General features: G+C 48.1%; 2 long non-coding RNA genes and 1 other non-coding gene across 3 annotated transcripts; 1 reads left to right on the forward strand and 2 right to left on the reverse strand.

Moving 5' to 3' along the window:
- Positions 1-23,114: 23,114 nt before the first annotated feature.
- LOC117074908 lies at positions 23,115-24,031 on the reverse strand. The gene is made up of 2 exons (XR_004433759.1): positions 23,867-24,031; positions 23,115-23,272 (listed from the first exon to the last, which is right to left on the reverse strand). It is a non-coding gene; the product is annotated as an uncharacterized LOC117074908 (long non-coding RNA).
- Positions 24,032-44,493: 20,462 nt separating this feature from the next.
- LOC117074920 lies at positions 44,494-47,840 on the reverse strand. Its single transcript, XR_004433763.1, has 2 exons — positions 47,375-47,840; positions 44,494-45,445 (listed from the first exon to the last, which is right to left on the reverse strand). It is a non-coding gene; the product is annotated as an uncharacterized LOC117074920 (long non-coding RNA).
- Positions 47,841-60,238: 12,398 nt separating this feature from the next.
- On the forward strand, positions 60,239-60,340 carry LOC117074931. The gene has a single exon (XR_004433774.1). It is a non-coding gene; the product is annotated as a U6 spliceosomal RNA (small nuclear RNA).
- The last annotated feature ends 7,261 nt before the right edge of the window (positions 60,341-67,601 follow it).

Consider the following 67,601-nt stretch of genomic DNA (forward strand, 5'->3'; position numbering starts at 1 on the left):
TGCTCATATTATTTGGGACGAAAAGATGAGTCCGGCTCTTTCCCTGACACAGCCGGCTCAATTCTGCCAGGCCAGAGTCTTTGAGGTCCTTGAGGTCAGAGGGTTTGGGGGCTGCCACCTGCTGTGCGAATGGCTTCTCTGAGAGCAGTTGTCCCCTCTGTGAGACACGCCAGCTGTTGGGCTGTCGTGCGGATGAGCTGAGATAATGCGGATAGAAGCGCCCAGCATACGCTGACACAGGGATTATCAGCGTTCAACAAATGGAAGCCAGGATCATTTGAAACCCAGCCAGATGCTGTAGGAGTCCATTTGGATGCAATGTCCAAAACAGACAAATCCGTGGGGACAAAAAGCACATTGATGGTTGCCAGGGGCTGCAATGGGGGGGGATGGTTAAAATGATACATTTCATGTGGCATGTATTTTACCTCAATTCAAAAAAGAAAAATCCAGCCAGAGACAGAATGGCGTGGTCCCCAGGAATCTATCTTTGTGGGCTGAGAGGATGCTGAGGTCAGAGTGTCAATTTGCAAAATGGTTTTCAGCTGTGTGTGAGGCAAACTGTCGGTGGCTCCTCCTGGCCCAGGGTGGGGACGCACATCATCCTCTCTTCCTTACATTGCTGGCAGGGCCAGGCCTTGCAGTGTCTTTCCAACACGCATCCGCACCTGAGTTCATCCAGACCTCACTCCTGAACAGCCTGCACCCTCTCCAAAGCAGGGAGAGTGGGGAGGGGGTGCAGTGCAACACCCAGGCCCCAGTGCAGGTTGCGGGTGCTGGTCGCTGCCCTGCCTGAGCCCTGGGCAAGCTGAGAGCCCCTCTCTTGGCCCTGGTGTTTCCAGTGCTAACGTGGGAAATGGACGGATGTTTTCCAAAGTCTCTTCTTGTGCCTGAGTTCACCCAGGGCCCACGGGTGGCTCAGGCCTAATGACCCACTCCCCATGTACCGGGCATTAGTGCTGTTCTAGAACGTCTGCTCCATGAAGGCAGAGACACCCAGGTTTATGGGCTGGGACCTGTGAGGGTATAAGAGCCCCTGCCATCCCTACCTTCAAAATCTTTTACATTTTTGAAGAAGGGACTCTACAGTGTCATTCTGCACCAGGCCCTGGAAATTATGTAGCTGGGCCTTGGGGACCTTCTCAATGAGGACAAGTACCGTGTCTCCAGCCTGTGAACAGTACCTTGCCCACAGCAAGGGTTGGGTGTGTGTGAACTGGATAATGAACTTTCAGGTTCACTGCGAGGGATGCCTCCCCACTGGTGCTCCCAGGCCTGGCCTTCCTGGTGACCCTATGGACCATGGGAGGGAGGTGATGTGGGATACGGATGCTGCCCGGGCTCCTGATGCCCTTAGCATGGGAGGCAAGGCAGGGTCCCGGGAACTGGACATCGAGTTGTTCCCCTGCCACTTGCAAAGCCCCTTAGCCTGGCTGCATGTAGGATTCGGCCAGGAGGAGTGCTGGCACCCTATCCACAGAAGGGAACCCTGCAAGGTCAACTTCAGAGGACTGCCCTGCTGGAGGAAGGTGCCCCAGGAGCTCAGGGATGAAGGAGAGGGAAGCTCAGGAAAGAGCCCAGATAGCCCCAAGAAGATGACCAGCTGTGGGAGGGAGGCTTGGCTTGGCAGGGGAGCGACTGTGAAAGTTTAGTGACGCTGGTTTTATTGTGTTCTAGTTTCTCTAAGACACCCACGGGTATTGCAAAACCATCTTCCACTCAATCATCCATGTCTTCAGCTACAACCCCAAAAGTGCTCGAAAACAACCCACAGCATGGCAGTTCCTCAAGAGGTTACATACAGCTTTCCATCCGGCCCAACAATCCTACTTCTGGGTATATACCCAGAAGAATTAAAGACAGGTATGCAAATAAAAACTTGCACACAGATGTTCATAGCAGCATTAATCACAATCACCAAAAGGTGGAAATAACCCAATGCCCATCAAAGGATGAGGGATAAACACAATGGTGTGTATCTAGGCAACGGAACATTAGTTAATCATAAAAAGGAAGTTCTGATACATGCTACAACATGGGCGCCGTGTGGATGGATCTGGGAAACACATGCACGGTGAAAAAAGTCGGTAGGATTCCATTGATATAAAATGTCCAGAAAAAGAGGCCAAGCACCGTGGCTCACACCTGTAATCCCAGAACTTTGGGAGACTGAGGAGGGTGGATCACTTGAGGTCAGGAGTTTGAGACCAGCCTGGCCAACATGGTGAAACCCCGTCTTTACTAAAAATACAAAAATTAGCCAGGCATGGTGATGTGTGCTTGTAATCCCAGCTACTTGGGAGGCTGAGGCATGAGAATCGCTTGAACCATGGAGGTGGATGCTGCAGTGAGCCACAATAGAGCTGCCACACTCCAGCCTGGGCAACAGAGCAAGACTCTGTCTCAAAAAATAAATAAATAAATAAGGCAAATCCACAGAGATCGGCCATAACAAGCTTCACCGCTTAACTTGCTATGTGACTTCAGGGAAATCATTGAATCTCTCTGTGCCTACAAAATAGATACGATGATAATCAAGCTATGTTGGGGGCTTATTGGAAGAATTAAATGAACTAATACTTGCAGAGTACTCAGAGTCATGCCAGTTCATGGAAAGTCTCCTGTAAGTGTTGGCATTTTTCATTTTTATCCAGATTTTCAAGAAAAGCTTCAGTGAGACGACATCAGACCTTGGACCTTGAAAGACAAATAGGTAGGGAGAGCGGCTCATGTTAGCCATGACTCACTGCAGGCCAAGTTCTGTCCAGGGCTTCTACAGCCCTTCTCTTGGGGAATTCCCCCTAACAACTATAAACTGGCTGCTCTCATTGTCCTCAGTTTACAGAGGAAGAACTAAGGCTCAGAGAGCTTAAGAAACTTCCTAGGGTCACACAGTTTACCAGTGGCAAAGCCAAGATTTGCACTAAGTCTGTCTCAAGGCCAAGCCTTCCTCCATAGCCTGTCAAGGACTCCTGGGGTGGCAGTTTCTTTGGAACAACGATGGTTATTGTTCAAAGTTTCTGCAATCTGGTTGCCTATGCTTTTTGCTTTTCCTTTACTTTCTTCTTCTCTCTTTTCTTTCTGTCTCTCTCTCTTTCATTCTTTCTTTTTCTTTTTTAATCCCATAAAAGGAGGAAGACCAGTAATTCTACTCCTAGGCATTTTTGCAAGAGAAATGCAAACATGTCCACACAAAGACTCACACACAAGTGTTCACAACAGTTTTATTCATAATAGCCTCGAACTGGTAACAACTCAAAGGGTCAACAGATCCACGGGTAAACGAGCAGGCTGTATTCATGCAGTGGCTTACTACTTTGCAATAAAAAGGAATGGACTACCAATACACAAGAAAGCATGGATGAATCTCAAAATAAACATACTTAGCAAAAAAAACCAGGCTCTCCCCCTCCCAAAAAAAAGTATATTGTTTGGCTCTGTTTACATGAATGTCTAGAACAGGCAAAGCAAAACGATGGTGGAAAAAGAGAGACAGCTGTTGTTTCTAGTGACTGGAAGGGACAAGGGTGAACTTTCCAAGCAATGGTGACACCCTCTGTCTCGAAGAGCTTGAGCCGCTCATGTGTGTGCATTTGTCAAGACGCATTGATTACTACCCTTAAAATTTGTCCATTTTATTATGTATAAATTTTACCCTAAAAAAACCGGTTAACAAATACTGAGCTCCAGTTAGTGACATGCATGCTAGCGTGTCTCGGGGTGCGGTGTCCATCTGCAACTTACTTTGTAATATATCAAAAATTTGATGGACAGATGAAGGGGCAGAGGGCAGACGGTACAGTTGTAGGTGGTGGCTGCACAGGTCTTCTCTGTACTATCCTTTCAGCTTTTTGCGTGTTTGCAAATGTTCACAATATAGCACTGGGAATAGGGAAGGGAGGGGAAGAAAGAGGGGAAGGACAGGGTGTCCCATGCCTGGTCTCCTCCCTAAGGATCCAAAGCCTTTTCTCACATGCATAGGGGACCCCTGCGTGTGCTCCAGAGACTTAGAGCTCCCAGAGATACTAATGGCACCTTCTTTGGGCTTGGCAAAGGCCTGGAGGAAGGGACCCCACAGGCTTTCCCCACAGGAGAAAAACACTCCAGGCAGATCCATCCCTGTCTTCATGCTATCTTACTCTCCATTTGTCTCTTTTCTCTTCTTTCTTTTCTTTCTCTCTCTTTCCTTCCTTCGTTTCCTTCCTTCATTCTCCTTCCTTCCTTCCTTTCTCTTTCTTTCTTTCCTTCCTTCCTTCCTCCTTCCTTCCTTCCTTCCTTCCTTCCTCCTTCTCCTTCCTTCCATCCTTCTCCTTCCTTCCTTTTTCTTTCCTTCCTTCCTTCTTTCCTTCTCCTTCCTTCTTTCTTTCTTTTTCTTCTTTCTTGTCTTTCTTTTTTCTTCCTTCCTTCTTCCCTCCTTCTTTCCTTACTTCTCCTTCCTTCCTTCTTCACTTCTCCTTCCTTCCTTCCCTCTCCTTCCTCTCTGTCTTTCTTTCTTCCTTTCTTTCCTTCCTTCCTTCTCCTTCCCTCCCTCCTTCCTTCCTTCTCATTCCTTCCTTCCTTCATTCCTTCTTTCTTTCCTTCTTTCTCTCTTTCTCTCTCTCCTTCCTTCCTTCCTTCCTTCCTTCCTTCCTTCCTTCCTTCCTCCCTCCCTCCCTTCCTTCCTTCCTCTCAAGGTATCACTCTGTCACCCAGGCTGGAGTGCAGTGGCATGAACATGACTCACTATAGCCCCAACCTCCTGGGCTCAAGGGATCCTCTCACCTCAACCTCCTGAGTAGCTGGAATTACAGGCATGTGCCACTGCATCCAGCTAATTATTTTATTTTATTTTTTTAGAGATGGGGTCTTGCTACATTGCCGAGGCTGATCTCAAACTCCTAGGCTCAAGTGATCCTCCTGCTTGGCCCTTCCCTAAGTGTTGCTATTACAGGCATGAGCCACTGTGCCTCACCTGTCTCTCCCTTTTTAAAATGTGACCTTCATGGGCCTGACATCTGCCGGTGACTGGGAGCAGATGATTAGGCCATGGTGGCACTGCCACGGTGGCAGCGCTGGGAACACATCTGACACAGGTGTTCTGGGCAGAGCCGGGGCGTTCCCACTCCACCATGAGCCACAGCTCCTGGAATGGAACAGCCCCTCTGGGGAGGCTGAGCCATGACCCCAGGTTCCTGCATGGGGCAGCACTGAGCGCCAGTTGGCCTTTCTCACTGCCACACGCCTTCTCTCCCGTTTTCCTCCTATCACTTAGGGCAGAGCCCCGGCTGGGAGTCCAGGCCCTGCTTCCCTTCGTCCGTGAGCCTCCAGCAGCCTCAGGAGGCCAGTGGAGGCACAGCAGTCCACTGTGAGGAAGCCTTCCTTCAACCTCTCTCCCCACTGCCTCCCCCTGCCCTGCCTGATGCCCAGAGTTTCCGCCACACAACCCTCAGGACAGAGGCAGAGACCGTGAAGACTGGGAGCACACTCAGGGGTCTCCTCTTCTTACCCGACCTCCACATTTTGCAGATGGGGAAACGGAGGCGCAGGCTGTGGCCTCATCTCTCTTCAACTCGGTGTCCCCTCCTGACGAATGGGGGTCCCAGAGCATCTCCCTCAGTATCGCTGGGAGGATGACCAGGGCCCACAGCGCTGAGGGCAGCTGATGGAGCACATGCTCTTGTTGCTGCCCATTTTGCAGTTGGGGCTCAGAGCCTTGCTCGAGGCCGCACACCAGACAGCAGAAGTGGGGTCTGAACCCTGAGAGGAGGTGAACAGGAGGGCGCTGATGGTGTAGGCTGAGCTGTGGGGAGTGCAGTACTCTACACTCGGGTCCTAGCCCAGAGGAGGGGGAAGGGCTGGGCCTGAGGACAGTGGGGCGCTTATGCCCCCATCCTGGAGCTCTTGACGAGCCATCAGCGCTGACATTTATAACTGTGCCTAATGTGCCAGCTGAACCCAAGGGAGCCTCTCTCTCTCTAATCTGCTGGCATTACCCAGCCTTGAAATGATAGCAATTACCTCCAGGGCTGGGTAAATGACTGTGGGAGGAGGGGTAAGCTTCAGCCCTGCACTTACGGGAGGACGGGAGCCGGGTGGGGCAGACACTCAGGTTTGCTCTCCCTCCCTCTCTCTTTCTCTCCCCGCCTCCTCCTCCTGATCACCTCTCTCAGGCCCCTCTGACTTTCTTCATTCGCATTCTCTCCTCAATACACAGCCCTTAATAGACTCATCATTTGTCTACTGGGGAAACTGAGGCTCAGGCTTATGTGTGCTGCCCAAGGTCCCCCAGGAAGGAGAGGAGCCAAGATGCACTTCTAGGAGCCCTGACTCTAAGTCCCAGAAAGAACTCCATGGAAACAAGTGCAGTGCCTGACATGCTGCGGCCCTGGGCCTCTGAGGTGGGCAACAGGAGGCAGAGGTGCATGGACAGGAGGTAGAGGCCCGTGGGACTGTGAGGCAGACAGCCAACTGCAGTGTGCCCGGGTTAGGAATCTAGCCCAGGTGGCTGCCTCCGCCTCCATCCTTTTCTGTAAACAAATGTTCACAGCAGCACTGTTCTCAATATCCAAAAAATGGAAACAACCCAAGTAGCCATCAATGGAGAAATGCAAAAACAAAGTGTGGTCCCTCCAGACAATGGACTATTATTCAGCCATCAAAAGGAATGCAGTTCTGATGGGTGCCACGGGGCGGACCTTGAGAACATGTTGCTGAGTGAAAGAAGCCAGACACAAAAGCCCACATGGTGTGTGATTCCATTTGTATGAAACGTCCAGAACAAGCAAACACAAAGACAGATAGCGGATGGCGGTTTCTTGGAGCTGGGGGGATGGGAAGTGGAGAGAGGGCTGGCTGAGCGGAGATGTTTCTTGTTGGGATGATGAAAATGCTAAAACTGATTGTGGCGATGGTTGCACAAGTCTGTGGATATACCAGAACCCATGGAATTGTATGCTTTATTTATTTATTTACTTTTTTTTTTTTTTGAGACCCAGTCTCTGTCACCCAGGATGGAGTGCAGTGGTACAATCTCGGCTCACTGCAACTTCCACCTTCTGGGTTCAAGCAATTCTCTGGCCTCAGCCTCCTGAATAGCTGGGATTATAGGTATCCACCACCATGCCGAGCTAATTTTTGTATTTTTCGTAGAGATGGGGTTTCACCGTGTTAGCCAGGATGGTCTCGATCTCCTGACCTCGTGATCCGCCCACCTTGGCCTCCCAAAGTGCTGGGATTACAGGCATGAGCCACCACACCCAGCCCCAGAATCTACATTTTAATACAACGCCCAGATGAGTTGTGTCCCTGTTAAAGTTTGAAAAGCACTGAACTGCGGTGATACGTCTATCACTATTCTAGCGCAGTGATTCTCAAATTTGAGGGCTTGTTAAAACTTAGATGGCTGGACCCCACCTGGAGGATTCTGGTTCATAGGTCTGGGGCTGAGCCTGAGACACTGCATTTCACTGATGCTGCCAGTGTGGGAACCTGCTTGAGGGCTCCTGCTCGAGGGTCTAAGAGGCTACCCAGATGTCTCATTCAAGCATGGGGTCTAATAAGGTGCACCTGCCTTATTCCCTGCAGTACCTGGCTAACCAGCAGAGAGGGCATGAACAGGACAGGCCTTGGGGACCAGTGGGGCTCAGCCCTGGGTGCCCATGAGCCAGTGGGGGAGCTTTTACAGTCCCCACGCTGGGACCCCACTCCAGACTAACTGATTGGAATCTCAGGATCTTGCCTGGGCATCAGCATTTGGAAAGCTCACCTGGTGTCTCCCTCAGGCAGCCAGGGGTGAGACTCTAAGGTGCTGCCCAGAGGGGAGGTGATGTCAGACATACTCTCGCCTCACCAGGGAGAGAAAGAGTGAAGGAGGGAAGGGAACTCAAGGAACAGGGCCAAGGCCAGTGTCACAGACACATGCAGGCCTCCTGCATGAACACCTGCTTCCAGTCCCCAGAACGGACCAGATCTGACCACCCTGGGCAGAAATGGAGATGCAGGTTACACCACAGCAGAGGTGCCCTTCTGGGCTCCAAATATGGAAGAGATTTGGGAGTAGGCGGAAGCCCTGGAACAGAGCTAACCAGAACAGGTTGGACTGAAACGCGACCGCCTCTGCCTCCACCTGCCCCTGCAGAGCACCTCAATAGCGCTTGGCCGCCTCCAGCCCACTTACAAGCTCCCGCTAAGAACCGCTCTCTTCACCTGCGTCACCAGGCTGTTTTTCCCTGTTAAGGCCCTTTTTACATTATGGAGACTCTCAACAGAGCTCTTTAAGATAGGATTTGGTTAAAACGGTCCTGTGTCTAATGGGCTCCGGGATGGGTGGGGGCACTCTGGTGCTAATTGCCTATTAGTCTATTTTGAGTCCACTTAGCAGCCAGGGACATTATTTTTGCAGCCAGACACAACTGGTTTCTCTGGACCTCACTGCTCACTCGCCTTTGTCTGTCCCTATTTATCTGGAAGATCAGTGGTTCCAATGTTCAGGCTGTCAGGGAACTTCTCAGAGATCCTGTCCCTGCTGGTTTCTAAAGACCTCTCTCAAGCCAAGGTACCTTCATGGAAAGCTGCTGGCTTACTGGAAGGCAGAGAGCAACTCATAAAAAAGAGGTGCCCAGTGCCCTGGCAGGTAGAGCACAGGCAGGAGGACAGAGTCTCCTGTATAAATGAATAGAAACTGGGTTTAGGCATCACAAACTTTCTGTCGGGAAGTGGAGACCCAAGGAACCACTAGTTCGTGCAGCCCCTTTGAATAAATTAGGAGACTCTTTCTTGGGAGCCCAGCTTGGTGGTAAGAACCCAGGTTAATCTCAGCTACCCTTGCTCCTCAAGGCAGGCAACTTTTGCAGTGCACTATCTAGACAACTGTACAGGGGGTGTTGTGGCCATTCCTGCCTCTTGTACTCCTGACATCACAACGGCACTGCAAACAGGCAGATAGGACCATTAACATTGCTTGTCGACCAAGCATGCTCTTGTTGACCAAGTAGTCCTCAATAAGTACCGATAATATAGCAGAGAAAGGTCTCTGCATTGCGGATCTGGTCTGTTAGCAGAAACAGATGAGAAAATTATCACTTGGGAAGCAGACTGACGGGGGCAGTGCTGCAGGAAAAGCACTAAGCTAAAATGTGCTGCACCGGGCTCTGTGCTAGGGCGCCAGCAAAAGTGCTCTTACTGAATCCTCTTGACAGCCCTGGAATGTAACACAGAACTTCCCTAGATGGCTCAGAGAAGACGTATTTACAAAGTGACTACAGTCATCCTTCAGAGATATTGCAAGTTTGGTTCTAGATTGATGCAATAAAGCAAATACCACAATAAAGCAAGTCACACCAATTGTTGGTTTCCCAGTGCATAAAAGTTATATTTGCACTATACTGTAGTCTATTAGGTGTGCAATAGCATTGTGTCTAAAAAACAAAGTACATACCTTAATTTAGAAATATTTATTGCTGGCCAGGCGCGGTGGCTCACGCCTGTAATCCCAGCACTTTGGGAGGCCGAGGAAGGCGGATCACGAGGTCAGGAGATCGAGACCATCCTGGTTAACATGGTGAAACCCCGTCTCTACTAAAAATACAAAAAATTAGCCAGGGGTGGTAGCGGGCGCCTGTAGTCCCAGCTACTCGGGAGGCTAAGGCAGGAGAATGGTGTGAACCCAAGAGGCGGAGCTTGCAGTGAGTCGAGATCACGCCACTACACTCCAGCATGGGCAACAGAGTGAGACCCCATCTCAAAAAAAATAAAAAAGAAATGTTTATTGCTAAAAATGCTAATGATCATCTGAGCCTTCAGCGAGTCATCTTTTTGCTGGCGGAGGGTCTTGTCTTGATGTTGAAGGCTGCTAACCGATTAGGGTGGTGGTTCCTGAAGGTTGGGGTGGCTGTGGTGACTTCTTACAATAAGACAACAATGAAGTTTGCTACATAGATCCACTCTTCCTTTCACGAAAGATTTCTCTGTGGCATGTGATGTTGTTTCATAGCATTCGACCCAAAGAACTTCTTTCACAATTGGAGTCAATCCTCTCAAATCCTGCTGCTGCTAATTTTATGTCATAGTCTAAATCCCTTGTTTTCATTTCAACAATGCCCATAGCATCTTTACAAGGAGTAGATTCCATCTCAAGGAATCACTTTCTTGGCTCATCCGTAAGAAGCAACTTGGCTGGGCGCAGTGGTGAGCACCTACAATCCCAGCACTTTGGGAGGCCAAGGCCGGCAGATTGCTTGAGCTCAGGAGTTGAAGACCAGCCTGGGCAATGGGAGAAACCCTGTCTCTACGAAAACAACAACAAAAAAAAAACCACAAAAATTAGCCAGGCATGGTGGCAAGCGCCTGTAGTCCCAGCTACTCGGGAGGCTGAGGTGGGAGAATTGCTTGAGCCTGGGAGGCAGAGATTGCAGTGAGCCAAGATCACACCACGGCACTCCAGCCTGTGCAGAAAGAGACCCTGTTTCAGAAAAAGGAAGCAACTCTTCCTCTGCTCAAGTTTGATCATGACATTGCAACAGTGCAGTCACATCTTCAGGCTCCACTTCTAATTCTCTTGCAATTTCCACGACATCTACAGTGACTTTCTTCACTGAAATCTTGAGCCCCTCAAAGTCATCCATGAGCGTTGAAATCAGCTTCTTCCAAACTCCTGTTAATGTTGATATTTTTTACCTCCTCCCGTGAATTACAAATGTCCTTAATGGCATCTAGAATGGTGAATCCTTTCCAAAGCTTTGCAGTGGACTTTGCCCAGACCAACCAAAAGAATTGCTATATATGGCAGCTATACCCATTATGAAGTATATATGTTAAATAATAAGACTTGAAAGTCAAAATTACTCCCTGATCCTTGGGCTGCAGAATGGATATCATGTTAGCAGGCATGAAAACAACATTCATCTCTTTGTACGTCTCCATCAGTGCATTGTCAATGAGCAAGAATCTTTTCTTTCTGAGCAGGAGATCTCAACAGTAGGCTTACAATAGTCAGCAAGCCACGCTGGAAACAGATGTGCTGTCATCCAGCCTTTGGTTTTCCATTTCTACAGCACAGGCAGAGAAGATCTAGCACAATTCTGGAGGGCCCTAGGATTTGGGGATGGTAAATGACAGTTGCATTAGCCCCTAACAAGAGTTAGACTGTCTTTTGAAGCTTTGAAGCCAGGCATTGACTTTCTATGTTCTAGCTATGAAAGTCCTAGATGGCATCTTCTTCCAATAGAAGGTTGTCTTTTTTTTTTTTTGCCCAGGCTGGAGTGCAGTGGCATGATCTTGGCTCACTGCAAGTTTCACCTCCCGCGTTCATGCCATTCTCCTGCCTCAGCATCTTGAGTAGCTGGGACTACAGGCACTTGCCACCACACCCGGCTAATTTTTTGTATTTTTAGTAGAGACCATGTTTTCACCATGCTGGCCAGGATGGTTTTGATCTCCTGACCTTGTGATCCACCCGCCTTGGCCTCCCAAAGTGCTGGGACTACAAGCATGAGCCACCCCGCCCAGCCAGAAGGCTCTTCCATCTTCACTGAGAATCCGCTGTTTAGTGCAGCCACCTTCATCGGTGATCTTAGCTAGATCTTCTGGAGAACTTACTATAGTTTCCTCCATTAGCACTTGCTGCTTCACCTCGCACTTTTATGTTATGGAGTGGGTTTCATTCTTTAAACCTCATGAACCAACCTGTGCTAGCTTCCAACTTTTCTGCCACAGCTTCCTCACCTCTCTCAGCCTTTATAGAATTAAAAAGACTTAGGGCCTTGCACTGGATTAGGCTTTGGCTTAAGAGATATTGTGGCTGGTTTGATCTCTCCAGACCGCTCACACTTTCTCCATACCAGGAATAAGGCTGATTTACTTTCTTATCATTCGTGTGTTCACTAGAGCAGCATTTTTAATTTCCTTGAAGAACTTTTCCTTCTCCTTCACAACTTGGCTAAGTGTTTGGCACAAGAGGCCTAGCTTTCAGCCTGTCTTGGCTTTCAACAGGCCTTCCTCACTAAGCTTAATCATTCCTAGCTTTTGACTTAAAGTGACAGACATCGGGCATGGTGGCTCATACCTGTAATCCCTACACTTTGGGAGGGTGAGGCAGGAGAATCACTTGAGCCCAGGAGTTTGAGGCTGCAGTGAGCTATGATCGCACCACTACACTTCAGTCTGGGCAACAGACCGAGATCCTATCTCAAAAATAAGTACACAAAGTGAGAGACCCAAGACTCTTCCTTTCAGTTGAACACTTAGAGACCATTGTAGACTTATTAGTTGGCCTAATTTCAATATTGCTATGTCTCCGAGAATAGGGAGGCCTGAGGAGAGAAAGACAGAGAACAGCCAGTTGGTGGAATAGTTGGAACACACGCAACACTTCAGTTCACTTTCTTATCAGTTTATGGTGCAGCAAACAATTACAATAGTAAGATTCAAGAGGACTGACCACAGATCGCCATAAGAGATACAATAATAATGACCAAGTTTGAAATATTGTGAGAATTACCAAAATGTGACACAGAGACACAAAGTGAGCCCGTGCTGCTGGAAAAATGGCACCGATAGACTTGCTGGATGCTGGGCCACCACAAACCTCCCATCTGTTCTTATTTTTTGGATTTTGGTTTTGGTTTTTGTTTTTTGTTTGGTTTTTGAGACGGAGTCTCACTCTGTCACCCATGCTGGAGTGCAGTGGCACAATCTCAGCGCCCTGCAACCTCTGCCTCCCGGATTCAAGCGATTCTCCCTGCCTCAGCCACCCAAGTAGCTGGGATTACAGGTGCCAGCCACCACACCTGGCTAATTTTTGTATTTTAGTAGAGATGGGTTTTCTTTTTTTTTTTTTTTTTCGAGATGGAGTCTCACTCTGTCGCCCAGGCTAGAGTTCAGTGGCGCGATCTCGGCTCACGGCAAGCTCCGCCTCCCGGGTTCAAGCCATTCTCCTGCCTCAGCCTCCCAAGTAGCTGGGACTACAGGCACCCACCACCACGCCCAGCTAATTTTTTTGTATTTTTAGTAGAGACGGGGTTTCACCATGTTAGCCAGGATGGTCACAGTGATCTCCTGACCTCATGATCCGCCCGCCTCGGCCTCCCAAAGTGCTGGTATTACAGGCGTGAGCCACTGCTCCCGGCCAAGATGGGTTTTCATCATGTTGGCTAGGCTGGTCTCAAACTCCTGACCTCCGGTGATCTGCCTGCCTCAGCCTCCCAAAGTGGTGGGATTACAGGTGTGAGCCACCGTGCCCAGCCAAACCTCCAATCTTGTAAAAACAATGCAGTATCTGCAAACAGCAATGAAGTGAAGTGTAATAAGCAGGCCTGCCTGCATTTGCACTGCCCTATGCAGAGGTAAGGGAATAGCCAAGAGGCGTGGGGGCCCCCAAAGGACAGCAGCAGTGGGCAGCTGCTACCACCCCCAGGGCTGCCCCATTGTGACCCTGTGAGAGGCTGGTCCCAAGCAGATACATCCCCCTCCCTCCCATCCCGTCTGTGCTGGGAAGCCAGAGACAGGGAAATGCAGGCTGAAGGGGCAGCGTCCAGGGGTGCAGAGCAGGCTGGAGAAGGGTGGAGTCTGCACAAGTGGTGAACCTGTGAACCCAAAACTACCTGAGACAGGTCTCAGTCAATTTGGGAAGTTTATTTTGCTAAGGTTAAGGAGCTAGGATGGTGCTATGATCATGCATCCATGACACAGCCTCAGGAGGTCCTGACGACAAGGTGGTCAGGGCACTGCTTGGTTTCATACATTTCAGGGAGATGGAAGACATCAATCAGTATGTGTAAGATGTACATTGGGCTGGGCACGGTGGCTCACGCCTGTAATCCCAGCACTGTGAAAGGCCAAGGCGGGTGGATCACGAGGTCAGGAGATCGAGACCATCCTGGCTAACACTGTGAAACCCCATCTCTACTAAAAATACAAAAAAAATTAGCCAGGCATGGTGGCTGGAGCCTGTAGTCCCAGCTACTCGGGAGGCTGAGGCAGGAGAATCACTTGAACTGGAGGCGGAGGTTGCAGTGAGCCAAGATCATGCTGCTACACTGCAGCCTGGGCAACAGAGTGAGACTCTGTCAGGAAGGAAGGAAGGAAGGAAGGAAGGAAGGAAGGGAAAGAGGGGGAAAGAAAGAAAGAAAGAAAGAAAGAAAGAGAAAGAAACAAAAAGAAAGAGAAAGAAAGAAAGGAAGGAAGGAAGAAAGAAAGAAGGAAGAGAGAGAGAAAAGGAAGGAAGGAGGGAAGGAAGGAAGGGAGGGAGGGAGGGAGGAAGGGAAAGAAAGAGAGAGAGAAAGAAAATGTGGCAAGTAGGCTTTTTTTTTTTTTTCAATCTTTGTAGCTATCTTATTTAGGAATAGAATGGAGGCAGGTTTGCCTGACACAGTTCCCAGCTTGACTTTTCCCTTTGGCTTAGTGATTTGGGGGTCCTGAGATTTATTCTCCTTTCACAAACCTTATTTTACAAATGAAGACACAAAGATGGCCCAGAGAGATTCAGTAACTTGCGCAGGGCCGCAGAGCTCCTAAGTGTTAAAGAAAGTGTCAAAGGCTGAGCAGGCAGCCACCATGCCAAACAGCCCCCAGAAACACAGGGGGCGGTGGAGAGATGACTACTCTGAGGGGAGGGCTGGAAATGACTTTTCCCAGAAGCTGAGAGCCAAGGCCAAGTAGGGGTGGGAGGAGGGAGAGGGTGGAGTAAAACTCCAGGTAGAAGCACCAGCTTGTGCAGGAACCTGAAGGCAGACAGAATGATTGCCACGTGGGGAGCCAGGCGAGTGTGCAAGGCACCCAAGCATTGAACGACCAATGTCACTCTCGTCGCCATTTTGGTTTTGGCCGGCTCCTTTACTGCAACCTGTTTTATCAGCAAGGTCTTTATGACCTGTATTTCATGCTGACCTCCTATCTCATCCTGTGATGATGAGCAGGTGACTGTCCCCCCAACCAGCTCCCGTGTGCACGCCTAGGTGCAAGGGGCCCTGGCAAGCATATTTCTGGCCCAGCACGAGGGAGATTCCCCAGACATACAAAGGGTGTTCAAAAATGCCAGAGAGCCAAAAATCATGACCGTGTTGACCAGACAGAAGAAGAGGCAAGTTCCATGTTGGCCCCATAGAGATGGAGGGGCCTGCAAGACCTCCAGGTGGAGCAATTCAGTATTTCTAGGTGCGTATACAGAAGAAGTCTGAGCCATGCCATCTAAGTCATTTTTCCTGGGAGATTTTAAGCAAAACTTAAAATTATGTGATGTTCTAACCCTCACTCAGGCCCTGATTAAAAAGTATTGTGAGGCTCGGGTTTTGTGGATTTAGGAAATTGTGTATTCAGTTGTGGTCTGATTGATCTATTTCCTTTACTTCAAAAAAAAAAAAAAAAAGTGGCCAGGTGCAGTGGCTCATGCCTGTAATCCCAGCACCTTGGGAGGCTGAGGCGGAGGATCACTTGAGGTCAGGTATTCGAGACCAGCCTGGCCAACATGGTGAAACTCCATCTCTACTAAAAATACAAAAATTAGCTGGGTGTGGTGGCACACACACCTTTCATCCCAGCTACTTGGGTGGCTGAGGCACAAAAATTGCTTGAACCCGGGAGGTGGAGGTTATAATGAGCCAACCACTGTACTCCAGCCTGGGCGACAGAGTGACACTCTGTCTGAAAAAAAAAAAAAAAAAAAAAAAAATTAGTCATGTTTGGGTTTCAGTTGAGCTTGAGAAATTCAAATATTGATTCTTGGAGTCACAGAATTTCTCAGGCGGAAAGAATCTTAGAGGGCTCCATTCATAGCACTGACTCCACCACACCAAGGCCAGGGACCAGGGTAGAAGGGGGCTGGCACGGCGTGGCCCTCAGAGAGCCTGGGCGTGCAGACTTGGCCCTGCCTTTGAGCTTGTCTCTGCCTTTGAGCTTGTCTCCTTGTGTGTAAAATGGGGGTGAGAGTCCTCCTTCTGTGAGCTGGTCAGAATCTAATAAAACAATTTAAAAAAGAGAGAGAGAGAGAGACAGGGTATTGCTCAGTTGTCCAGGCTGGAATACAGTAGCACAATCATAGCTCACTGCAGCCCCTCACCCCTGGGCTCAGGCAATCCTCCCACCTCAACCTCCCAAAGAGCTGGGACTACAGGCACCTACCACCATACCCAGATTTTTTTTTTTCTAAACCTTTTGTAGAGATGAGGTCTCACTATGTTGACCAAGCTGGTCTCAAATTCCTGGGCTCAAGCAATCCTCCTGCCTCAGCCTCCCAAAGTGCTGGGATTACAGATGTGAGTAGTTCTTTAAACGTCTGACAGAATTCATCAGCGAAACCATCAACCCAGGACTCCCCTTTGTTGGGAGGTTTCTGATTACTGAGACAAGTTCCTTACTAGTGAGGGGTCTATTTGGATTTTTATTTCTTTGTGATTTAGTTTCGATAGTTTGTATATTTCTAAGAATTTCTCCATTTCATCTAGGTTATCCAATTTGTTGGCATACAAGTGTTCATAGCATTTTCTTGTAATCCTTTTTATTCCTGTAAAATCAGTAGTAATGTCCCTACTTTCCTTTCTGATTTTGATAATTTAAGTTTTTTCTCTTTTTTTCTTAGTCATTCTAGTTAGTTTTGTCAAATTTTGTTGGTCTTTTAAAAGAATCAACTTTTGTTTCATTGATTTTCTCTATTGTTTTTCTATTTTCTATATTATTTATCTCTGCTCTAATCTTAATTATTTCCTCTCTTCTGCTATTTGGACTTAGTCTGTTTTGTTTTTGTTTTCTAGTTCCTTAAGTTGTAAAGTTAGGTTGTTGATTTGAGATCTTTTTTGTTTTTTGCCGTAAGTTGTTTTTGTTTTTGTTTTTGTTTTCGAGACAGAATCTCCCTCTGTCACCCAGGCTGGAGTTTCGTGGCGCGATCTCGGCTCACTGCAAGCTCTGCCTCCCGGGTTCACGCCATTCTCCTGCCTCAGCCTCCCGAGAAGCTAGGACTACAGGTGCCCGCCACCACGCCCGGCTACTTTTTTTGTATTTTTTTAGTAGAGATGAGGTTTCACCATGTTAGCCAGGATGGTCTCGATCTCCTGACCTTGTGATCCACCTACCTTGGCTTCCCAAAGTGCTGGGATTACAGGCTCGAGCCACTGCGCCCTGTCTTACCATAAGCATTTAACAGGTCGAAAATTCCCTTTTAGCACTGCTTTTGCTGCATCCCCCAAGCTTCAGTGTGTTGTTTTTGTTTTTATTCATACCTCTTTATTTTTTAAAAGTCATTTTATTTTATTTTATTTTGAGATGGAGTCTCACTCTGCCACCCAGGCTCGAGTTCAGTGGCGCAATCTCGGCTCACTACAGCCTCCACCTCCCAGGTTCAAGCAATTCTCCCACCTCAGCCTCCCAAGTAGCTGGGATTACAGGGGCACACCACCATGGCCAGCTAATTTTTAGTAGAGACGGGGTTTCATCATGCTGGCCAGGCTGGTCTCGAGCTCCTGAGCTCAGGTGATCCACCCGCCTCGGCCTCCCAGAGTGCTGGGATGACAGACGTGAGCCACCGTGCCCAGCCTAAAGTCATTTTAAATCCCATTTGAGCAGCCACTCACCCAGTCAGTGGTGTGGGATCTCCTCCCCTCTCAGACCCACAGAATGAACGAGAGCTTGGCGGTACCCCACGTGGGTGAGTCCTGACCCTCCAGAGAGGAAGTAAAGCTGACATCACCCCAATCAGCACCCTAGTGTCTCCTGGCATTCAGCAGCATGAATCCCACAGTTTCCAAGGCCCCCAGAGCCCTGCCTGGTTCAGTCTTAGAGACATCAGACCCCTTCTCCTGCCCTTGCCATCATCTCGGTCAGAGGCCTCTCTGGGACGTCTCCAAGTCCTTTTTCTTTTCCATCCATAAAATCCAAAAACCTGATCGGGAAGGTGTAGACGCTCATCCCAGGGCAGGCAAAGTCCCTCCCTTGGGGGCTTCAAGCACACAGGAGCAACTTCTCAGCAGGACTCTGTGCTCCATCAATCAAAACGCATTTCTGGACCCTGAGATTTTGTTTCTATGCTTTTCACCCTAATTCAATAATATATCTCTTTGAAGCCTCGCTTGACTCCTCCTCCCACAGGGCCTTAGAAGGTACTAAATAAATGTGTCCAAATGGTGGGTGATTCATGCATGGATGCCAGGAGGTCAATAGCAAACAGGGACTGGGGAGAGGAAACACCGCCAGGGACGGAGGACAGATGAGAGTGTGCCCCAGACCCTGGCCTCTCCGGCCTCCCTTCCCTCGCTGAGCCTTGGCAGCTTTGCCTGTCAGCCATGCCACCTGCCCTACAGATTAGAACGCTGTGCTGATCCCAGCTCTGTGCTCAGTGGCTCCAGTGACTTGCATTTTACCCAGTATGTCATCTGCCCTGTGCACAAATTCTGGAAAAAGTAAGGTCACATATTACAACCAGGGCCCAGAGAGGTCCCAGACTCACACAGCAAGGAAGAGAGCCTCATGTCAAACCTTTGGGCTGCTATCCAGCTGGCAGCCCATGAGGGTCCCTGAGAGCCCGCCTGGGTCTGGGGTTGCTCCCCTGCGGGACATTTCCACAGATGCAGAGCTGCTGGTCACAGCAAAAGAGATGCAGTCCCTTCCCATCAAGAGCTGAGACTCAGAACAGGAGGTCCTGTCCTGGTGTTCTGTGCTTTTCCCACCAAGAGCCTAAGCAATCCAGAATGCAAGCCCGGAAGTCGGAAGGGCCAGGGGTCATGCTAAGGCTGTGGCACAGATGACTCCCAAGAGCTCCCTTCCTCATCTGTAAAGTAGGATGCCTCCCCCGCACTCCCAGAGCAGGCAAAGTCTGTTCTCACCAACAATTCCTCCCTGCAAAGCCAGGGCCTCTGCCCGAGGACTTCTCCTGGCCAAAGAACACACTGCTGTGTGCCCAGGGCAAGCCCGAGGGCCTGCCTGGCAGCTGACACCCCAGGAGCAGCCCTCAACTAACAACTGATGGAGGCAGATGGGTAAATCCCTGGCTCCCGTACCTCTGGGTTGCGATCACCTGAAGCTTGCTGTGCACAGTCTCCCAGAGGTCCCCAGAAGGACCAAACCCCAGTTACCCACAGCAGTAAGCTTCTCATCCCTGCACCCTGTAATCGAATTCCTTCTCCTTCACCATCTGACTTCTCCACCTCACCATCAGTGCTTCCAGGAATCAGCTTCCAAACAAACTTCTTGCATTCAACTCCACATCTCAGGGTCTCCATTTAGACACAGGAATTGGAATTATAATAAGAGCTAATGCTTAACTGAATGTTCTCAATATTCCAGGCTCTCAATAAAATGGGAAACATTTCACTCTTATTATTTGTTTGTATCATATATCAGTCAGGAGAGTCACTTTATGCTGCAGTAATAAACAACCCCCAAATCTCAAGGGCTTAATATCACTAAGGTTTGGCTTGATGGGAGTGTTCTCTCTCTTTGCAGATCTTCAGGGACCCACTCAGACTAACATGTTTCACCGTCTTAAGACACCCTCATCTCAAAGGGAGACTTTAAAGTTTGCCAAAGCAGGGAATAGAGTAGCACACAGGCTTTTCCACCATGAGTGGCATCGGTCACTTTTGTGCTCATTTCATTGACCAAGCTACTCCACTCCAAAGTCTCAACTCCAACTCTGGACCACAGCCAAGAATTCTGAGGGAATACTTGTCCTTATGTCCGCACCGACCATCTCTGAGTCAGTTACTACTTCTGTGTAACAAAGCATGCAAAACTTAACAGCAGAGACAACACTATTGTTTCTCATAATTTTTGTGCCTAAGGAATTCCAGGAGGGCTCAGTCAAACAGTCTGTCGTGTGCTTGCGGTTCTGAGCCCCTGGCCAGGCATCTCTTCCTCTTGATGTTTATCTATGTGGGCTTGTTGGGCTTCCTCACAGCATGGCAGCTCGGGCAGCTGGTCTGCTTACGTGGCATTTCAGCAAACGAAGCAGAAGCTGCATTGCTTCTCAGATTACTGCGGCCACCACACCCTGCCAAGGAGGAACCCTGTGAGGGTGAACCCTGTGCCACATCCTTGAGGTGCCCCCTTTGCCCCGTGATAGAGAACTGAGAGGCACCAGCGGCCTGCATGACTCAAACTGCTGTTCCTTGCTGGGACTAGCTCAGAAATTATGTCGCCTAGGTAGTTGCCCCACCCTACGTGTCAATAATGGGTTTTTTTTTGGTACTGGTACGTGTTCAGTTAGTATCTGGATTAGAGTACTTGAAAATTGGTGGCACTGAAGGAGCTCCAAGTGTCATCAACCACATATGTTTACCACGACATGGGATTCCTGCTACAGCTGTGTGCGGTGAGCCAGGAGGGTACTGCCACTCCCCTTTTTAAAAGATGTTAAAACTGAGATCCAAAAGCTTACATGCCTGGCACAGGTGACCCTGAATGTGAGTTGCAGATTAAAGACGAGGGAGGGCTGCCAACTTCTCTTCCCAAGACCTCCCCAACCCCTTGCAAAGGGCTTGCAGAAGACCCTTCCTCCTAGCTGGAAAGTGGAACTTTCCAGGGAGATTAGCCAGATGAAAGGAAAAGGAGTGGGTGGGGAACAGAGGAGGGAGCCTGACCCCACCACACCCATTCCCTGCAGAAAAACGGCTCTTGAATCACCCAAAGTCTAATGAGAGAAATCGAACTCATCCCAACTTCTCTTTTCACATAGTGGAAACAGAGGCACAGGAGGAGAAGGAGGTTGGCCAAGTTCACACAGAGGTAAGCGGCAAAGCTGGGGCCTGACCTGGGTTCCCTGAGACCCTGGCCTTGGTGCAAAACGCTGCACCCTCCCGGGGCAGGGGTAAAACACATGTCATCCTGCTTTCCGAACAAAACAGCGGCACCAGGCTTTTACATGTTAAACATTTGGTTTCTTTTTAAACATTTTCATCAGCTGTCCTCTGGGCTTTAAAAATAGAGCCAGTCAGACGCAGGCAGGAGCTAAGTCAGGGAGCCAGCCTGAATATTCAGCTCCAGGGTACAAGAGCACCAGGAAAGGGCAAAGCCTGATGAATTAACCCATGTCCCCAAGCAGACACAGAGCTGGCGCCTCGTTCCACTTCCTGTGGCTTCCTCCAGGCCTGAGAATCTGCGGAAGGGATGCCCTGCCCGAAGGGAAGCAGGGTACAGTGTCCAGGCCCAGCAGGACCTAGGCCGAGTCTCTGGGATTTGGGAGAAATGGGTCAGAAGCTCCCCAGTGAGGTGAGATGGGCCAACTACCTTGGGTTTGCCTCTTCCAGGAAGCCCTCCAAGTTTTCAAAGTGCTTCATCTCCCAGGAGAGCCATAGAGAACTACTTTCTCTTTCTTGCTGCTTGGCTCCTTCAAATACACCCTTTGCCCCACCCAAGTGGCTGCCCTACCCCTCCCTGGAGTTCAAGGCTACAAAAGGGCTGTGGGATCCTTGACCTTGCCTAACTCTGGGTTTCCCCATGCTGTGAGATTGGCTGGTTGGTTCTCACAGCTGTTTATTTACCCATCCTGCAGGTGCTCGCTCTGTAGGGTGCAGATGAGGCTGAGAAGGGCGGGCTGTCACCTTGAGGGTGTTTATAATCACCCAGGAACAGGGGAACAGGGTGTGTGCATCACTGTGACAGGAGGCTGATGACCCAAGATGCCATAACAAGATAAAGCCACAGGGGAGGGCCAGGCGGAGACAGGCGAGGCCAACAGAGACCCTGCCACCTCGCCTGCTCTCCCACCTGCCCCGCCCCTGGCTGCGTGCACAGTCTCATGGGCCTGTTCAGCCCCTCCAAGGCCACCTCCCTCCTGCCCTGGGTCATCAGGCCCAACCTCTCTTCCCCATCACCGCCACCTCCCCGGGCTAGCTGATTCCCACTGCTCCTTCACGTCCCGTTTAAACATCCCTCCCCAGCCAGGCACAGTGGCTCACGCCTGTAATCCCAGCACTTTGGGAGACCGAGATGGGGGGATCGCGAGGTCAGGAGATCAAGACCATCCTGGCTGACATGGTGAAACCCCGTCTCTACTAAAAATACAAAGAATTAGCCGGGCGTGTTGGCGGGCACCTGTAGTCCCAGCTACTAGGGAGGCTGAGGCAGGAGAATGGCGTGAACTCGAGAGGCGGAGCTTGCAGTGAGCCGAGACTGTGCCACTGCACTCCAGCCTGGGCAACAGAATGAGACTCCGTCTCAAAAATAAATAAATAAATAAATAAATAACAAATCTCCCTCCCTGCCTTAGGAGGTGGCAACGAATGAGTCAGCAAGGAAGGGCTCCGGGGAGGACGGTCCAAGTTTAAGCAGAAGATGCTCTTTGAGAGACCTGAGACTTATAGATGCCATGAGAGGGCTGAGCTTGCACTGAGGGTTGGGAGGAAGAGCATCTGGGAGAGGAAAGAACAGGCACAGGAGCTTGAGGGGGAGCACAGAGGCCTAAGAGGCAGTGCCAATGGACAAACAATGAGACCACAGTGAGGACTCGGGCTTCTGCCCTAGTAAAGTGTGAGCCATGAGAGGGTTTTGAGCAGAGGAGGGAGAACAGTTGCCTTAGGCCAGGGGAGAACAGACCCTAGGGGGCAAGGGTGGGAGCAGGAGCCAGCTAGGAGCTGACCCAGGGCCACAGTGATGGTGGGTAGATCACTTGAGGTCCGGAGTTCAAGACCAGCGTGGCCAACATGGTGAAACCCTGTCTCTACTAAAAATACAAAAAATTAGCTGGGCGTGGTGGCAGGTGCCTATAATCCCAGCCACTTGGGAGGCTGAGGCAGGAGAATTGCTTGAACCCAGTAGGCAGAGGTTGCAGTGAGCCGAGATTACGCCACTGCACCCCAGCCTGGGCAACAGAGTGAGACTCCATCTCAAAAAAAAGAAAAAGGAAAAGAAAGGAAATCTTATTCAGCCACTGAAAGGAAAGGCCAGGCACATACTACAAGGTGAATGAACCTGGACACCATGATCCTAAGTGGCAGAAACCAGCCGCACAAGCCCCCACAGCACCTGATTCCATTTATACGCAACGTCCAGAACAGGCAAACCTATGAATTAAGCAGGGTGGTGCAGGGCCTGGGGGAGGCGACAGGGAGTGACCACTGGTGGGTCTGAGTGGTGAAGAAGTTCTGGGACAAGACAGTGGTGCTGCTCACACCACATTATGAATGACCGTAATGCTACTGAATTGCACACTTTAAAATGGTTCAAATAGTAAATATGCATTTTGCCACAAATAAAAAAAAATCAGCCCAAGGCCCACCACCTGGCCATAGGCTGCGTGAAGCCGTCTGGCCATGCTGGTGCTTTGCAGGCTTCCGGGTGGAAGGGTGCTGGCTCTTCCTTCCTGGGAGTCACGCTGTGGGGAGGAGAAAGGGGGTCTTCTCAGCCATGAGGGGCTGGGGGAGGGCCGGCTGGGCTGCCACAGCCAGGCAGCATGGGGGGGTAGGACCATGGCAGGGGTTTCGGGCCTCTCCCTAGCCCAGCCTCTTAGCCACCCCCAGCTGCAGGACCCTGGGTGAGTGGCTCCCTCTCTGGGCTCCAGACACCTGTCTCAAAAACAGCATGGGACCAGAGAGAGCAGTTCCAGGGGTCTCTCTCTTCTTGTCCGAGAGTCTGGAACCAGATGTCCTCTGCTGACTTGTGGGAATGTTGGAACAGCCAGCACAGGCTTTCCCAGGACCGTCCCCTGAGCCACAGCAGCCAGCGTCCTCCTCACACCAGGCCCTCAGACCACATATTCCCAATGCTGGGATGTATCCCAACGTATGAGGCAGTGCTTCTTAATATTTTCTGGATCACACATTTCTTTGAGAATTAGAAAAACCAATCACACTCTTCCCAGAAGAGCACCCTGAGCAGAGTGAAGAGCCTGCTTATGACGTGGAGATGAAAAGCAGCTGTGCAGTGTCAGAGGCACCAAAGCCCAAATCCTGGCCGTGCTGGGACTCACCATGCCTGTGCATCTCAGGTTCTTCCATCTGTGAAGTGGGTGTGTTAATAGCACCCACCTCACGGATTAGATGAGATCATTCTTGCACGTCACTTAGGAGATGCTTGGCACTCAATGAATGTTGGCAAGCCCACACTCTGCAACCTTCCCAAAGACTGCCTCCTCCCAGCCTTCACCTCCCCCTCCCTGCCTCTGTCCTCCCCTCCCTGCCTCTGTCCTCCCCCTCCCTGCCTCTGTCTTCCCCCTCCCTGCCTCTGTCTTCCCCCTCCCTGCCTCTATCCTCCCCCTCCCTGCCTCTATCCTCCCCCTCCCTGCCTCTATCCTCCCCCTCCCTGCCTCTATCCTCCCCCTCCTGCCTCTATCCTCCCCCCCCTGCCTTTATCCTCCTCCTCCCTGCCTTTGTCTTCCCCCTCCCTGCCTTTGTCCTCCCCCTCCCTGCCTCTGTCCTCCCCCCCTGCCTCTGTCCTCCCCCTCCCTGCCTTTGTCCTCCCCCTCCTGCCTTTATCCTCCCCCTCCCTGCCTTTATCCTTCCCCTCCCTGCCTTTATCCTCCTCCTCCCCGCCTTTGTCTTCCCCCTCCCTGCCTTTGTCCTCCCCCCCCTGCCTCTGTCCTCCCCCTCCCTGCCTCTGTCCTCCCCCTCCCTGCCTTGTCCTCCCCCTCCCTCCTTTGTCCTCCCCCTCCCTGCCTTTATCCTTCCCCTCCCTGCCTTTATCCTCCCCCTCCCTGCCTTTGTCTTCCCCCTCCCTGCCTTTATCCTCCCCCTCCCTGCCTTTGTCCTCCCCCTCCCTGCCTTTATCCTCCCCCTCCTGCCTTTGTCTCCCCCTCCCTGCCTGTCCTCCCCCCTCCCGCCTCTGTCCTCCCCCTCCCTGCCTTTGTCCTCCCCCTCCCTGCCTTGTCCTCCCCCTCCCTGCCTGTCCTCCCCCTCCCTGCCTCTGTCCCCCCTCCCTGCCTTGTCCTCCCTCTCCCTGCCTCTGTCCTCCCTCTCCCTGCCCTGTTGCCCTGCCTTCCAAATGCCATCTCTCATATCCATTCTCATCCCCATTTCCACTGCCAGGGAAGCAATGGTGTTTGCACCTTGGTCTTCTAATCCAACAAGCTTACCAAACTCTTCATTCGTTCTTTTTTTTTCTTTTCTAATGAGATAATCATACTGTCTACAAAACAACTAACTTTATCTATTTTTCAGTGTTTCAATATTGTAACTAGTCCATGTATACCTGGAAATAACAATCTCTTTTTTGAACTGTTCAAGTCTACATACATATATATCTTGTTAGAGGGTGGATATAGATTCTGATTAATTCTAGATGTTGGTAGAATAAGGTTAAGTAGGTGTGTGAAAATATTGAGAGATGCCAGGCATGGTGGCTCACGCCTGCAATACCAGTATTTTGGGAGGCTGAGGCGGGCAAATCACTTGAGGTCAGGAGTTCGAGACCAGCCTGGCCAACATGGTGAAACCCCGTCTCTACTAAAAATACAAAAAGTTAGCTGGGCATTGTGGCACGCACCTGTAGTTCCAGCTACTCGGCAGGCTGAGGCAGGAGAATCACTTGAACCTGGGAGGCAGAGGTTGCAGTGAGCTGAGACCACGCCACTGTACTCCAGCCTGGGAGACAAGAGCAAAACTCCGTCTCAAAAAAAAAAAAAAGAAAAAAAGAAAAGAAAAGAAAATCTCCAGAAAAATGGAAATAGAATGTATAGCTCGTAAACTATTAGAGGGAAAACTGAAATGAGAAAAATGAAATCAACCCAACAAATATCAGGAAAGAGAAGAAAAACAAACCACGGGAAGTAGAAAATAAAAACTTATATAAAAGGAGTAAGTTCAAACATTTCAATAATCACATGTGATAAATGTGAATGGGTTAAGTTCACCATTCAGGAGTCTCCCTAGACAAAAATCCTATAGGACCTACATCGATTTGAACAGTTCAAAAAAGAAATTGTATTACATCTGTCAATTTCTGAGACAAATATATTAAGGTGTCTCGCTCTAATTGTAAAATTGCCCATTTCTCTTTATAGTTCTGTCAGTTTTTGTGTTAAATATTTTGAAACTATGTTAAGGGCATAAGATTTCATAATTTTTATTTTGATGGTAGACTGTCTCTTAGCAACATGAATTCAAATTTCCCTTTTCAATATAGTTTTTGCCTTGAGCTCTGTTTTGTCTGATATTGACATATGCTCACCAATAGCTTTTTGTTAGGATTTTATAAATTAGATTTTTTTCTACTCTCCTATTTAGAATCTTCCTGGGACATTAGGATTTATATGTGTTTTTCTTTTTTTTTCTTTTTTTTTGTTTTTGAGACGGAGTCTCGCTCTGCCGCCCAGGCTGGAGTGCAGTGGCCGGGTCTCAGCTCACTGCAAGCTCTGCCTCCTGGGTTTAGGCCATTCTCCTGCCTCAGCCTCCCAAGCAGCTACAGGCGCTCGCCACGTCGCCCGGCTAGTTTTTTGTATTTTTTTTAGTAGAGACGGGGTTTCACTATGTTAGCCAGGTTGGTCTCGATCTCCTGACCTCGTGATCCGCCCGTCTCGGCCTCCCAAAGTGCTGGGATTACAGGCTTGAGCCACCGCGCCTGGCCGGATTTATATGTGTTTTTTGAAGGCAGGATTTTTTTTTTTTTTTGGTCTAGGGAGACTCCTGAATAGGTGAATTTAACCCATTCACATTTATTATATGCGATTATTGAAATGTTTGAACTTACTCCTTTTATATAAGTTTTTATTTTCTATCTCCCATATTTTGTTTTGTGTCTCTTTCCTGATATTTGTTGGATTGTTTTTCCCATTTCAGTTTTTCCATCTAATACTTCATAAGTTATACATACTACTCCTATTTTTCTGGAGATTTCCCTTAACATTTTCACATACATACTTAACCTTATTTTAGGAATATCTACCATTAATCAGAATCTATATCCACTCTCTATCAAGACGTGAACTTTAGCACACATTTACTCTCTACTGCTCCACAAACTCCTCAATGCTTTAACTGATAATATCTAATATTTTAGTTGAAGATTGTTATTAATTTTCAAGCAATCAACGTTTACTTAGATTTAATATGTTTTATTAGTTTCTTTGCTCATCATTGTTTCTTGTATTCCACTTCTTTTTTTTTTTTTTTTGAGACGGAGTCTTGCTCTGTCGCCCGGACTGGAGTGCAGTGGCCGGATCTCAGCTCACTGCAAGCTCTGCCTCCCAGGTTCATGCCATTCTCCTGCCTCAGCCTCCCGAGTAACTGGGACTACAGGCGCCCGCCACCTCGCCCAGCTAGTTTTTTGTATTTTTTTAGTAGAGACGGGGTTTCACCGTGTTAGCCAGGATGGTCTCGATCTCCTGACCTCGTGATCCGCCCGTCTCGGCCTCCCAAAGTGCTGGGATTACAGGCTTGAGCCACCGCGCCCGGCCTCCACTTCTTTTTTAAGACAGGGTCTTCCTCTGTCACTCAGGCTGGAGTGCAGTGGAGCAATCACAGCTAACTGCAACCTCAAACTCCTAGGCTCAAGTGATGCTCCCGCCTAAACCTCCCAAGTTGCTGGGACCACAGGCAAGCACCACCATGCCCAGCTAATTTTGCTACTTTTTGTAGACATGGGGTTTCACTATGTTTCCCCAGCTAGTTTCAAACTCCTAGCCTCAAGCAATCCTCTTGCCTTGGCCTCCCAAAGTGCTGGGATTATAGGCATGAGCTACCGCACTCAGCCTCCGTTTCTTGGATTACTTTTTCTTCTTGCTAGGCTAGGCACATCATTTAACAATTCTTTCAAAAAGGAATTTTATCAATGCTAAACATCTTAGATATTGCATATCTCAGTATGTGTTTTTATCCTTGTATTTGGCTGCATTTAGAATTCTTGAGTTTGAAATTATTTTTCTTCAGGTTTTAAAGATAATTACTTCTTTTTTTTTCTGGCTTCCTGTATCCCATTATTTTGCAAGTCATCTGTTTTCAGTCTGAAATATTTAGAATATTTTCTATCCCCAGTGTTCTAAAATTTCAACATGTCTGTCCAGTAGAGGCTCCCTCTTCATTCATCCTGACAGGCACTGGGAGAGTTCTGGGACATTGCCAATCTCAGCACTGTAAAATTTCTTCCCCTGCATTCTTTTGGTTGTGTCTTCTGGGACCAGAAAATGAAACTTTGACTCTGTCCTTCATGTCTCCTGACTTTTATTCTGTGCTTTCCATCTCTTTGTCCTTTCATGCTGCATTCTAGAAGTCCTCAGCTCAACCTCTCACTCATTTATTTGCTCTTCAGCTGTATCCATTCTGCTATTCAGCCCATTTATGGAGTTTTTCAATGACCAGATTTTAACTTTCTAGATTCTCTAGTTGATCTTTTTGGGGATCCAATAGCCTGTCCCATCTCTCCAGGGATACAGATTACACCTTTCGAAGTCCTCACCCTGGTACATTAACTCCCTTTCCTTGGGTGTCAATTCTCTCATTGAGGAGTTTGCTGCCTGTCATTCACAGGCTCATCTTTGTATCTGAGGCTCGTGGTTAGCCAATCTGCAAGCACCACAGCTCTCTCCCACAGCCTGCCCCACTCGTGGGGTAGTAGAATGCACCACCAGCCGCTACCTAATGTTCCGTGCATGGGGGCCTCCATTCTCCCTAAACACACCAGCCTTCCAGGACAGTGCCTGTCCCTTCAAGCCTTGCACTCACATTACTTCTGATGACTGCTCTCTCAAAACACAGGCACCTGTGTTCTCTGCTTGGTCTGGGTATGTGCGGGGGGGTGTGTGTGGTGGTGGTGGTCAGGAAGAGGGCTGAATTCACCTGTGGCTCCTACTGAGTACCTTGAACAATCATCCCATCAGGGCCCAGGGGCCTACAGTGGCCCCAACTTTTTGCAACAGCCAGTCCTCTCCCACCACTGGCCCCAGCCTCTCCTGCCTTTAAGGCCTTCAGCATAGTGTCTGGTCAACCGAGTGCACCAGTCTTATTTTCAATGTGGTTATATTTTGTCCCTTAGAGGATTTGGGATGATGGGGGAGGCTTCAGTGTGAGTCACCTGCTACTCCATCCCTTTCTATTTCTTGCATGCCTCTGGGCATCTTAATCTCTGCAGCCTGAGGTGCTGGGCATCAGCCCTGGAGTCGAGCTGAACCTGGGCTGTACCTTCTCAGCATGACTCTTCACAGAATTGAGAGAGTCTATGTGGGCCGGGCACTGTGGCTCATGCCTGTAATCCCAACACTCTGGGAGGCCGAGTTGGGTGGATCACCTGAGGTCAGGAGTTCAAGAACAGCCTGACCAACATGGCAAAATCCCATCTCTACTAAAAATATAAAAATTAGCCAGGCATGGTGGCTCACGCCTGTAGTCCCAGCTACTCGGGAGGCTGGGGCAAGAGAATTGCTTGAACTTGGGAGGGGCTGAGGTTGCAGTGAGCAGAGATAGCACCATCACACTCCAGCCTGGATGACAGAGTGAGACTCTGTCTCAAAAAAAAAAAAAAAAGAAAAAGTCTATGTGAACCTTACTTCATGCTCACCAGGAGGATTCATGACGTGACGAAATGTCCAGCATCAGCTCGATACATGTAGGATCCTCTCCCTGTTTCTCTCTTTCCACTGCCCTGGAAAGTCAACTCCTTCTCTGGCGTCAGTTTGCAGTTAGTGGTCTATAGGCAGTGAGGGCTGTAGGGGACAGAAGAGAGAGACTACAGGGGGACTAAAGTCTTCAGGGACCTTTTAGGAGAAGGAACAGGTAGGCAGGGCCTTCAAGGAAGAACAGGCTTGAAATAAGTGGGGAGGGAAGGAAGAGATTCAGGCTGGAGGTGGGGGCAGGCGGGAAGGACAGACCAAGGTGAGGTGTGGGAATGTCAGGGAAAACCATTGTCTGCTTTGTTTAGGCAGATGTCAGGGTCTCAGATGCCATAGGGAGCCAGGAGGTGACAAACCGGTGACCAGGGCTGGGTCTGAGAGGGGCGGGGACTGAATCCTGGGGCAGGACGTTTAGTCAGGTTACTGCCCAACCAGCCTGGCCGTCTGTGCCCACCTCCTGAGGACTTGCGGTGGAGGATATAAAAGCATCCTGAAAAAATACGGTGAGCCACCAAAGCGCTTCTGAGGACTGCCAGCTTGCAACCTCTGGCGTGTGTGGGCGCTCAGTGTTGGCACCATGGGAGGGGCCCGCAGCAAATGGAACCTACCATGAGAACAGGGACCCATGGATGTCTTTGAGCACCTGCCTCCCTCCTACCCAGGCCCGTGCAAGACCCCAGTCACTCCCCAGTCTGTCTCTGGAGCCTCAAACGCCCACAGCACTTCTCTCTTTTAGGTGAAGTCACAGCTCAGGTGATTCATCTTGCCCCTCGGCCAACCAAGTGGTTGAGGTCCCCAGGGCCTGCCCACAAGAGCTTCTAGAACGTGCCTGGGGTCAGAGAGAGATGCTGATCATTAGGAACATCCTTATGGGACCAGAACATGGGGCAGGTCTGGTTTGGGTGGTGACTGCAGGCCGCAAGGGAGGCTCCTCTAGGGAGGCAGTGAGGGCTTAAGCATCCAGAGCCAGTCCTCTGGCATCATCCAGTGGCCATTCGTGTGAACTGCAGCCTCACGCCACTGCCTGATCATTCTCCAAAGAGCCAAAACTGTCAGGAGTCAGCAGAAAACCAGGGTGAGAACACAGGATTTCTGCCTACAGCCTGTTTGCAGCCCAGGCTGCATCTCTTCAGCCCTGCTTCTCACTAAATTTTAAGGAGACTGATTATTGCTGGGTTCCTTTAGGCCCTGACCTGTGGGTATAAGCCAGCCTTGCCAAATCTAATCAAGGACCTTTTTTTTTTTGGTAATTTTACCCAAATTGCCAACAGGGCAGAGACAATCCGTGCACAGGCAACTTGCTTACTATCTGCATGTATTTCTACCCTTAAGAGTCATCTTGTTACAGCCCTGGCATACACTGGTTTAGGGCCTGTAAGAGCCCAGAAGAAAAGAGTCTTTTTTGGACTGTAGCTCGTGGAGACCCAGCCTCTCCCTCTCCAAAGCCGCAGAGCACCCTCAGTCTAGCCTCCCAGGCCTGGGCAGCTCTGGATAAAGGTATCACTGCAAAAGCTGCTGCTGACACAGCCCACACTGCCTCCCTGCTGCAGGGAAGAAGAGCCAGGGCTTGTGCAGAAAACACCGGTAAAGACAGGTGAGAGGCAGGTGCAAAGCCGCAGGTGAGGCATGCGAGGAGCCCCAGGAGCCCAGAGTACCAGGGAGATGGGGAGGGGCAGGTCCTGAAGGGTCTTCTTCCAGTGCTAAGCTAAGGAGATCCCACTTCATCCCTAACATGACAGGGAGCTGTGGGTGGGCTAGAGGTGCAGCCCAAGGCCCAGCTGCAACCTGCACAAAGCCCTGACTTGGAAGCAGAGCGACTTTCCTCTTCAAGCCTCCTTAAGGTCTTGCTGGTGGTGGGTGCTTGAAGTTTGTGACTGGAGACAAGAAGGTTTCTGCTGGCCAAGGGTGAGCCCCCTACCCTGGTAGGCTGCTTACGGGTCCTCAGTCTGGCTGGCACCCTGGGCCCATCAGACATTTGTCCACAGCAGCCTGGGGCATAAGGAGAAGAAGAGCTAGCCCAGGAGGGCAAGAAGAGCACGTGGGGAACGGGGCCCTACCCCATTCTTTCCCCACAGCTGCCTGTACCCATGCACCCCCCCATCATAAGCACGCACTAGCAGTCATTTGAAGGGGGCTGTGCTGCCACCTGGTGGCCACACCACGACAATGCTCCTGGAAGGACTCCAAGTTCCTGTGGAAGACCTCTCTTCCCCACTTAGGACTCCCTCCCCCGAACCCACTGCCTTGCTTTACAGAGGAAGTCAGTTTCCCCAATTGAGCAGCAACATTCTGGAATAAATGTCCCTATTTCCTTCAACCCTTTCTCATGGACGCGGACCCACTCTCATTTGTCAGCAGAGGAAGTAGGCTCAGAGAACTGTCACACAGCAAGTCGGTGGCAGCGCCAGGCCCTGTCCTGCAGACGCCCTGTCCCTCCCTCCTCTGCAGCAAACTCTGGGGGCTGAGCTCCCACTCCAGCCTTGCCTTCTGTGTGGCTTGGGGGCTTGCCAATGAGCCTCTCTGAGTCCTGGTTTCCTGGGGGTGACACCACGACGCAGGATGTAGGAAGGGTTAAATGAGGCGCAGATGTGACAGAATCAGGTGCACATGTGAAAACTCAGATAACTGGAAAACAGCAAATAACTGTTCCCTATTAACTACAACTAATCACTACTTTTTTTAAATTGCCAATTAAAATGCAGTCTTTCCATTAAAGTGGTCTTCGGTTTAACTCAGGCTCTTTGGGGGAAGCATTGAGTCTGTTCAGAGTTTCCATGCTCTGGAGGGGCTGATGGTCCCTCTGCGCTTGAGAGGGTCTCCTTCATTTCCTTCCCCGCCATGGGGGCATCTGGATCCAGGAGCTGGTTTCTGCTTCGGGGCTTGTCCGTGCTGCCAGGTTTCAGGGGATGGGCCTCCGCGCTGCCTGCTCTGCCGTCAAGCTCCTGAAGCTCAGCGAGGGGCCTGCTCCCAAGGCCCAGCCAGTGAAGTCCTGCCTGGGCTCCGCGGGTTCTCTGAGCCCCTCAGGTCTGGCTGCAGCTCCCATCTGACCCCAGACTGTATGGTCCCCTGCAGCCCTCAGCCCCAGCTCACTTCGTCAAGTAGGCAGTTGCCTACCAAAGTTCCTGACCGTGGTTCCTCCACGAGCACACAGGATCCCCTGGATTTTTCCTTTCCAGGCTGAGGGAGAGCAGGGGGCCTTGCGGCCCTACCTGGCGGTCACCTGTTCAACCTCTCTCACACCATGCAGAACCGGCCCCTCACGAGCCGGGGTTTCTGTGGGATTACTGTTCTCTTGTTCATACCCCCAACACATACACCTACTATTGAACCAAGACAAATGGGGGTCACTTCCCGGGGCCCTGGCTCACCCTCCAACAGTGTGGCCCCTCTGAGACTCTCCTCCCACCCAGGACCAGAGGCAGATTTCAGGCTAGTGGGAACTTTCCCCAGGTCATCTCCTTCTTCCCTACCCATGGACTTCCTGTCCTGGATGACACCTGCCCTACCTTCCCATGGGGTAGTGGGGGTCATCACTTGGCCTGATTGGCAGGATTGCAGGGAAGAAAACTGGGGCAACAGGAGTTGTCTACAAAGTACTGTCTCCATTGCATATGTAAGCACCTGGCCAGTCACACGGTGGAAGATCGATTTGCTCCCATCCCCTTCTCCTCACCCTCCCCGGCCCCAAGACTGACAACTGAGGCCACCTCAGTGGCTGGGCCTGCCCCTCTGGCCTCTAAGAATTGGCCTGCTCTGGCCTGACCCTTTCTGCCTGTCCTGTAGTTTTGCTGCAAGCTAAGCACCTGGAACCCCCTTCAGACGGAAGCCCAGCTCCAGACCCCAGGCCCTGCTTCACCCAGGAACACCTGGGCCCCAAGAGAATGCCAGGCCAGAGGACAGTGCCAGGAGGCCACAAGCATAGCCCCAGCATGGCCACCGCCTAGGGCAGCCCCAGCAGGCCAGGCCACGCAGAGATGGCTCGCGCCATCCCCAACTGGGGACAGCTCCAGAGGGTGGTTCTGTGGCCGTGAAATGTGCTGATCACAGTGGCAGGGCACAGTAAGTGCTAAGGAAACAGCTATTGTCGAAGTGATGCTGGATCGGGTCCCAACAAATGGGGAACTCTGACCCAGAAAATTAAAGACACTCCATGGTCTTTCTGCCCTGAAGCCCGAGGCCAGCCTGGAGGACTCCAGTCCGCACCACTTGGGGTGTGTGTGTGTGTGTGTGCATGGCGCACACACGTGTGTCCCCTTCATCTCTGCCTCATCATCCTCAACCCGGCTGCCATATTTTGAGCCGTATCTATATGCCGGGCGCTCAGAGAGAGATGTACTTAGAATGTCCATTTCACAATTAAAAAAACACCCCTCGGCCGGGCGCGGTGGCTCAAGCCTGTAATCCCAGCACTTTGGGAGGCCGAGGCGGGCGGATCACAAGGTCAGGAGATCGAGACCATCCTGGCTAACACGGTGAAACCCCGTCTCTACTAAAAAATACAAAAAACTAGCCGGGCGAGGTGGCGGGCGCCTGTAGTCCCAGCTACTCGGGAGGCTGAGGCAGGAGAATGGCGTGAACCCAGGAGGCGGAGCTTGCAGTGAGCTGAGATCTGGCCAGTGCACTCCAGCTTGGGTGACAGAGCGAGACTCCGTCTCAAAAAAAAAAAAAAAAAAAACAAAACAAAACAAAAAAAAAAAAAACACCCCTACTGAGGCTCAGGCACAGATGCAGAGCACAGAGGTCTGCGGGGGGTTGGGAAGGGAGTTGGGGGGCAGCCACCCTTCCTCTGCCCTGGGCCTCCCTCCCTCCCCAGCATTTGGGCCCCTTGTGAATGAGGACACATTTTACAGAGTCATGTGACCCCCCTGTGACCACCCAGAGGCCCAAGTAAGAAGACCACATGATGGAACCCGAGGGCTGGAAAGTGCTACCAGTGCTACCCCAGGGTGCACAGGACGCTGAGCAGGCCCTGCCACAGTACTCGCCACACAGCAGCCTCTGTCGCTCGTGGCAAGCAGGCCACATCCCCAGCCCATCTGTGCATTGGAGGGTTTATACCCAAATGCTGGAAGGAAACTTCATCTGGTGAGACTGCTTCCTCGCCTTCCCTCCAGGGCACTGGCCAGAGCCCCTCCAACATGAGTCATCGCCAGCCTGGGCCCGACTGTTATTGACCTGGATGTCCTGGTGCGAAGCCTATTATGCTTATGGTGACTTCAGACCAGGCCACCTGCCCCGAGCCTCACTGTGAGGCGTCACTGCACTCGTCACAGGCTCTGCTGCCAGGTTTGCCACCACCACCACCCCTCGCTATTTCTGAACCGTTTCTGCGACATCATCTGCCACCACTGTGGACCAGAGCTCAGCGGCTTGCTCGGAGCATGGGCATGGTGGGCCAGCTGCCCTGCCCTCCAGAGAGCATCCACAGGCTGGGAAGCAGAGGTGGACAGTGCAATGAGAGAGCAGGAAGGACGAGAAAGCCTGGTCAGGCTGTGTGAGCCCCTGGGGGTGAGCGTGCCCTGGGCCTCCCAGGCCCACGAGCTTTGCACATATGCGCATGGGTCCGTTTGAGCTGTGTTTCTGACACACGCAAGTGGAAGTCTGGATCCTGGAAGGGGGCTGAGGAGAGGTGGCGGGGGGGGCGGGGCGGGCAGCGAGGACCCCACCCAAGCTGGGTAGGGGCTGCAGTGGGGAAGCAGCCGGGGGACTTGGGCCAATTGCCCACTGAGGCTAAAGCTGAAGGGACCTAGCACAAGAACGTCTCGCATTGGGGCACACTGGCCCACATGCCACCTGCTAAGGCTCATTAAGGGGTTGCCCTCCGCCAGGGCAGGCTGCCCAAGCGTGGCAGAGACCGGCTCCCCACAGCACAGGTGCAAATGGACTGACGCAGGATCCCCAGCAAGTTATGTGCCCTGGGAAGTGTGTGGTCTGAAGTCCTCACATCCCTCGGAGCCTGGAAGGGGGTGAGTGACAGGACAGAGGCTCAGCAAAGCTGGCCAAGGAATCTGTCCTTCCGAGGCACAGGACACCCTGCTGAGCCTGGCTCGGTGTGGGGGTCCCCACCAGCAGCGTGGGCAACCCCTGGGCCCTCTGGGGTGGAGAGGGGCAGAGGGCCCAGCCAGAAGGGCTCTGCCACATCATCCTTCACAAAAAACGTCTGAGGAAAAGGCCACATGGACAAAAGGAGGGCCTCCTGAGAAACACTGAGCGAGGCTGACCCGGGTCGAACGCCACACAGCCTCAGGAACGTCACCGCACCTCCCCAGCCTGCCTCCTCCCCCACAGGTGGGAATGGAGCTGCCGTGGAGTGGAGAAGGATCAGAAGCTTTCCTCACATGCATGGCCTCATCTGGCCTGACGACCCCACGGGGTGAGGACTCGCAGTCTAGATGTGTCAAGAAGAGCTGGCCTAGGCTGGGGGACCTGGTCCACTGAGCCCTGGACAGGCCCGGGCTGCCCTCCCCTTGGGCTCAGGCACTTGAGGAGTCCATGTGGGAAATGCCAGGGGTCCCTCAGAAGGTGACCTGTGCTCGGCCCACCCCTGGTCAGAATCCCAGGTTCGGGGAACCACGAACCCCGGAGAGGTCTGAGGGCCCAGGAGCAGTGTTCCCATCCTCAGCAGGGTCCCCAGGGCAGGGGTAAGGCCGGGCAGCAGTGGCCCCTCCCCGAGAACAGGAGGACGCCCTGCATGGACAGGGATGAAGGGCCAAGGGGGAGCAGCATGGGGACAACGACAAGGCCCTCCTGCTGGAGGCCCCGCTGCTGAAGAGCAGGTGGGAGAGTCAGATGCCTCCGCCCTCTGGCAGGACAGAGAAGCAGGGGCACATTCCCCACACTCCTGAGCGTGCGGCCGCAATTCCTACACGCTCCGCAAACCTGCTTTCCCAGCGTCCTCTCCACCTGGGGGATGTCACCCCTTCCACAGGCTCTGATCCTAGAGCTCTGAATCTTTCCAATATTTTCAAATGAATCACAACTTTCACCGAGAGCTGAGCCACTGAAAGGCCAGCCCGGTGCATAAGGGAGGGATACAGCTGACGTGCCATGGGGCAGAACCACGCCTAGCTTTCCTAGCGGGGGTGGATCTTCTTATCTGGGGTTCAAAAACTGGTTCTGATGCAAAACACATGCTTCCCAAGCTTCCAAGAAAGTGACCTTCGTTTCAATCAGAATTTTTTTTTGTTGAGATGGAGTTTTCTCTGCCGCCCAGGCTGGAGTGCAGTGGCACGATCTTGGCTCACTGCAACCTCTGCCTCCCAGGTTCAAGTGATTCTCCTGCCTCAGCCGAGATCTCAAGTAGCTGGGATTACAGGCACCCGCCACCACGCCTAGCTAATTTTTGTATTTTTAGTAGAGACAGGGTTTCACCATGTTGGCCAGGCAGGTCTCGAACTCCTGGCCTCAACTAATTCATCTGCCTCAGTCTCCCAAAGTTTTGGGCTCACAGGCGTGAGCCACCACGCCCAGCCTCAATCAGGAGAATGTCGACACAATCATGAATTTGGGGTCCCGGTCGAGGTCAGTGCAATGGGGACAGCAGCAGCTGGCTGAGCATTCAGGTGCAGACGGCACCTCGCTTGTCAACGCCTGCTTCCCGTTTCCACCTCGGCAAGCACCTCCCCCCGAGCCCTGGGCCTCTGCAGGGCACCTCAGCCAGGGGCTGGCCGCTTCCTCCATGTGGGAGACTGTGCTGGGACCTGAGGCCCTTGGGGCCTCCTCCTGCTGCTCCACAGTGCCTTGGCAGCCCCTCAGTCATCCCTTGAAGTACTTGTCACCGTCACAGCAAGTTGCTTTGAGACCATCTGTCTGGTGGGGTCATGTTCTGAAGCATTTTTGCCCCTGCAATTATTTTTTCTTCTTTAAATAAATCATGCAGCTGAAGCAGCTGCCCACCTCGGGGTGAGTGATGATAACTGAGCAGAGAACAAATGCGGCAATTTGGAGCATGGAGTTCCTAAACTGACCTTTAAAACTGATGGCAATTATCAGTCTAAAACAAAAGGTTTCAGAACAGTCCATCTACTGAAGGATTCAGAGCATGTTATTCTTGCGGACACTTGGTTGGGAGCTGATGGAGACTGCCCAGCCCTGCCCTGCCATATACTCAATGAAGATCCCCTGGCTGGGGCAAGAGGCAGGAGGGAATGTCCCCCAGTGGGGACCCGCCAGGCCCTGCCCCCCTCTTTGTGGACAAAAGGCCTCAGGGCCCCTCCACAGCTCCCTTGGGGTCAGTGAACACCGATCTCAGCGACCTGGCCCAAAGCCCTGTACCAAGTTGGACCCCAGGCCCGGGCCTCTCCCTGGGCAGGAGGAGGGAGGGCGAAATCAGGATGCAGCTGAGAAAATCCGGACAGGATTGAGTTTCTGTCATCACAAGGGCCCCCAGGATGGAAACAAGCCAAGTTCCTTTCTGTACCCCAAGTTATAGTCACAAATGTTTTCAGGGTGTGGCTGGCCCCAGGAGATGACTTGTGACTAGAGTCTTCTGAACCTCTCTGTGGGGCAGTCCCTCTCAACAGGGCGTGGAGCAGGTGGACAGGCCCTGCTGGGGACAAGAAAGGAGCTGCACATCACTCATTCTCCTGCTTCATTAGGAGGGACTTTCGTGGCCGGGCGCGGTGGCTCAAGCCTGTAATCCCAGCACTTTGGGAGGCCGAGACGGGCGGATCACGAGGTCAGGAGATCAAGACCATCCTGGCAAACACGGTGAAACCCCGTCTCTACTAAAAATACAAAAAAACTAGCGGGCGAGGTGGCAGGCGCCTGTAGTCCCAGCTACTCGGGAGGCTGAGGCAGGAGAATGGCGTAAACCTGGGAGACGGAGCTTGCAGTGAGCTGAGATCCGGCCACTGCACTCCAGTCCGGGCGACAGAGCGAGACTCTGCCTCAAAAAAAAAAAAAAAAAAAAAAAAAAAAAAAAAAAAAAGGAGGGACTTCAGGACCCCACAGGTGAGACCTCAGAAAGCAGGAAGAGGCAGAGGGACTCAGGAGCAGCTGGGCAGTCAGCATCCCAGGGTCAGTCTTCCTTCCAGAGCCATGTGGCAAGACAGCTAGGACTCCTCCAACCACCACCCTGCCTGGACCAGATGGTTTCAGATCACATGATGCAACCCCAAATATATTCCTGGTCCAGCCTCTCCCCTTCAACCCAAAGAAAAATGTCAGTTCAGCAGGTGGGGGACGTGCAGTAGAGATTTGCCTTTGGCCAAGTCTAGAGGAGTTCTTCCTCCTTAAGCTGGGGTGATGGAGCCTGGAGGAGTCCTCCCTTCCTAAGGTGGGTGATGGAGGATGGGTGATGGAGCCTGGAGAGGTCCTCCCTCCCTAACATGGGTGATGGAGCCTGGAGGGGTCCTCCCTCCCTAAGGTGGGTGATGGAGCCTGGAGGGAACCTCCCTCCCTAAGCTGGGGTGATGGAGCCTGGAGGGGTCCTTCCTAAGCTGGGGGTGATGGGGCCTGGAGGAGTCCTTCCTCCCTAAGCTGGGGTGATAGAGCCTGGAGGGGTCCTTCCTAAGCTGGGGTGATGGGGCCTGGAGGGGTCCTCCCTCCCTAAGGTGGGTGATGGAGCCTAAGCTCCTGAGACTATAAGAACAGGAACATCAAAAAGCTCAGCCAATCTTGGGCCATGAATGCTTTCCCTTTGTCTTCTCTCCTATCTGACCCTGCCTCCAGGGCAGCCCAAAGCATCTCTGTCATATAAGGCAGAGAGGCCTGCCAGGAGGGCCCCAGAGCTGGGGTGGATTAGGAGCGTGGGCAACCCATGTTCCCTTCAAGGGCCATGATGGAAGAGTGGTCAGAGCAGTAAGGGGAAGGGCATAAGGATAAGAAAGTGGTCCCAAAACCTCTCCAAAGGGTAGTGGGGAGGTGGCTGGTTCAAGCTGTCACTTAACAGTGGGTCAAAAGGAACAGAAGCTGAGGCTCTAACACCAGCCTTCCCCCACAGGGCTCCTGTAATCCTATAGAAACTTGGCCTTGGGAGAAGAGCAGAGGATGGGGGACCCTGCTCTGGGGCACTGGGGCAGATGCGAGAAGGAGGCACTTGAGAAAGCAGCCGAGTGTCTGGAGCCCATCTCCTAAACCTCACCAACCAGAGGGGGTGGGTGGCCCGAGGAGACCACCACTAAGACCCATCTCCTAAGCCTCACCAACCAGAGCGGGTGAGTGGCCCGAGGAGACCACCACTAAGGCCCATCTCCTAAGCCTCACCAACCAGAGCAGGGAGGTGCCCCGAGGAGACCACTGCTAGGGCCCACCCTGCGAGGCACGGGCTGAAGTCATGCCTTCCTCTGCCTGTCTTCAGTGCAGTGGAACTGCCCCCTTACAAGACCTGAAGCTGGGTCCCAAGGGGGCAGACGCTAGAGGGTCTTGAGGCAGGCCACAGCCTTGAGCTACACATGTGAACAGCATTTATTTTTCATGCACTCAACACACGTTCAAGCCTATGGACTCTCTGCTGGGCCCTGAGCAGGGCCCTGGGAACAGAGGTGTGAGAAACCTCTGAGCTGGTCGAGGCCAGGGCCAGTATCGTCCCCCAGCACAGAGCCTGGTGGCCGCTGTCACCTGGTGAGTGTTTGCTGAATACACAGAAGGTCGTGTGGGGTGAGCAGGTTGGGCAGAGCAGCTGGAATAAGGGGTGCTGCAGCTGAGACCATGAGGGGGGCTCGTCCCCACCTGGAAGCACCTCAGTCGCCGGGTTCCTGTCCTCCTTGCTGATGGCTGCAGACTCTGGGAACAGGGAACTCCCCTCTGCCTCAGAGAACTTGCCTAGGGAGCGGAGAGGGCCACCAGTCCCCTGAACAATGGCCTCAACTCCTCCCTGTCCCGAGCCCCTGGGCTTCTGGTAGCTTGGAGCCTGCGCCTGAGGTCAGGCTGAATGGCCTGGGACCACATGTCTATGTCCAAGTGCCCAGACGGCCCAGCCCTGCCCTTTGATCAGGTTAAGGCCTGGCAGGGCTGGGGAAGGGAAGGGACATGCAGCAGGAGGTCATGGGGCCCAGGAGTCTGGGAGGGACCCCCAGACCAGCGTACTGGCCCCACAGGCCCCGAGCTGGGAGCCCTGAGGTCAGAGCCCCACAGAGGAGCCCGAAGCACAGTCCAGGTCAGCAGGGCCGCTTGCTGTCCAGAATGGCCTTCCAGTCGTCCACCCATGAGTGTAGCCTGCGGCAAGGGGGCTGCAGCTGCAGGTGCTGGTTGTGGCAGGCGGTGAAGAGGACATGCTCCCAGCTGGGGGTTGGCTCGGCCCCTGTGGGTGGGAAAGCAGCACTCAGCTCAGCACAGTGGAGACCTGGAACGCAGCCACCTAGGGTGGAAATGTGGGTAATCCAGGCAGGCATCTGGCCTCAACGAAACGAGTTTCCTCTGTAAAGCGGTGACTGCACGCACACCTGCCTCGCAGCGGGTGTGAGGATGGCACGACACGCAGCAAGGAGGCCCTCCATACGCGCAGCTAGCGCTCAGTCAACAGGGACTGACTGTGCAGGCCGCCATCACCACCAGCGCTGCCAATGGACATGTGCCCCGCCATCCTGACGGCTTATACCACACGGTATTCCAACTTCCCTCTCCGTGCCCCGCCATCCTGATGGCTTACACCACTAACTCTAAGGCAGGTGGATTTTTTTAGGTTTTTGTTTTGCCATAATTCCTAAGTAGGATATTCTGTTAAGGAAGATGATTTGAGGGGAAAATCACATTTTATAAAAATATCTATATTTCAGGTTCTGCTCTTAGTTCCTCAGATGTGTCATTTCATTTGCTTGTCACAATTCTCTGTAATGGGCACGATTAACTCCATCTTATAGATGAGGAAACCAGTTGAGAGACACTAAGCAGCTTGTCCAACGTCACACACGATGCTCCTCCAAGAGGCTAAAACATTCGCAGAATTGTGAGTCTGACCCCAAATGAGTAACTGACAGACTGAAGAAGAAAGGGGACGGTTCCTAAATAAACCAGTGTAACTGTGCAGGCGTTCTTGATGTGCTCAGGAAAACATGAGGGCATATACAGAAACTGAAAATAGGGCACCCGGCCTTGGGAGAACAGGAGTGGGCAGGAACCTCGGAAAGCAGTCTGAAAAGTTAGCCCTGAAAAGGAGCTGGGTGTTGACAATGGTGAAGACAAACCCTCTGGATGCTCTTTCAGCTTTGTTTTTCTTTCTTCCCTCAGGCATATGCACCCAAAAATGGTCTTTGCCCATTTGCAAAGTATAGCTCAAACCTTAGTAGGAGGAACTAAAGTCCAAGGAAACCATCTCATGAATGTAAATATCCTGGCCCAGGGAAATTAAAACCCAAACACTGTGAATATTCACTGAGATAACTTGTGAATGAGGCTATGAACTGCTACCAGTAACCACCGAGAAATCATAAAACAAGTGCCACAGAGATGGGGACCAGACGAGGAGGCTCTTTATGGAATGATAGGAATGATCTCCAAAATACACTGAAATACACTGAAAAGAGAAAACGCGCAAGTGCAGAATGGTGTGTCCATTTATGTTACTATTTGTGTACAGAAAGGTAAGAGGATATCCCTTTGCTTCCAGACACACTGAATAGCTCTAGAAAGATACCACATTCCCCACCACTGGTGGGTGAACTTGGTGGTTGGGCAAAGGGGCAGGAGCAAAACTTTTCACTATAACCGTTTACATTTTGAATAAGTAAACTGTCTTACTTGTTCCAAAAAAATAAAAAGAATAAAACTTAGAAAGTGTTTACCTGATAAAAAAAAAAAAAATTAGAGTTTGAAAGAACAGATTTAAGATGGAGTCTAGTTCTGCCGTCCAGGCTGGAGTACAGTGGCGTGATCTCGGCTCACTGCAACCTCCGCCTCCTGGGTTCAAGTGATTCTCCTGCCTCAGCCTCCTGAGTAGCTGGGATTACAGGCGTGCACCACCACGCCCGGCTAATTTTTGTATTTTTAGTAGCGATAGGGTTTCACCATGTTAGTCAGGATGGTCTCGAACTCCTGACCTCATGATCTGCCTGCCTCGGCCTCCCAAAAGTGCTGGGATTACAGGTGTGAGCCACCGCGCCCGGAGAAATGGTTTGCAAGGAAACACAGTGATCCCCAGGAGCCAAAATAAGCCAAACTCTAGGACCCTTTCTACAGTAAGGTGTGTAGGCCCTTTCTACAGCAAGGTCCTAGAGTTTGGCTTCTTCTCAGTGATTTTTCCACTCCCACAGACTTGGCTCCTGCCAACAGAAGGAATGGTGGTAGTCAGTGGGTTAATTTGCTTAAGGTCACACAGCCAGGATGTGGCTGAGAGGACAGAACAAAGTCATGCCTGTGCCCTCTCTTACACAGACTTTTCTTATGGTCTTCTCATCACTGCATTGACTATGTGTAAGTCTTATTTTCCACCCCAGGCTGGAGTGCAGTGGCACTGTTATGCCCAGACCGTTTATTCCCCGAAGAAGACCACCAGAGTCCAGAGTCAAAGCCAAGCGGCAAGGATCTTTAATGCAAGTTTGAACTTGGTCCCTCCGTTCTATAACATACAAGAGGGCCCAGAACAATGCATGCGCTTGCTTTTTATAGCTCGAGGAAAACAGGACTTGTAAAGTTGCAGAGGGACGAGGGAATTCTCTAGGTTACAGCATTACAATTGGTTAACATTTTAAGTTTATATATTTAGCAGTTTTTTTATTGGTTCCTGCGCTTTCACAAACGGCTGTGTTCTTATCGGGGACTTTCCAGGTGGTGTCTTTCTAAAGTTGAGATATATGGTAGTCTTTGAACTGAAAGATATATTGGTGGGGAGACATATGGTGGGATGTGCCCAGGAAGTTGAGAGATATATGGCAAGCACTGGTAATTAGAACAGAAAAAGAACAAGACAGGGACTTTTACAATTCTTGTCTACACAACGTCAGGAATCTATAGATAACATAATCGGTTAGGTCCGGGGTCAACTTTTAACTAGGCTCAAGGCACCGCCCGGGCTGTCTGCCTGCAAATTTCATTTCTGCCTTTTAGTCTCTTCATTTGATCTCTTTCATTCCCCCCTTTCTCAGGTACCTCTGGAGCCAATCTTGGGTCTTATAAGTCTGATTCTGTTTTAGCGCTTACAGGTTGGTATTGGGCTCTGAGGACCATGAGCTGTATGGTGTCAAACCTTTCCCTGACAAACCGCAAAATTCTGTTAATAACACAAGGTCCTACAGTAAGCAGAAATAGTAGACTTAGCAGGGGTCCAAGGAAGGGGGTTAACAGGGGAAACATAGAGGAATTTTACCATTGTCATCATGACACTGAGATTACAAACTTTACAAAGTAATAGAATATTACAAAGTAAGTGGGGGCAGGATTAGAGCACAGGATGGTGTTAACATTAAAATTGCTAATGAAATTTTGGGCACGCATAGTCATTGATAACATTTTATCAGGAAATAGGGTTTGAGAGCAGACAACCTGACTGACCAAAATTTATTAGGTGGGAATTTTTTCATCCTAATAAGCCTGAGAGCACTACAGGAGGCCGGGGCTTATTTCATCCCTTCGGCTTCAACTGTAAAAGGCGGCACGCCTCCAAGGGGTCGTTTATAGGCCTACCCTCAGAGCGCATTCTCTTTCTCAGGGATATTCCTTGCTGAGAAAAAGAATAAAGCGATATTTCTCCTATTTGCATTCAAAAAGAGAAGAAATATGGCTCTGTTCCGTCCGGCTCATCGGCGGCCAGTTCAAGGTTACCTCCCTTGTTCCCTGAACATCACTGTTATCCTGTTCTTTTTTCAAGATGCCCAGATTCCATATTGTTCAACACACATGCTCTACAAACCATTTGTGCAGTTAACTCAGTCATCACAGGGTCCTGAGGTGACATATATCCTCCTCAGCTTACAAAGAAGACGATGGGACTAAGAGATTAAAGACATAGGAAATTACAAAAGTATTAAAGTAAAGGCAGACATAAGAAATTACAAAAGTATTAATTTCGGAGAACTAATAAAATGTTCATGAAATCTTCATATTTTATGTTTTTCTGCCGTGGCTTCAGCCAGTCCCTCCATTCAAGGTCTCTGACACCCTGCAACATTTTCTTTCCCTTTTTTTCTATATAAATGTGCCATGGCGATGAAGGCTCGTTTGTTCTCTCGATTGTGGCATAGGATTCTTTGACTGGTCCAGCACACTAAAAACAAACCGATTAAACAGAGACACATAATTCCAAAATTTACTGCAGTAGAGTTTTCAATAGACTTAATCTAAGTCGTGGGATTTAATCCATAAAGAATTTTTTTTTTTTTTTAACTTGATCTAATGCCTCAGTTCCAGGCACAATATTTAAATGACTTTGAGAGGCTTCAAAATTTGTTGTTCTAATTTAGAAATGTCTAAAGTGAGATTATCTCCTCTTCTCTGTAGATGGCGTTTTGCCATGTCCCAGTGATGTTTAGACTCATTATAAACTTGGGGTGTAATACAAAAATCTGAAGTATTCCAGTCACACTGTAACTGGAAACAATACCTAATGGAAATATTTATCATCAATTTTTTTTCTCCAGTTAGGCAGGGCAACAATCATCTGTGGGACCAGGTACCTACACACTATTATTAACATATATTTTAATAGGATTATTCATCCTTGTGACTGCCCGAATTAAGGGCGGGAAAAGCACATAAGCCCAGTAGGTATAGTTAGCTGCAGCTGCTCCTGCAGGCATGGGGAGACTTACCACCGTTGATACAACTATTAAAGCTGCCAGCAGCATTTTTTTTTTTTTTTTTTTTTTCTGAGGTTTGTGTCACCTTTGCGCTGGCTAGGCTTTTTCTAGCTAACAGTGTCAGCTTCTCTAACTGTGCTCAGGTCGGCAGCTCTGCTTTCCTGGTGCGTGGTGACTTTATCTGTTTTTCTAATATCACCACTTGATTTATCCTGCGAGTCAATGGTGCTTGATTACGGTGTTTCTGTCTCCGTGGAGGCGCTTTCCTTTGCATCTCCGATGGGTTCATTGTAGAACTTCAAATGTTTAGTGGGTATCCAAATAGGAAGCTGATTTTCTCCTAGTGAAACACAAGCAAAACCTCTTCCCCAGGTTATCACCTTCCTCTATTTCTCATGTCCTATCTTTGTTGTAACAAAGTGAACAGCTGGTGTAACTGATTATCTATGCTATATTTAATTAGAGCTGCCTTAACATCCTTTGTAGCCTGTACTACATTTGCAGAATCTGATATAATATTAACAGGTTGATTAAAATCTTTTAACACTGTAATGACTGCAACCAACTCTGCTCTTGAGCTGATTGATATTGAGTTTTGATTACTCGCTCTTTTGGCCCTCTGTAAGTCACTTTTTCATTGCTGGAACCATCAGTGAATACTGTCAGAGCATTTTCTAAAGGTTTATGTCTGGTAATTTTAGGTAAAATCCAAGTAGTCAATTTTAAAAATTGGAAGATTCTTGTTTTCGGGTAATGATTATCAATAATTCTTATAAAATCTGCAAGGCCAATTTGCCATGCACCAGAATTGATAAAGGCTCGTTTAACTTGTTCCTTGGTTAAAGGAACAACTATTTTGTCTGGGTCATTACCACACAATTTTATTATTTGTAATCTTGTCTGACCAATTAATGTAGCCATTTGATCCAAGTACAATGTAAAAGTTTTAATTGTACTGTGAGGAAGGAATGACCACTCTACCAGATCAGTATTTTGAAAATGATGCCTTTTGGAGAACGCACAGTGGCGAAAATCAAAAGTTGGAGAGGTTTGGATCTTATTAAATGCTATTGTTAGTCCGACGTTGGCAACCTCTGCTTGCAGAAATGTGTAACAGTCAATTAATTTGTCTCTTGTTTCTGCAGCACATAAAATATCATCAATATAGTGAATGATATAACAATCTGAAAATTTGTTTCTAACTGGTTGAAGGACTTGACCTACGAAAGCTTGACAAATAGTTGGACTATTAAGCATTCCCTGAGGTAAAACTTTTCACTGAAACCTGGTGGCTGGTTCTTTATTATTTATGGCTGGTACAGTAAAGGCAAATTTTTCACAATCTTGCTCTGCCAGAGGAATGGTAAACCAAAGCAATCCTTTAGACCAATTATAATTAAAAGCCAGTCTTTTGGGATCATGGCCGGAGAGGGCAATCCAGGTTGGAGAGGCCCCACGGGTTGAATTACAGCGTTTATGGCTCTTAAGTCCATTAACATACGCCATTTGCCTGATTTTTTTTCTGAATTACAAATACAGGAGAATTCCAGGGTGAGAATGAAGGCTCAATGTGTCCCTTTTCTAATTGTTCCTTTGCTAATAAGTGTAAAGCCTCCAGTTTTTGCCTTGGTAGCGGCCACTGATTTACCCATACCGGTTTTTCTGGTTTCCAAGTTAACGGAATGGGTTTAGGAGGCTCTACATTGGCCGCCCCTAAAAAGGATACCCCATTCCTTTTCTTTTTTGATTTTTCTTAGTCTCAATTGGGACTTTAATGCCATTTTCATTTTTTCCTAATCCCTTTCCTGGTATATATCCCATCTTAGTCATGATTTTTTTTGACTCATGGGGCTGTATAATGGAGCAGGCATAATGATTTCTGCACCCCATTGTTGTAACAAATTTTGACCCCATAGATTAACAGGAATTGAAGTAATCATTGGCTGAACAGTACTTTCTTGATTATCTGGCCCTAAACAATGTAAAATCATTGTACTTTCATACACTTCTGAAGCTGTGCCTACGCCAATAAGTCTTGTAACAGCCTTTTGTTTAGGCCAATTTTTTCCCAATCTTTTAGATCTAAAGTTCCCTGTTCCGGAAACCATGGACAAAGCTGTTCTATTGTTTGAAAGAGCGTATTTAGATTTTTGCTAGACACTTTAACTCCCCCTCTTTTTAAGAGAATTTTTATAAAGCTGCGATGAGGCATATCTACTTTTAGTTTGCTCCATTGTTACCCTAGGTTCTTCCGAGCGCACAAGCTTACCGCAAGGCTGACTGTAGACGTACTCGGGAGTCTCTCGTCGACTTGTCCTCAATGACCACGCTCCAGCGTACCTTTACCTTAGAGAAAAGCTTCCACGTTGGGCACCAGATGAAGGGGTGGCGTGCCCCTCCACACCTGTGGGTGTTTCTCGTTAGGTGGAACGAGAGACTTGAGAAAAGAAATAATACACAGAGACAAAGTATAGAGAAAGAAAAGCGGGGCCCAGGGGACCGGTGCTGTGCTTACAGAGGACCCACATCGCCCCTTCAGAGTTACTTTCCCTTTCAGTGGGTCCGGGTGCGCTGGCCGCCTCCCGTCCGCCTGCTCCCTCCCGCGGCTCAGCCTGGGGCGGGGCTGAGGCCTGCGGTCCGGAGAGGTACGGAGGGGGTTCTGTGGACAGTGGGTCCCCGCTATCAGGTAAACAGGTCCTGCAAGGGAAAGTGAGTTACGGAATATCAACAAGTTATGTCAGTCGCAGGCGTGCTCCAGAAATCTGGGTCAGAACAAGTTCAGACAAGAATCAGATGAGAGCCGGGGGACGTCTCCCACCGGTCTCCGCTGGCTGTCCTATAGCGCGTCCGCCAGGACTTATGCCAGCTTTCAGCTTCAGACCTCGCGAGTCACAGATTCAGAGCGGACTTAGAGAGCCGCGGATTCAGACAGGCTAACAGCCTCAGATTCAGAGCAGACTTAGAGATCCGCAGGTTCAGACAGGCTAACAGCCTCAGAGCGGACTTAGAGATCCGCAGGTTCAAAACGGACACAGACAGACAGACAAAGACGAGCCGCAGACTCAGAGAGCCGCCGATTCAGAACGGACACAGACAGAGAGCCGGCTCACCTATTAGCAGATCGATCCTAGTAGATCCGTTGACCAGGGATCTGGTGGGCTTGGGGAATCCCGGATGAGCCCCCAAATGTTATACCCAGACCGTTTATTCCCCGAAGAAGACCACCAGAGTCCAGAGTCAAAGCCAAGCAGCAAGGATCTTTAATGCAAGTTCGAACTTGGTCCCTCCGTTCTATAACATAAAAGAGGGCCCAGAACAATGCATGCGCTTGCTTTTTTTTTTTTTTTTTTTTTTTTGTTGAGACGGAGTCTCGCTGTGTCGCCCAGGCTGGAGTGCAGTGGCCAGATCTCAGCTCACTGCAAGCTCCGCCTCCCGGGTTTACGCCATTCTCCTGCCTCAGCCTCCCGAGTAGCTGGGACTACAGGCGCCCGCCATCTCGCCCGGCTAATTTTTTGTATTTTTTTTAGTAGAGACGGGGTTTCACCGTGTTAGCCAGGATGGTCTCAATCTCCTGACCTCGTGATCCACCCGTCTCGGCCTCCCAAAGTGCTGGGATTACAGGCTTGAGCCACCGCGCCCGGCCAGCATGTGCTTGCTTTTTATAGCTCGAGGAAAACAGGACTTGTAAAGTTGCAGAGGGACGAGGGAATTCTCTAGGTTACAGCATTACAATTGGTTAACATTTTAAGTTTATATATTTAGCAGTTTTTTTATTGGTTCCTGCGCTTTCACAAACGGCTGTGTTCTTATCGGGGACTTTCCAGGTGGTGTCTTTCTAAAGTTGAGATATATGGTAGTCTTTGAACTGAAAGATATATTGGTGGGGAGACATATGGTGGGATGTGCCCAGGAAGTTGAGAGATATATGGCAAGCACTGGTAATTAGAACAGAAAAAGAACAAGACAGGGACTTTTACAATTCTTGTCTATACAACGTCAGGAATCTATAGATAACATAATCGGTTAGGTCCGGGGTCAACTTTTAACTAGGCTCAAGGCGCCGCCCGGGCTGTCTGCCTGCGAATTTCATTTCTGCCTTTTAGTCTCTTCATTTGATCTCTTTCAGCACAATCTTGGCTCACTGCAACCTCTGCCTCCCAGGTTCAAGCGAGGCTGAGGCAGGAGAATCGGTTGAATACGGGAGGCAGAGGTTGCAGTGAGCCAAGATCACACCACTGCACTCCAGCCTGGGCGGCAGAGCTAGACTCCATCTCAAAAAAAAAAAAATCTGTTCTTTCAAACTCTAATTTTTTATCAGGTAAACATTTTCTAAGTTTTATTCATTTTTTTTTTTTTTTTTTTTGGAACAAGTAAGACAATGCAAGTCCCCCACACATGGTTCCTAATGTAATTCTCTGCAATGTAGATTATTAAATATATGTTGGGGCCAGGCACAGTGGCTCACACCTGTAGTCCTAGCACCTTAGGAGGCCAAGACAGGAGGATTGCTTGAGCCCAGGAGTTCAAGACCAGCCTAAGCACATAGTAAGACTCCGTCTCTACAAAAATAAAAAATTACCCAGGCATGGTGGTGCATGCTTGTGGTCCATCCAGACTATTCAAGAGGCTGAGGTGGGAGGATCACTTGAGACCAGGCGGTCAAGGCTGCAGTGGGCCATGATCATACCACTGCACTGCATCCTGAGCAACAGAGCAAGACCCTGTCTCAAATGAAGACATAAACAAATTTGATTTAATTTATTGTAAACTTCTTGGCTTAATGTTCCAAAACTAACTTCTTGACTTAATGTTCCAAAACTAACTTCCACAGCTGGGCTGCCTTTTGGGATTGATCAAATAAGGATAAATGTCCCATCCAAACAGCACTGAGAAAATCCCGGCAAGATTCCACTGTGGAGGGGGAAGAGGGAAGTATCAAGAGTACATACTTCTCCTCTGACCACCTGTACTGTGACTTGCTTAGAAACAGCACTTTCACAGTATTAAACTACTTTTTGAAGTGGAAATCAATATGTAAACAACGACAATTCAATGGCAAACTCAGTAACATGCACAAACTTTCAGGAAAAGAGAACACACAACACCGAGAATCTACTTTGTGCCAGCAGCCAGGAAAAGCAGCATAAGTGATCGGATCATGTTTTCCACTGACAAACTTGAACATTTCAGGTCACACCCAAGTTCAAGGACTGGAACTTTAATATTCCATGAATTCAGTGGAAAGACCTCCAGCTTCCCTTCCATCCAACGTGATGATTGTACAGAACCAGAAAAGCAGAACTTTCTTCTGGAACATAAAACCTGTTATACGGAGGGATCCTACAATTCTTTCCCTTTTCTCCTCTTTCATAAGGGAGTGTGGGATACTGGAACTTGACCAACTTACCTGCAGAGACAGCATTTCTCATTTGCCCTACTTCAACATTTCTAGGCAACATGCCAGGTACAGTGGCTCACACCTATATTCCCAGCTACTCTGGAGGCTTAGGCAGGAGGATGGCTTGAACCCAGAAGTTGGAGACTAGCCTGGGCAACATAGTGAGACCCTGTCTCAAAAAAAAATAAAACTTTCCTAGGCAATAAGAAGTACCTTTCTCAATAAGAAAGCAGGAAATCCTGCTTTTTGATAATGCAAACAACTAGAAGTAAGAACCACATGTCATTGGCTTTACAATATACCATTTTTAAAAAGCTCCTGTGCCCAATTTTCTTTCCCTTCCCAGGGCAAAGGGTCAGCATGGTAGCTGAATATGGGGCAGTGAAAGCGTGTTATGGAGCCATGCAGAAGGGTGGGTTAGTCAGTGAGGCTGGAGGGTGGGGAATGAGGAGTTGGGTGCAGGTGGCAGGTGGGAGAAGGATTTGAGAGATTGGCCATATTGAGCAAATAGGCACATACATTGAGGATAATGAGAGTCATGTTTCTCACTACTACCAGAGATGATGGTTACAAACAGAGAAAGGGGCAAGGCTAGAAAGAACCCTGAGTGGTTGGACTGAAATTGGAGGCGTGGCTTTATTATAGATACACGGGTAATATGTAATATATATTTTATCATATATTTTGTTATATTTACATTAAATATATACGTATGTTCGTAATGTTTATATTTAAATGTATATAAATATATAAAGTAATACTTAGACACAATGTGTGAATATTCTATATGGGAATATATAATCTTGTAACCCTAACCATCAACTGTTATGAATAACACCATCTGGGCCCCAAGAAACACTTCACATCTCTTTTCCTTGTCCTTGAAACGAAAGGGACGGGGTCTGAACGCTGTGAGAGTTTGTGGGTTGTACCACTGCCCACAGTGGAGACTGGCCTGATTGGGAATACGGAGTGCAAAGCTGGGAGGGGCTTTGATAACAGATCACACAAATGATTCAGCCTGTTAAAAACTGGTTTCAGATAGGATGAATACAATACATTCTTACACTTTGCCAGAGGCACCAAGTTCCATTTTCCGTTTTCTTTTTCTTTCCATCCCAACAGGTGGTTCTGGAATGTTCATGAATCACTGCAGTGTTTGCAACAGGAGCCATGGTGGCTGAGGAGTAGTTTGCAATACTAAACTATTCTTATTCCTCTCAAATTTATGTATATGCAAATCTAGACATAACATGAGTCAAGCGTGATTTTGAAAAAAAGAAAAGTCTTTAAAAAGCAAAGCCTGAAACACTGGGCAAGGCACTCCACGCTGGGGCAGGTAGATTTTTTTTTTTTTAACTGCCGTGATTCCGAAGTAGGCAATTCTATTAAGGGAAATAGTTCGGGTGGGGGCGGGGTGGGAAATAACATTTTACAAAATAATCTACACTTCTGCTTCTGTCCTAGGCACGTGTATTTGTCATTTCACTTAATTCTCACACTGTAGGAGATGGGTAAGACTAGCTCTGTTTTTCAGATAAGGAAATAATAAAGATAAGCAGAACTCAGTGAAATGGGGAAAAAAAAACAGTAGAGAAAAACAAGTGAGACAAACAGCTGGTTCGGAAAAAAAATTATAAAGTTGACAAACTTCTAACAAAAAAAGAGAAAGAAAATACAGATTACCAATGACAGGAACGAAACTGGGGATATCACTACAGACCCCACAGACTCAAAAGGATTAAGGGGAACACTATGAATATCTATACATACAAAAAATTTGACAGTTTAGAAGACATGGACCAACTGCTTGAAAAATAAAACTCACTCAATATTAAGCAGGTAATATGAGTAGCCCTATAACAATTAGGGAAATGTGAATTTGAAAATTTTTTAAACTCACCCTTTCACACCAAACCAACCAACCAACCTCTAAGTAAAGAAAATTTCACTCAGAATTCTACCAAACATTTAATGAAGAATTAACACAAACTTTACCTAATTTCTTCCAGAAAAAAAAGAAAAATTAGGAATACTTCCCAATTTACTTTATGAAGTAGTATTATTCTGATACTAAAACCAGAAAATATCAGTACAAAAAATGCAAACTACAGACCCTCACAAATACAGATTTTTAAATTCTTAACAAAATGCTAGCAAATAGAATTTAGTAATATATAAAAATAATCATATACCATGACCAACTGAACTTTAAAACGTACAAGGCAGGTTCAAGATACAAAAAAATCAGTCCATGTAATCTACCATATTAACAGGCTAAGAAAAGTCACGGCCGGGCGCGGTGGCTCAAGCCTGTAATCCCAGCACTTTGGGAGGCCGAGACGGGCGGATCACGAGGTCAGGAGATCGAGACCATCCTGGCTAACACGGTGAAACCCCGTCTCTACTAAAAAATACAAAAAACTAGCCGGGCGAGGTGGCGGGCGCCTGTAGTTCCAGCTACTCGGGAGGCTGAGGCAGGAGAATGGCGTGAACCCGGGAGGCGGAGCTTGCAGTGAGCTGAGATCCGGCCACTGCACTCCAGCCCCGGCGACAGAGTGAGACTCCGTCTCAAAAAAAAAAAAAAAAAAAAAGAAAAGTCACATAATCACATCTATCAATGCAGAGAAAACATTAGACAAATTAAAAATCCACTCATGGTAAAGACTGGAATAGAGGGACATTTCTCAGGAAAAAAATCTTAGAAAAACTGGAATAGAGGGGAAATTCCTCAACTTGCTAAAGAGGATCTACAAAAACTCCCAAAAGCTAACATTATATAATTAATGGTTAAAGACTGAATGCTTGGCCAGGCATGGTGGCTCACACCTGTAATCCCAGCATTTTGGGAGGCCAAGGCGGGCAGATTGCCTGAGCTCAGGAGTTCGAGACCAGCCTGGGCAACACAGTGAAACCCCATCTCTACTAAAATACAAAAAATTAGCCAGGCGTGGTGGTGTGCACCTGTAATCCCAGCTATTGGGAGGGTGAGACAGGAGAATTGCTTGAACCTGGGAGGCAGAGGTTGTAGTGAGCTGAAATTGTGCCACTGCACTCCAGCCTGGGTGACAGAGTGAGACTCCATCTTCAAAAAAGGAAAAAAAAAAAAAAAAAAAAAGACTGAATGCTTTCCACCTAGGATCAGGAACAAGGCAAAGATGTCTACTCTCAGCACTTCTATTCAATATAGTGTTAGAATTTCTAGCCAGTGTAATAAGACATGAAAAGGAAATAAAAGGCATACAGATCAGAAATGAAGAACTAAAACCGTCCCGGCTGGGCACAGTGGCTGATGCCTGTAATCCTAGCACTTTGGGAGGCCAAGGTGGGTGGATCACTTGAGGTCAGGTATTCAGAACCAGCCCGGACAACATGGTGAAACCCCATCTCTACTATAAATACAAAAAAATTAGGATGCCCATAATCCCACCTACTCAGGGGGCTAACGCTTTAATCTGGGAGGCAGAGGTTGCAGTGAGCCAAGATCATGCCACTGCACTCCAGCCTGGGCAACAGAGGATGACAATGACTCAAAAGAAAAAGAAAAAGAAAGAAAGAAGACTGTCCCTATTTGTAGATGACATGATTGTTGACATTGAAAAACCCCAAGGAATCTACAACAAACAAAAAATCCTCCTAGAACTAATAAGTGAGTTTAGCAAAGTTGCAAGGTATAAGGCAAACATATGAAAATCAATTGCATTTCAATATGCTAGCAATGAACACACAAACACCAAAATTAAAAATACAGTATCATTTACAATTGCTCAAAATTAAAAAATAAGTACTTAGGTGTAAATCTAACAAAGCAGGGACAGGGTTTGTATGCTGAAAACTACAAAATGCTGATGAAAGAAATCAAAGATCTCAATCAATGGAGACCCATACCATGTTTATGGATTAGAAGATTCAACATAGTAAAAACATGTCAATTCTCCCCAAATTGATTTACAGGTTTAACACAATTCCTATCAAATCCCAGAAGATTTATTTGTAGGTGTATTTATGTGGGAAGTCAAAGGAACCAGACGAGCTGAAACAATTTTGGAAAAGAATAATAAAGTAGGAAGAATCGGTCTACCTGATTTCAAGACATTACAAAGCTACCATAATCAACAGCATGAGGTATTGTCAGAGGGATAGACATATAGATCAACGACACAAAATGGAGAATCCAGAATAAAAGTATGCCCAACTGAGTTTTTCTTTTTTAATAGAGACAGGGTCTCGCTCTGTCACCCAGGCTGGAGTGCAATGGCGTTATTATAGATCACTGCAGACTTGACCTCTGAGGCTCACACAATCCTTCCACCTCAGCGTCTCAAGTAGCTGGGATCAAAAGTGTGCACCACCATACCCAGCTAATTTTTGTATTTTTTGTAGAGACGGGATCTTGCCATGTTGTCCAGGCTGCCATCCTCTGGCCTCAGCCTCCCAAAGTGGTGGGCTTACAGGTGTGAGCCACCATGCCCAGCCCCAACTGATTTTCATAAACGTAGAAAAGCGATTCAATAGAGAAAGGATACCCTTTCCAACAATGGAGCAACTGGACATCCACAACAAAAGTAACCTTGACCCAAGTCTCACAACTTTTGCAAAAATTAACTGAAAATGGATCACACACTTAAATGTAAATGTAAAACTATAAGACTTTTGGGGAAAATATCAGAGAAAATCTTAAAGAACTGGCTCTAGGCAGCTGGGTGCAGTGGCTCATACCTGTAATCCCAGTACTTTGAGAGGCTGAGGCAGGTGGATCACCTGAGGTCAGGAGTTCAAGACCAGCCTGGGCAACATGGTGAAACCCCGTTTCTACTAAAAATACAAAAATTAGCTGGGCGCGGTGGCACGTGCCTGTAATCCCAGCTATTTGGGAGGCTGAGGCAGGAGAATCGCTTGAGCCCGGGAGGCAGAGGTTGCAGTGAGCCAAGATTGCACCATTGCACTCCAGCCTGGGCAACAGAGCATGATTCCGTCTCAAAAAAAAAAAAAAAAAAGAAGAGAAAAAAAAACTGGCTCCAGGCAAATAATTTTGACATCTAAAGCATAATCTATATAAGGGAAAATTAATAAGCTGGACTTCATCAAAATTAAACTTTTGCTCTGTGAAAGACCCTGTTATAAGGTTGAAAAGATAAAAGAGAGACTGGAAGAACATATTTACAGACCACATATCCAATAAAGAACTAGTTTCTAGTATATATAGACTACTCACAGAATTCAACACTTAAAACAAAAAAATCTGGCTGGACGTGGTGGCTCATGCCTGTAATCCCAGCACTTTGGGAGGCCGAGGCGGGTGGATCACGATGTCACCAGATGGAGACCATCCTGGCTAACACGGTGAAACCCTGTCTCTACTAAAAATACAAAAAATTAGCCGAATGTGGTGGTGGGTGCCTGTAGTTCCAGCTACTTGGGCGGCTGAGGCAGGAGAATGGCGTGAACCCAAGAGGTGGAGGCTGCAGTGAGCCAAGTTTGTGCCACTGCACTCCAGCCTGGGCAACACAGTGAGACTCCATCTCAAAGAAAGAAAAAAAAAATCATGGTATCCAATTAGAAAATGGGCAGAAAACATGAACAAACATTTTGCTGAAGAGGATATACAGATCACAAGCCCATGAGATGCTCAACATCATTAGCCATTAGGAAAATGCAAATTTTACAAATGACAATTAACTATCATGACACAACTATCCCCATGACTAAAATAAAGAAGAGTAACTACAGTACCCAATGCTGGCAAGGATGTAGAAAAGCTGGATCAGTCATAGATTACTGGTGGGAATGTAAAATGATACAGTCACATTGGAAACACAATTTGGCAGTTTCTTAAAAAACTAAACATGCCACTACCCTGTGACCCCAAAACTGCTCTCCTGGGCATCTTCCCCAGAGAAATGCTCCCACAAAACGTTCACACAAATCTGTACATGAAGTTTATAACAGCTTTATTCATAACAGCAAAAAACTGGCAACAACTCAGATTCAACAGGTGAGCAGTTGAACAAACTGTGGTGCACGCATACCATAAAATACAGGAAGAAATAAAAAAGGAACAAACTTTCATACATGTAACAACAGGGATGAACGTCCAGAGGATTATGCTGAGTAAAAAAAAGCCAATCCCAAAAGCGTATAAACTTTTGTGTGTACCATTCCATTTACGTAACATTCTTGAAATAACAAAATGATAGTAATGAAAAACAAACTATTGTGATTGCCAAGGGCTAAAAGGGGTAGGGACAGGGAAAGGGATCATATGAGGGGCCCTTTTGGTGGTGGAAATGTTCTATAAGGTCATCATGTCAATGTTAATATCCTGGTTGTGATATTATATTATCATTTAGCAAGATATCACCAGTGGGGGAAACTGGGTAAAGGGTACAGGGGATCTACCTGTAATATTTCTTACATCTGCATGTGAAGAATCTATAATTACTACAAAATAAAAAAAATTAAATATTAATACATTTAGTTAAATTTTTAAAAAACAGACCAGGGCCAGCATGGTGGCTCACACCTGTAATCCCAGCACTTTGGGAGGCCAAGGTGGGCAAATCGCGAGGTGAAGAAATCGAGACCATCCTGGCCAACATGGTGAAACCCTGTCTCTACTAAAAATACAAAAATTAACCGGTGTGGTGGTACGCACCTGTAGTCCCAGCTACTCGGGAGGCTGAGGCAGGAGAATTGCTTGAACCCAGGAGGCAGAGGTTGCAGTGAGCTGAGATGATGCCACTGCACTCCAGCCTGGTGACAGAGTGAGACTCCATCTCAAAAAAACAAAAACAAAACAGGCCAGGCTCACACCTGTAATCCCAGCACTTTGGGAGGCCAGGATGGAAGGATGGCTTCAGCCCAGGAGTTCCAGACCAGCCTAGGCAACATAGTGAGCACCTGTCTCTACAAAAAAATTTTAAAAATTAACCAGGCATGTTGGCACATGGCTGTAGTCCCAGTAACTCTGGAGGCTGAGGCAGGAGGATCGTTTGAGGCCAGGAGTTTGAGGATGCAGTGAGCCATGATCATACTATTGTACTCCAGCCTGTGTGACAGAGTGTGATGCTGTCTCTAAAAATAAAAAATTAAATTAAAAAATTTTAAAAATGAAATATATTTCACCCTTTATATTGATTTTAATTATATTTTGAAGAAAATTTTTTAAAAATTATATTTGAATATCTTTTTTTTTAATCTTTGAGAAGAATTACAAATTGCAAAGCGATAAAAATGAGAAAATACTAAAGTAGAACTTGGGGGAAGCTGGGAAGAAAAACTAAAATTCACCACACAAAATTCACCCATTACTAATTTAAAAAAAAATGAAAATGAGTAAGAAAAGTATTGTCAATAGATCGACAGGCTATGAGGTCATCTGAAGTCCCTGACACTTGATCTCCTTTACTAGAATATTTAATTATATCAGAACATTGTGAATAAACAGACGGCCTCCACTATACTCTTGCCCCAAGCCTTACAAATATGAGGGGCATGCCTGCTTCCTGCTTCCCCTCTCCCTCCTTGTGATCTGACAGCACTCCTGAATGGGAGAACATTTATAAATACCTACGTCCAGAATCTAACTCTGTTTTACAGAGAAACACAAAACAGTTTCACACAGCATGGCTATTATACACTGAATTTTCTAGGAATGCAACTAACATGTAACTTAAGGAAAGACAGTACTTTGCTTTATTCAAAATGTTTACCCTGAGCTGTCAGCATTTCAAAGTCACTAATGTCAACACTGCCTGGTATTTGAATTCTCAACACTGCACCCATGAGTCAATCTCATTTGTAGCATTCAAGCTTATAGACAGCAATCTCCACTAATGTACAAACATCTGACTGTCTTCTAATGGAGTCAGGCTCCAGCATTTACACACTGATATGTCACTTTATTAGAAATTATTTGCCTATTACTTCTTCTCTACATTACAAGTACAGCATTATATTGATTTTTTTCAGTAACGTATATGGACTGGTGAATTTCATTTTTATAGAATCATCATCATTTAAAAGGGTAACTGGACTACTAGGTTGAGGTCTCTGCCATGAGCAGCTTCAGAAGGCCTGCTAGTGCTCCCTTCTCCTTGCCTGCATGCACAGAAGGCCACACAAGGGAAACAGCAATGGCCAGCTGATAAGAACAGGGGTCATCGTGCAAGCAGAAGGGGAGGACAAGGCCACCTTCCAGCAGGCACTAAAGTAACAATGAGAACTAGCTCAAACCTGTAATCCCAGCACTTTGGGAGGCCGAGACGGGCAGATCATGAGGTCAGGAGATCGAGACCATCCTGGCTAACATGGTGAAACCCCGTCTCTACTAAAAAATACAAAAAACTAGCCGGGCGATGTGGCGGGCGCCTGTAGTCCCAGCTACTCAGGAGGCTGAGGCAGGAGAATGGCGTAAACCCGGGAGGCGGAGCTTGCAGTGAGCTAAGATCCGGCCACTGCACTCCGGCCTGGGCGGCAGAGCGAGACTCCATCTCAAAAAAAAAAAAAAAAGTAACAGTGAGAACGACAAAAACAAAATACATAGAAAAGAAAAAAATGGCAAAATTGTACTTCAGGCTTTAGTGCCCTCCTTACTTTTACCCCAGATAATGCAAAAATTTTTCCTCTTCCTTCAACAGAGCATAAATGATATGACCTGGCTGGGCACCATGGCTTACACCTATAATACCATCACTTTGGGAGGCTGAGGCAAGAGGATTGCTGGAGCCCAGGAGCTCGAGGCTACAGTAAGCTATAATCATGCCACTGCACTTCAGCCTGGGCAGCCTGTTTAAAAAAAAAAAAAAAAACCTGATAACCACACATTCTCCAGTGGTATCCCTCTCAGTCTCTCAATTTCTGATTTTTGGACTTCCCTCTGTAAGATAGGTGATCACAGAAAACTCTCTAGATCTATCTGGAAAGCTCTGGGAGATCATAAAAGGGGACCAGCTGAGGATTCCAAGTAAATATGCACCTATGAAACAAAGTTACTGGTAGAAATGGGAGATTTCAAAAAAATCTCCAATTTGCTTTCTCATTGAAATTCAAGATTTGATAGCTATGAAATTTGAGCAAGAAGTCATGCAGAAGAAATAATTTGAAAGCAAAGAAATTAGACTAAAGATTAAAAACACAATAGTTGAAGAAAAGAAACATACAAACATACAAAGCAAAGCATATTAGATGATAAACTTTGAAAAAACAGAGCATGAATGAAAGTGATCACGAGAATCAGAGAAAATATATGTGACACAGAAGAAATATCCAGGAGACCAAATACACACATACTTTAATTTCCTGGAGGAGACTCCAGGGTGAAAAGAGAAGCAATAATCAAAGCAATAACAGAATGCCTAGAAGGCATTTAATAAAACCCATCACCAAATCCTAATAACTCAAAGGAATGTAGGAGAAGACTTAACATGTAAAACAATGCCCCAAGCCAACTTTCTGCATCATATTTAATGAGAAAACACCAAAATCACCCACAGTAAAGTGAGAGCAAGTCAAGGTGTCACTAGCATTTAACACAACTGGGATCACACACGCACAAAACAGCAAGAACCAGAAATAAAAGAACAACTCCTGGAATGGAGGAGAAAAAAGGCATTGTTATCTGCAGCTGATATGACTGCTTGGAAGACATCTGAGAATTAGTGCTAAGGAGAGGATGGTAAGGGAGCGACCCAGTTCCAAACTAAATATTTTTAAACTATGTAATTAGAAAATATAGTCAGTGACAGTGCTAACACCAAAATTGGAATGATACAGAGAAGATTAGCATGGTTCCTGCGTAAGGATGACATTCAAAGTTGTCAAATAGTCCCTATTTTTAAAAATAAGAAAAAAATGAAACGAACAACAAATCCCATTCACAATAGGAATAAAAGTATAAAACAAAGGCATAAACTCAACAAAAAAGGAAGGAAGGAAGGAAGGGAGGGCAGGAGGCAGGGAGGGAGGGAAGGCATAAACAAAGATAAACTCGACAAAAAGGAAAGGAGGGGAGGAGAGCAGGGAAGGAGGGGGGAAGGAAATAGCAAACTTTAGGGGAAGAGTCAAAAAAAAAAAAAGGAAGAGAGGACATGGAGAACTGGAGAGACTGACAGGTCCTGGATGGAAAGAGTTGGCAAATATGTCAATATTCTTGCGGGAGGTGCAGGGAGAGCTCCCCGCTGTCTAGACCACAGGCACCCAGGGAGGACCCAGGAAAGCTTCCACCCCCAAACCAGCACTGCACCTTGTGCCAACACAGAAAGCCACAGAAAACCCTTGGCCCCACTCCAAAGCCCTGACTAAATCATGTACTCCCGGGAAACGCAGGGCCAAGACACCACCATGGGCGTCATCAAGCTTAGAATTAATTCAGCACCATGTTCTCACTCATAGGTGGGAATTGAACAATAAGAACACTTGGACACAGGAAGGGGAACATCACACACTGGGGCCTGTTGTGGGGTGGGGGGAGGCGGGAGGGATAGCATTAGGAGATATACCTAATGTAATTAATGAGTTAATGGGTGCAGCACACCAACATGGCACATGTATACATATGTAACAAACCTGCACGTTGTGCACATGTACCCTAGAACTTAAAGTATAATTTTTAAAAAGAGGGAAAAAAAGAAAAAAAAAGAATTAATTCAGCACCTTAACTAGTGTGGAGTTCATAACATCCTCACAACTGGGTTTACCTCGGACACCACCAGAAGCTGAAAGCCATTCCTGCTCCATCCACGTATGATGGATAAACAAAGTGTGGCTATCCAGACAATGGATTATTATTCAGCCTTAAAAAGGAAGGAAATTCTGACACATGCCCCAGTGCGGATGAACCTGAAGGATACTATGTCAAGGGAAATAAGCCAGTCACAAAAGGATACTGTATGATCTCGCTTGGATGCAGAATCTTAAACAGTCAAACTCACAGAAACAGAAAGTCAAGTGGTGACTGCCAAGGGCTGCAGACAGGGCAACGGGGAGTTGTTCAGTGGGTACAGATCCGTAAGTTTGAGGGACCTGCTATGCAGCATTGCCCGTGAATTACACACTTAAAAATGTGTCCAGACAACCATTCTGCTTTTAACTTCCAGGAAATTAGGTTGGTGCAAAAGTAATTGCAATTTTGAAAATGGCAAAAATCACAATTACTTTTTTGCACCAATCTAATACATTATATAAGATATTCAACACTTTATTATAAAATGGGCTCTGTATTAGATGATTTTGTCCAAATGTAGGCTAATATGAGAGTTCTGAGCCCCGTTTAAGGCAGGCTGGGCTCAGCTATGATGTTCAGAAGGTTAGGTGCATTAAATGTATTTCCAACTCAGCATATTTTCAGCTTATGATGGGTTTATCTGGAGGTAACCAATGAAATAACTGGAGGAGCATCTGTACTGAATCTGAATTTTTTTTAATCACAAAATATATTCATTGATAAATGATCTCTCTAAAATTACGAAAACAACAACAAACTCATTCCTGGCATGCTGTGATTTTGCAGGTTCTCATCTCCAAACAGACTTGGCCCCACCTGCCCCAGGCCCCTCCCTTGAGTCCCCAACACTTCTTCAGGGCCCTTCAGAACTCACAGTGAATCAACACTTCCTATAGACTGAGCTCTCTGAACGTCCCCTCACTTCCACAGCTGGATGAATCCCACCACTGCCTTTCCAAGTCAGTCTGTTCATTTTCTCACATTTCCCAAGCTGAAGGTCTCGTTGTACCTCACATCTATGACTGTTGCTTCCCCACTGTCTGTTCCCTTCCCCACTGTAAACAGACACCCTCCATCTCCACAGTTCACGCAGCAGGACCTGGCATCCTCTTCCCCTCCCTGTTGCCATCTACACACCCCCACTCCATTCTCCCCATTCCCTGACATCCCTGGCTCACGGCGCTCCTCCTTCTGTGGCATCCAAGAAACTGACCCACCCACCTTCCAGCCTCTCAATTCCAAGACTTCCAACATCGCCTTCCTCCACTCTCACCCCAGCAAGCCAACCCATCCATGGTTTTCTCTCAGCTTCTATTTCCTTCTCTGCAAATCCTGGTACCAATATTTATCTCGCATGGACTTGGACAGTCTGCTTAATTTCTTTATGCCTCAGTCTCCTGATCTATAAAATGGGAATGATAATAAGGAGACTATGTCATAGGGTTGTAGTAAAGACTAAAGGAGACTATATTCATTGCATACTGAGAACAGTGGTTAGCACATAGTGAGCAAAGAATGCTAGTCACCAGTAATAGTAATTCTACAACAGGTAAAGATGATGGGGGAAGAAAACAAGTCTCCCTACCTGAGGCAAACAGAGTAGCAGAACAAAGAACTCTGGAGTCAGACCCTGGGTTTGAATTTGGGAACACTACCTATCCTGGAGCCTTGGCTTCTTCACGTGTCAGATGGGGATAAGAATACTTACCTTCCATGTTAGACGAGTTCCCCTGATAGGAGCCCAGAGTTATTCCCTCCCCGTGTCAGAGAGGACAGGTGTCTCAGGTTGGAGCCTCAGGCATTACCTGGGTGTGATGCAGGTAACTGGAGCATGCAGGGGTCCAGGTATCAGCGAGGACATGGACAGCTTCTTGGCAGTGAGCCAATCATGACTGCTTGCCCTTACTGATCACCATCTGAGATGTCTGAGATTCTGCAAGCATTCAAGTGGAGTTTGGCCACAGTAAAACTAGCCCTTCACATTTATTTTGCCTTTTAGAAAACACTGATATCAGTTTAAAATAGTGACGTGTCTTTGGATCCCACGTGTGCTATATAAAGAAACATCTAAATGGGCACTTCCATGTCTCATGGTTTTAAAAATGTTTTAAATGTGGCTGTGCGAACCTCCTTCTAGCCGACTGCTGTCTCCAGAAGAGATCCATGTTCACTCCTCATCTCTTGGGAAGGCCCATCAGATTTCATTTCACTCATCCCACTTCTAACATAAGCAGAAATCTTACCCTACACCAACTTTACCATCCATCAGGAGAATCCAGCAATCCTACTTCCAGGTATATACCCTCAAAAAGTCAAAGCAGTGTCTCAAGGAGATATTTGTACACCTGTGTACAGAGCAGCATTATTCACAATAGCCAAAAGGTAGAAATGGGCCAAGGGTACTTCAACAGGTGAATGGATAAAGAAAATATGGTATATCCACACAAGGAAATATTATTTAACCTCAAAAAGGAAGGAAATTCTGACACGTGCTACAGCGTGGATGAACCTTGAGGATATTATGCTGAGTGAAATAAGCCAGTTGCAAAAGGACAAACACTGTATGATGCCACTCTTGTGAGGAACCTAGAGCAGTCAGATTCATAGAGACAAAGAACAGAACGGCGCTTGAAAGGAGCTAAGGGAAGCGGAATGGGAAGCGAGTGTTTAATGGGGACAGACTTTCACTTTGGGAAGATGAAATAGTTCTAGAGATGGAAGGTGGTACAACAATGTGAATGAACTTAATGCCACTGAACTGTACTCTTAAAGATGATTATGTGTATTTTTCCACAATTCAAAAACCAGTAAAGTTAAGAGCTGGCTGGCTTTCCCCTTCAGAATATATCCAGACACTGCGGTGCGCCGGTGCCACAGCTGCCGGCCCAGCCCAGGTCACTTCTTTCCTAGACCACAGCCCTAGCCTCCAAACTGGTCTGCGCACTCCATCTGTCCACTCTCAACAAACAGCCCAAAGCAGTCATTTTAAAACAAGGTCAGGTCATACCATTGCTCTGTGCAAAACCTTGCAAAAGTTCCCCAGTGGAGTCACAGTAAAAATATCCAAAGTCCTGACAGTGACTCGCAAGCTCCCCCATCTTTCTGCCCTCCTCCCCAACTGCTTGTTCACTCTGCTGCGGCCCCACTGGCCTTTCTACCACTCCCTGGATGTGGGGGACACAGGCCAGCGGTCATCTCTGCCTGGAATGTCCACCACTCCAGCTGTCCACCTGGCTTTCTCATCTCTCCCATGACTTGCTCATGTACCTTTATGAAGGCAGGGATGTTTGTCCTGCTCACTCATATATATTCCTTTTGCCTAGAACAGCGCCAGGCACATGGTAGCCACTCAAAGATATTTGTTGAATTAATGAATAAATAGAAGGATTATTTCTAAAGTCAGAAACATTTGTCAGAACCAGAACTTGGAGCAGAGGAGCAGGTGGGTGCTTTTGACAAGGCTGCCACCTAGTGGTTGGATTCCTTGACAGCCTTCTGGGGGTTCCCCAATCTTTCACTTGACCCTGGGGCAGGCAGGGAGGACTACTACCTGCACACAAGGAATCTCCTCATTCCCTAAAAGCCACACCATTGTGTAAGATGAGATATACATTGGGAGGCTGAGGCAGGAGAATGGCATAAACCCGGGAGGCGGAGCTTGCAGTGAGCTGAGATCCGGCCACTGCACTCCAGTCCGGGCGACAGAGCGAGACTCCGCCTCAAAAAAAAAAAAAAAAAAAAAGATGAGATATACACAAAGGACACCTCAGGGAGAAAAAGAAGAATAAGAACTGGAATCCAGGCCAGGCGCAGTGGCTCATGCCTGTAATCCCAGCACCTTGGGAGGCCAAGGCAGGAGCCCAGGAGTTCAAGACCAGCCTGGGCAACATGGTGAGACCCTGGTGGTGTGCACCTGTAGTCCCAGCTACTTTGAGAGCTGGGACAGGAGGATCTCTTGAGCCCAGAAGTTGGAGGCTGCAATCAGCTATGATTGCACCACTGCACTCCAGCCTGGACGACAGGGCAAAACTGTCTCTAGAAAAAAAAAAAAAAAAAAAATCAGGATTTTTTGGAATCCAGATATGTGAATAATGTTAATGAAAGAAAACCAATTAGAAAAAGTGGATGTTCCATAATGAAACCTGGGGTGGGCATGGGAGAGAATAAGTCAAACTTGTTTGACCTTCCTGAAGCTAAGGTTCCTGGTCTAGATAAAATAACCATGCTCTTCCTCTGGCTGTTGTGAGCATCAAGGGAGACAGCAGCTCAGAGAAGCCAGCACGTGCAGGTAGGTGGCAGGGCTTGAAAATAGTAGTCCCTTTCGTGATTTTTGCTGTGTTCTTGCTATTGTTGGAACAAACTTTGGCATAGCCCCAGAGAACAGCATAAGGCCTGGCAACTAGAAACTGGAAATAGCCTTGAGAAGAATGAAGAAGCTCATGCCTCCCCATTCAAGCAGTTCCAGTACCACCCATGACAGATGGCAAGTTGGTGCCCTAGGCAAGGCTGAGACAATGATATCATTATTACGACCAAAAGATTACACGTTTCTTCCTGGAGTAGATTTCAGGGATTCTCCCTGAAGACAGATCAGCTCCCAAGAAAGGGTGCAGTAAAATACAGGCCGACTATAGGTTTAATTCTTGTGCGTTCAAAGTCACAAATACTGTATTAAAATTTCATGACAAAAATATTTCTCAAAATTAACACAATTGAAATAAAACACAGATAATACCACGCTATGCATCGTAGAAAACTTGTCCCCAAGTCAAAAGTATAAAAACTAAGTCTTGCATGCCATAAAAAGAATTCTGCCCCCTGCAAGTCTAATATATGGTTGATTTCCTCTGAGAGGAAATTTCTCTGAAAGGAAATCCACTATATATTGTCAGAATTCCCTCAATTTCCTTTAATTTTATTCTTTTTCTTCACAGCTGAGCCTATAGAAAATTGCTTTAAGTCCAGTGAACACCTAGTTGCTAACACGCTAAATAATTTCTATCTTTGTATCAACTATATTTTTATTTTTTTGAGACTGAGTCTCACTGTGTGGCCCAGGCTCGAGTACAGTGGCACGATCGCGGCTCACTGCAGCCTCCACTTCCCAGGTTCAAGAGATTCTCCTGCCTTAGCCTCCCAAGTAGCTGGGATTACAGGTGACCGCCACCACACTTGGCTAATTTTTTTGTATTTTTAGTAGAGAAGGGGTTTCACCATGTTGGTCAGGCTGGTCTCAAACTACCTCAGGTGATCCGCCTGCCTCGGCCTCCCAGAGTGCTGGGATTACAGGCATGAGCCACCGCACCCAGCAGTATTGATATTTTAAAACCCACGCTTATTACTACAGGTTGAGTATCTCTTATCCAAAATGCTCAGGACCATAAGTGTACTGGATTTCTGATTTTTTATTTTGGAATATTTGCATTCTGCTTACCAGCTGAGCATCCCTAATCTGAAAATTCAAAACCCAAAATGCTCCAGTGAGCATTTCCTTTGAGCATCATGTCAGTGCTCAAAACATTTCAGATTTTGGAGCATTTGGGATTTTGAATTTTTGGATTTGGGATGTTCAACCTGTACAACTGGTTGCTGTAGCCCTAACCAGCACTTTCATTTTCCTAGTTTTCTCACATGTAAAATAGACAAAATGCAATCAAATATTGAAATGATTACCAAAACATACAACTGCAGAGGTGATAAGACCTACAACAGAGAGGCGCTGCATACCACTGCTCCTAATGGTCGTCCCAATAGCCTGGAATTCACCTATTCCAAATGAGGCAGTCTGGGGACACCATGACAACGGAAAAAGTATCAGCTGTCCAAAGGTGCTACAAAAATGTTGAGGACTACTGACATATAAAAATAAAAGCTCTCAGCCGGGCATGGTGGCTCACGCTTATAATCCCAGCAGTTTGGGAGGCCGAGGTGGGTGGATCACCTGAGGTCGGGAGTTCGAGACCAGCCTGACCAACATGGAGAAACCCCATCAATATTAAAAGTACAAAATTAGCCGCACATGGTAGCGCATGCCTGTAATCCCAGCTACTCAGGAGGCCGAGGCAGGAGAATCGCTTGAACCCAGGAGGCAGAGATTATGGTGAGCCGAGATCACGCCATTGCACTCCAGCCTGGGCAACAAGAGTGAAACTCCGTCTCAAAAAATAAAATAAAATAAACAAAAAAAAAAAGCTTCAGAAACAAAATGTAATTTTCAAATTCGACCCTATTAAGTCATATAATTTAATTTCACTTAAACGAAGTAATCGACAAACAATTTGTGTAACTAGGAGAATAATAACTGTCACTTACATTTCATTGCAGTCTGTAAAGTATTCACAAACCTTTTCCCCAACATCACTGTGTATTAGATAT

The sequence above is a fragment of the Trachypithecus francoisi genome, unplaced genomic scaffold (assembly GCF_009764315.1).
Source record: "Trachypithecus francoisi isolate TF-2019V2 unplaced genomic scaffold, Tfra_2.0 Contig01665, whole genome shotgun sequence".
NCBI classification, from domain to species: Eukaryota; Metazoa; Chordata; class Mammalia; order Primates; family Cercopithecidae; genus Trachypithecus; species Trachypithecus francoisi.